The sequence below is a fragment of the Carex rostrata genome, chromosome 24 (genome assembly GCF_964058835.1).
Source record: "Carex rostrata chromosome 24, lpCarRost1.2, whole genome shotgun sequence".
NCBI classification, from domain to species: Eukaryota; Viridiplantae; Streptophyta; class Magnoliopsida; order Poales; family Cyperaceae; genus Carex; species Carex rostrata.
In genome coordinates this window covers 2,288,174-2,340,393 of record NC_135941.1, presented here as the reverse complement: position 1 = coordinate 2,340,393, position 52,220 = coordinate 2,288,174, and the positions used below count along the sequence as shown (strand labels likewise).

Here is a 52,220-nt window from a genome sequence, read left to right as displayed (position 1 = left end):
TCTAAAAATCTATATAATAAAAGACAAAACGATTAACCATATAAAAATTTCTACAAAAAAAATACAAACATATGTTCTCTACTTCTCTTAAACAAGAGGAGAGCATGAGAAATTAGATGTCACATGTCCGCACACTTAGTTCTTGATTTGTCTCGGTTTTGGCCCTGAAAAATACAATGGTGTTTTGAATCATCGGAATAAATAAGGGGAGATAATAAAAGTCAGATAGATGATGGCGTTGATGATATGATATACTTGAAAAGCCTTAAACCTTTCATTTTTATGAGGCATTGATTGATGATATGAAAGAAAGAATAGTTAAATAAGAGAGCTAATTCAAAATTGAGAATAGTAACTTATTTAATTTTTTATTGAATTAGTAGAATAATGAGTTAACTCAAAAAAAAAAAATAGTTGATAGCTCTTGATCTAATATGAATTTGCACAAAAAATAGTATTATTTTTGAGTTATTTTTATTCCTGCTCCAACAAAATACACCAACTTAAAGCAAACATTCTTTTATCTAAATCTGATCCGACCAAAATAACTCTCCAATAAACTCTGACTTCTGAATCCGACTCAAAACTATATTGGATGGATCTCAATAAATCCAAATATGAATAAACCCGCAGATATCAAGTATCCGAATATATTTTTATTCAAACCATATGACTCGCAGTCCGAAAATAAAATTCTAATTTGAAGTGATCCGAAATTATCCGATTATAAAGTTTTTTTTTTTCGATCTGACAATTATTTGAATGCGAGTCGACTCGAACCAAAAATAACCGATATGACATAGGCAATTTATTTTAATCATATTTAGACAACACAATTCATTGGTAGCTTTTTAATACGTCCAAGAATATATATGTTGGTTTATTTGAATTAATTTGAAAAAAATTATTATAAAGGTTGTCAAGAGAAACTATTTTCAAGCTATTATTTTTCCTAAATAAATTAACTTATACGTGTGAAATGTGAATCTATAAAAATCAAGGTTCTAAATAGCGATTATTTCATTTTCGCAGAAATACTAAAAAAAAACAATACAATGCCAAAACATATGATAACATTATAACTTTTAAGATTCAAAAAAGTCATTTAAAACACGGATAAAAACGTATTACATACATTATTAAGTTACTGTACAAATGAATATTACAATATACACAACATAGTCCTCAACATGTATGAAATTAACAGAATTTTGAATAGATATCATATAAGGTAATATAATATTCTTGTTTAGATCCTTACCATCCGATCAGAATTTGCACAATATTGAAGGGCATCGAGCATTCCGCCCCAAATTGGATTGGACGGATCTAAACATTTTATTCTGTTCCCAGAACAGAGGATATGGATTCGAAATAATTTGAACCCGTTATCTAAATGCAACCCTACCCGCCCGATTTGACAGATCGAAGGCCGTACTACGTGCATCCGAAATGAACGGCCTTTGATGAATCAAAGGGGACGGATTGAAATCCAACGGCCCATATTTACTATATATACCTCATAAAACCTCTCAATCCTCTTCTTCGCGTTCTAAATCCCTAATCCCAGAACCAGGCGGCGCCTCCTCTTGTATACCCCAGATCGAAGCACCTTCAACGAGAGAGACCTAGATGGTAAAGCGGAGATAAACTCGTCTAAATCTCAATAGAATTTCCTTTTTCTCAGCTTTGTTTCTCAATTGTTTGATCGATTCGTGTTTGTGTTATTACAGGCGCCGAAGAAGGATTCGAAGGCTCCGCCGCCGTCGTCTAAGCCCGCCAAGTCCGGCGGTGGCAAGCAGAAGAAGAAGGTTAGTTTTTCTGACCTAATTTAGGTTTTTGATTTCGATTTGTTGTAGTTTGATTGAATTGTTGGTGTTCAATGGTGTTTGGTGCTTTGCAATAACAGAAGTGGAGCAAGGGAAAGCAAAAGGAGAAGGTAAACAACGCAGTGCTGTTTGATCAGGCGAGTTACGACAAGATGCTGACTGAGGTGCCTAAGTTCAAGCAGATCACCCCCTCTGTCCTCTCTGAGCGTCTCAGGGTATGTGTTCTCACTAATTTCTATTAAATCTATGGATAGTTGTGTTTTAATTTATGATGTGTTGATCAATTGGAGAGAATAGAGATTGAAAATCATTCCATCTTTGTATACTAATTGCGCATTTGGTTTTTTTTATTGCTCCATCAGTCCATCTGTTCAAAAAGCTGTTTTGTAAATAAGCAGGGAATTCCATATCATTGGTCCATACCTGCTTATATTCATCATGTCTGGGCTGTACACTAATATTTGTTATGGTTTTACCACATTTATTAATTTTCTGTTACAATGAACAGTCTATAGCGTAATTGTTATGTTGTATAAATGTTTTGCATTGATCTTGTCTATTACTGTTCGTCCTTTTAGATTGCTTAAAACCTATGTAGCATTGTACAATTTAATCCAGAAGAACGACAATTGTATTGATTCCATGTCATATATCCCTGCACATTAGCCTACATCTGGATTATACACTCTTGTTCAAGATATATTCTGTAGAAATGATACATATATAATTCTTCTTCTGAAACTTCTGTTGCATATTGAATTAAAGACACTTGAGATATTATTACATGATATTACATGTCTGCATATAAGATCTTTAGTATATCTCATTTATACGAAAAATTATCCAACTTTTGGTTGCTATTATCTACACAGGTCAATGGATCACTTGCTAGGAGGGCGATAAAGGATTTGATGGCAAGGGGTGCTATTAGAATGGTCTCAGCACATGCTAGCCAGCAGATCTACACCCGTGCCACCAACACCTAAATGTGGTTTTCTTTTTAAGCAGTGTTTTTGTGTACTTTGTTATTTGCAATTAGAGCTGTCAGCAGCAGTGTTTTAATTTAATTTTGGTTGAATATGTTTTGCGTCTTTGTTTGGATGGAGATTAAATTTTGCTAGGCACACTTGGTGTTTTTTTTTCCTCTGTCAATGCCATCGTATGCTTGATTCCACCTGGGAATTATGATTTAGCTTAGATCCTTGTGTCACGCTCATGCTTATATTATTAAAAAAATTAGATCAGTAGTGGTGTCGAGTTAATTTGTATAAAATGGTTAAGCACTTGTTCAACGATTTTTATCAAATCACGCATTAGCTTCAGGTATAAAGTAAAGAGGAGAGAAATGCCCTCCGAGATGTGGGAAATAAATCTGCTGCTATTCTTGAGTAATATAACAGGAACCTGTTATTCAGATCCCAACCGTTCACATTTTTCTATACATGAATCTCAACAAAAAGAACTCTTCATTCGCGTTCACATTTTTCTATACATGAATCTCAACAAAAAGAACTCTTCATTCGCGGATCGGAATAACAGGAACTTTCTGTTATTCATCAAGAATAACAGCATAAGGTTTCTTCATTCGCGGGTCGGAATAACAGGTTTCTGTTATTCGTCAAGAATAACAACATATTTATTTCCCGAGATGTGACAAGTATTAAATATCATATTCATAGATTTGAAGGAAGATAATAAACTAATTTTTAGAGATTAATTCATCAATCAAATAAATTAGTTCATCGTTTTACAAATTCCATAAACCCATTTGAAAAGATTATATAGTTATAAGAAAAGAAATATAAAATTTACATATTAATTAATCAATCAAATTAATATTTACAGTTTGAGCTTTTAGAATAGTTAATCAATCAGATTAACTATTATTTGTCTTGTTTGTACGCTATAGTTGAGTAATTTTGTGAAAAGATATGTTTGGTTGGATTAAAAATAGATGATTTATTTTTGAAGTTAGTCTATTCCAAATAGCATATTATGTGTTTGGTTGAGTTTAATTAGTTAGAATGGAGAATTCAACTTGTATGTCTTATTAGAATAGTTTATTTCTATATATATATAAAAAAAAAAAGAGATTTAACTATTGTAATTAGATAAATGACAACATAACTATTATAACTATTCAAAAATTAGAAGGAAAATTTGGAAAAAGAAGTAAATATGGTATTAAAATAGACATATACTAGCCGTACTAGCCGCGGGCCTCGCATTGCTTCGGCAACAGTTATGGAAGAGGGCAGAGAAGCATATGGAAGATTTATATAGGATAGAACTAATATACGTGAGAATCATACTGAAAAGAAGCAAGACAATTATATATATACATAGAGAAAGATTGCTTTGTAGTTAGATGACATGAACACAACTTTTAACAAAAAGGTCCTACTTTTTTTTTATTTTTTATGAGATAGTAGTCACATAATATTTACAGTACAAAATGTGTGACTACTATGTTAAGTTGGCTATTATGACAGACCAACATTTGGTTCTGTTCCACTATTTAGTATTTTAGGTTACTACATACTGTATTTACAACGTTCAAAAGATGGAAAATTGTTTTGGTGGATCTGTTGCCTTCATTCTACCTTGCATTTTCCTTTACCGCTTTCACTGCTGCAAGAAATTATGTAGTGTCAGGTATGTGGGACAGTTTATAGAATGATATAGTTTTTGTGTAATGTTATGAATAGAACACTGAAAGGGATGTGTAGGAAGAAGTGTAGTTGATGATACATATATAAATTGTTTAAGGTGAGAGAAATGTAGCCAAATAAGATGTGTTGGAGGTATAGGTTATATACTTTTAAAGTATAGGAGGTTAATGGCATGATAGTGTACAGTAAGGAATAAGTATTTCTTTTTGTACACTGGAGGTATAGATTGTGCACATTGTTATAATCCATTTTTTTCATGACGACAAACCTCTTATTTGAGATACCTATGTGTTGATTTTAAGTTTTTTTGTAATTAACCTATGAGAAAAATGTGAATCTAATACTATATACAGTCAGACATTTGATATTTTAAAGAGAAAAATAGTTCTATATTGAATCTTAGTTGTCTAATATGAATCAAAGGTTATAGTTGGTAATTTGTTACCGTGTTCGTGCTTTTTTAGATGGTTCTTCGAGTAAGAGTTGTCTTCTTTTTCTCTTTGCAGCTGTTGTTGAGGCCTTTAGTTCTTTATTGGAGTTGCACAAACTAATTAATATCAGACTAAATTAGACAGGGAAGGTTGGAAAGATGTTGATTAAGAGATTGGAGAAGTCAACTTGTATATGTATCAGAAAGGAAGAAGTATAACAGAGAAGTAATTTTACTGGTAAGGTAGATACAGAGAAGATGAGAAGAAATTGTTTCTTTTTATTTCAATCCTGATTTCTTACAATCAATTACAGCTCCTTATAAAGGAGAGATTACTAGTCTCAGCTTAGTCATTAACTAACTCTAATCATGCTGTTACAAGAGCCTAACCACTCTAACTATCTTTGACTGACTAGAATTAGTTATAACAACTTTGACTAACTAACTGCTAATGACTTTGCTAATAGCCCCCCTCAAGCTGAACGTAGAGAAGGCTGTATGTGAAGCTTGGTTCGAAGAAGAGTAAGCCTTGGTGCCGGCAGAAATTACTTCTCTGTTACCGAGTTTGCTTGTGATGTAAAAAAATGGGATAAGCAGGTGTGGAAAATCTAGTAATGAATCTATATAAAGTGCCTTTTTTTTGGTGATTTAATATAATGGTGCTTGGCAATATTTAATTCACCATAGTTATGCATATTGTGTTTATTACAAAGGCCATGGAAGCGATGACTAATTACAAAATAAAACCATCAAAGGGCCAATTATGTTGTATTTTTTCTCATTTATTGTAAGTCATTTTTCCCCCTTAATTATAGTTAGTTTAATATTTTGATGGTCTAATTAAGCGAACTTTGCATTTAGAAGCATGAGGAATCTTTAAAGACAAATGGACAATATAATGGTGGTATATGCTGAGTAATGCAAGTGGGAAGTTGGTATAAAAAAAAATATAATGAGTTTAATTAGAGGGAAAGAAGGAAAGTTGGTAATGACGTTGTTTGTATTTGTGCTATATATGTTCCTGTTTTTTTGGTCATCATCTGATGGTGTTCCTGGCTGTGCTTTTGATTGTTCTATTTCCATGGGTGTATGGGATGTTGCTGGGACGGAACCTATCTCAAGTACTTGGTAGTATGGAAAGACCACTTTGAACTTGTTTTTGCCCCAAGTTATTGTGAAAAGTTTTTTTTTGCTTTCGGAGCTCGTTAAATTTGGATGGCAATTCTTTTTTCTTTGTTTGTTGTGCTAGTAGTTCTTGTGCTGTATTTTCAAACAGTTTTTCTGCCATTTTTTCGATGAGGACAAAGTTTGCTTCCCCAGAACTATCTTGAACTCGGATGCATAAATACAGCCTGGAGATGATGAGATTAATAAGAAAATCCTATGTTATAGCAGAAATATTATATATTAAATATTATTGCAAAGGAAAACAATTGGTAGAGATTATTTTTTAATATATTAGTAAATGAACTATTGGTGAGAAGTGTTAACTTATTAGATTATTTTAATAGTGGCTGCACTGAGATTTAAGATGTAATCAATGAAGAAGTCTAACATTTTCATTCTAATATTTTTGTTAGTGTAGTTGACTTACCATGGCAAAGGATCTTCTAAGTCGGCCTCGCATCCCAGGTAGTAGAAGGAGGTATTTGTCGCTGTCACACGATTTATGTGTATGGGACATGAGAGATAATACCAGCCATGTTCATCTAGGACTTCAACAATTTCTACTACAACATCGAACAGTTTGTCTTGCGTTGTACATATGTACAAAATGTTTAATATTATATGCAAAAAATGTGCAAAAGAGAACAATGTTCAAAATTTTGCAATAGTATTAAATTGAAAGTAATTTATTCAGCAGGTTCAAAGAAGGAAAGCAATACTATAGACTTATGTAAACAGTGAGCATTTGTTTGATTTGAACTAACATTATCGTTTCATGAAAGTACAATATATTTTGGATAACATTGTTATTTCATGAGTTTTGATAGAAGAAGAGTAAACTGGGGCCGAGATTTGTTAGTTCTGTGAGTAAAGGTATAATAATTAGAGTTAGCATCGAAAAAAGGAGGGTGGATATTTATTAGAAGGTAGTTGGAGAATGCAATATTACTTAGAAGATAACTTCATATTATAATTTACATGTAGGTAAAGATATAACAATTAAGTAACCTATGCTAATAACATAATATGAAAATAAGGTTACATTATGCAAGATAATTTATCAGTGGAAAAAAAAACATATTTGAATACTACTAAGTATGATCTTGTCTCTTTATTTTCGTAAAAAATGTCATGCACATGGACATATATTTCTTTTGTATAGTATTATGGTCATGAGGTTACATATAGACATACATTAATTTTTCATGTATTGCAAATCGATGTGATATTGTATATCCATAGATCCATCAAAATAGTGACCAGTTATTTCAATTTACCGAAGGTGATAAACACATGTAAATAGTATATATTTTGGGTAGTAGTTCCATTTTGATAAGTTTTTTTATTAAGTTAGAAAGGTGAATTATAAAAAGGCAAACTTTGAATAGAAGCTATAGATTGAATTTCATAGAAAATTGACTGACTCATTATAATGTGATTTTCATAAGGACTTTTTGCCATAGGAGTTGTGAAAAAAAGTGTATGTTAATTAGGGTTTCTATTAGAACTTAATTGTGTGCAAGGAAATGGCCAAATAAACCCAATAAATGCTACTTTTGAAGTAGGGTACTTGCCTCGTTGTTTGCCGTGCACAGTTGTTGTACATTTTTTTTATAGAAATGCACATCCGAGTTGTTTTGTTGACTACTTGTTACAATGCTGGAGCTGGGTTTGTTATGGGTTAAATTTTCTTTTTTGCTATCCTGATAGCGAAGATTATCACTTTTTGTTAGTTTTGTTTGATAGTTATAGAATATTGTGAGTTGAAATGTTAATTAATTTATTATTATTACTTGCTTAAGAAGTCTCTTATTTATAAGAATACATTCATCTTGATATATGCGAGTTGCCGAGTAGCTTTTGAAAGAATATCCTGCAATTTTGTAGAGATGTTAGCATGCATAGGAGATGTTTTATGTTAGAGATAAATTACAACAGGGTGGTAAGCCTTCTATCGCAATACAAAATATGTACAATTAGTTACCTATGGATTCTTGTATTTGAATAGAGCTGAAAGCGAGAATAACATGTTGTGTTTTTTACTGTTGTTCTATTTTTTTTTTTAAATTTATCTGTGACAGACAATCTTCCCAGATGGATATAGTTGTTTTCTCGTTGTTGTCGAATAAAAATGTAAAGATATATTGTTAGTTAATAAAGTAATGTAGAGTAATAGAGTCTAATGAGAGATATAGAAATAAGGAATAATAAAATGCTTAATACTTGTATTGCTATAGAAATTATCTATGGTCGAATGTATATGCTTCAAAGGATTGTGAGATGTGTTGGTAAAATTCAGTACTTGCCAAATGTATATGAGAAACTGTCGTATTTATAGTAGGATTTGGTGTGTAAGTAAATTGATTTAATTTTTTGGCATACAATTGTTTTACAACTAAATTTTGTAAGGAAGATAATATTGTTATTTGGTAATTGGTAATTGTAAAGCACTTTATGTGAGAACTTAATAGATAGTAAGATTAAGAATAGGCTAATTGATTTGATTGAATAAATAAACATAGAAATAATATATACATGGACAAATTGCAGAATTTCTTATTTTAGAAATAGCAGAAATGATGACATTGTTTTTGTTTGAAAATAATTTGGGCAGATGCTGTGGAAAAATGAGTATTAGTTGAGAATTATGCATATTTGTGACACGCATCATATAATGTATATAATGTGATGAAGTTCACATTACTTAGTATAGTGTTTTAATTTGAGCTGGTTGTGTAGCTGATAAGGAGAGAATTTTAAGAGAAGTGCATTTTTTTTAACAGAATTGAAGGACAAGTAATATAACAGTGTGTGATTCAGATTGGTTGTTTATACCGGCCTCTCATTCTCTATTGTGATATCCACAACATTGGTTGTTTCAATTTTCTTAAGTGGGGATGAAGCTATCTGTCCGATGAGATCTGATCGACTGAATCGAATGAGAATTAATTAGTGTGGGAAATTAGGCATTTAGGGAATATGTAGGAATTTTTTGTTTTCCTAAAATATGGTAAGGAGTTGGAAATAAATCTGTTGTTATTCTCAAAGAATAAAAGCAACCTGTTAGTCTCATCCTGATCATTGATTTTCATTGATATTTGTGCACATAAATGGGAATAACAGGTTGATATTGTTCATTAAGAACAACAATAGATTATTTCAAAGGAGTTATAGGAGTATTTAAGCTTTACAAAGAAGAGAAAAAAGACTTCTAAGAGAATGTACCAACAACTGATTTGTTTTTTTTTATAATAGTGCCTATATCACTAAGTTGTTTGAAATTGAAGTAATGAAGTGGGAATCTTCTTTGATCTTGGTGATGCTTGTTGCTGATGTGACTTGTATTCGAAGACCATTGGTGTACTCAACAATTTTGAAGTTTGCTCGTTCTTTTACCGGATTAAATTTGAAAAGTTCATAGACATGTCCTTCCTCTAGTTGCTCGAGTAACTCGTTTGCAAAATGATCTTTAATGCTGATATAACCTTCTATTGTTGTATTATGTACAATTTGAAATATTTGATTATTAGTTATATACGAAACAAATTTGTCAAGAAGAGGTCAGTGAGAAAAAAGTAGAAATAAAACTAAAGGTAATGCATGGAAAAAAAAGAAGCTCAATAAGTTCAGGGACATGCAGAAAATATATATATGTAACTGGACATTTTCATATTAGAATTGTATTTATAGATACCATTTGAAAACTTTTATAGTTTCGACAAAATATATGGAATTGTAGTGATCTGTGTTGCTAGTATTACATAATGTTTTTGCATAGAGGTTTATAATACAAAATTAAATTTTAAATTTTACAGGTGATGTGTCTATAGAAAAATTTTAAATTTTCCAAATAATTTAGTATAAAGTAAAGTGGTCAAAATTATAAGCTTTCTAAATTATTTTTAATGCATTAATTTTTTGAACGTTTTTGACCAATCGACTCGATACAAAATTAATTCATTTTTTTTTGGTACATAGACGCATCACTTGTAAGGTAGGTTCCCACAGTTATAATTCGTTATTTGAAACTAGTGGTTTGCAACTCGGGCGGGTACGGGTACCCCGGGTATACCCGTCTCGGGTACGGGTACGTCTCGGGTACGGGTATACTCGGGTACAAGGGTATTCGGGTACGGGTATGGCGGGTATAATTTTCAAAACCCATACCCTACCCGTCCTATACCCTTACCCGTGTACCCTTGACGGGTAAGGCGGGTACGGGTACGGGTATTTTTTTTTTTTTTTTTTTTTTGCTGTTTTTTTTTCTGGTTTTTTTTTCTGGTTTTTTTGTTGGTTTTTTCTTGGTTTTTTCTGGTTTTTCCCTATTTTTTCTGGTTTTTTTTGTTGGTTTGGGGGGGGAAAAAAATCAGATTTTTTGAATTTTGAAATGGGATGAACAGTGGTCGGGTAGTCGGGTACCGGTTTAGTCGGGTACGGGTAAACTCGGGTAGGGTATGGTCGGGTATTGGTCCAAAATAACAGGTCCGGTCCGGTTTTTGCCCGTACCCGAGTACCCGACCCATACCCGAGCTCGGGCACGGGTACCCCGGGCGGCGGGTACGGGCGGGTATACCCGACTGGGGTAAAATCAATCCACTATTTGAAACCAAACAGATAGGTTTTAGAGTTGATTTCACAAAAGAGCTAGGTAAACTTAAGAACTATACTATTCTAGTTCTATTCATATGTGTATAGAATTGTAGATATATGAAAACTCATGAGCTATGTTGCATAGATACGGGTACGGTGATACGTCAATTTTGAATAATCTCGGATACGATATGCCTATTATATATATTATTTTTTATTATTTTAATTATATTTTTAATTGTATTATATAAGTTAAATATAAAAAAATACTGAACAGGATATAATAACGCAACTATAAGTTAAGTATAATAGTTACCACATTCTAACAACAACAGTGAGTTGTAGTGGTGAGGTGTGTGTTGCTTTAGCCAAGGATCCCAAATTCGATCCACGCTATGGAGTGGATTTGAGTCTATGGTCCGTAATACAAATTATATCTTTTGGTCGATCCATATGAATATGTACTTTCAGACCGAATTTTATATTTTTAAAATAGGTAGAAAATCACTTGATCTGAAAATTCTGAACCATAAAAAAACAATGAGTTTCTACCTTTCTTAAAAAATTTATAAAAAATATAAAATTCGTTCTGCAAGTATATATTCATATGAAAATCATATTAAACAATTTGAATCAACAATTAGTATTTAAAAACTAAAATATTAATTCGTATTACGGATCAATCCATACCATTCATAGTACCATAGACTCAGTCAAAACTTATTGCGTGATTCAATTTCATGAGATCTCTTATTCTCTTGGTCTCGTAACAGTCGAATAAGTTCTAATATAAATCAAAAGCCCAATAACAAAAATCCGTTAATGGGTCGTCTGTACACCTATTGGGCCGAAATAACATCATAAAAATAGCTGAGCACTTTTGTTGTTAAATTAATTCAAAACAAAAGGTGAAGGTTTAATTTATTCAAATTTGAATATTCACACAAAAAAATCCGATTCGGATTTAAATATGTGACCTAGCACATAATTCTCATGACGACATGTTTTTGTTGCTTGAAATATTTAACTTTCATTTTAATTAGATGACAATCAATTAAGATAGAATGATTGTGAAACGCATGCAAATTCGGTGACCCCAACAAATAAAAGGGCTGGAAATCTCATATTGATCTTATTCGTGCATCACTTGGTTCTTTCTTTCCGATCTTCAAGTTGATGTGTTTTGCAATAAAACCGATATAATATCAAATAATTGCTTCTTTTAGTTTTTTTTTATTAAAAGTTTTATTCAAAATGTTTGAGATATTGGAGATGGCTAAAAGATGGCTTTCAAAGTTTTTTTGAATTATTAATAACAAAAAGTATATGAAAGCCTAAGATTTTCTTCTCCGCCTCCGACCCGTCACCACTTGCTCCATCTTATGACGGCCTCTCCCTTCCTTTTTTTTGCTAATATTCCAGCTAGAAGGAAAGAAAGCAGTCTAGCAGTGCACTCAAAGCAATCAGGTTGGTACATTTTCAAGATTTTTAGGTTTTTCAGAAATTAGATTTATACGTTTGTGAGAAATTAGTTTTCTAGGTTTGTAGATTGTATGCTTCCAATCATATTTGTAAGTTTGTGATAAAATTAAATTTGTATATTTCTCAGAAATTCGATTTCTATGTTCGTTTGTTCATAAAATAGATTTATGGGTTTGAGAGAAAATTGACTTATCCCATTGTCAGGTGTTATTGGGTTCAAATCTAAACTAGTTAACTTATTTGTTGAAAATTCAATGCCTTCTAAATGTTTATTAGAGTGTTGTCAGTCACGATATTGACCTCTTGTCCTTTGAAAATCATGAGCTCCTCAGTTCCACCCTTCTTGCACAGCTTGATTACAAGTGTTATACACCACAACATTATGCTCACCTTTGCAAATCATTACTTCTAGGAAAACCCGAGGTCAAATAAAACACATATAAGTGCCAAAGACATATTTGTATTATATAATTGTGACCGTTCCAAATTTAATTAACATAATTAAAATTATGATAAATATTTGTTCTAGCTTGATTAATCTAGCATCTGAAGTTTCAATTTTTTTATCAATTTAATAAAATATATTACAACTATTTTACTTGTACATTTTCTAAATTCATGAATCAAAACACAGGTAAACCTTAATTTAAATTTTGATTTATTAACACTTTTAAAAACGGAGGCATGGTTGCGGCACAAAAAATAGATGATTTAAATTTTGATTTATTAACGCTTTTAAAAATAGAGAAAAATAGAGGTATTTGAACTCTCCTCTTTGAAGAAGACAACAAAAAACTTTTCTAATTAAGAGAAAAAGAGAGATAATATAATTGGCTAGGAAATTTTTTTAGAATAATCGAATCTAACGATCAGAAGTTTGATTCTTCATCCCAACTTGTCTGCCAAGTTTAAAAAAAAAAAAAAATCCTATTAAGCAGTCGTCCACTATAAATACCAATCCGCCTCTTTGATTCGCACCAATTAGCAATTACTTGAGAATTCTCTTTGATATGCAACAATCCACAGGAAATAAATTCTCTGAGTCCTGTGCCAATTTTGATCCTTTTGTCATCTTCCACCAACAAATTGAAGGTCTGTTTTTAAAAATCCTTTTTTATTTTTTATTTTTTGGATATCCACTGCCAGCATGCATGAACACATAATATTATATGTGCAATTCTATATAAAAAAATGTTCATATATATTTTTCAACTTTCTTTTTCTGTTGGCTTTTCACCTGTTTGATGATGATTCAGAAATCCATAAAGTAATTTCTGTTGTCATGATACCTAATTGTTGATCTTTCATTGTTAACTATGAAAGTGATTATGGTAATTGAGATTCCATCTTTAATTATCTGTTTGCAAATAAACTCTTTAGCTATAATAATCTTTAGCTCGAGAGGGTTAATATATCAATCATAGAAAAGCTGCAAGAAATAGAAAGCTTAAAGGGAAATCTTTTGAATTTTTCTTTTGGTGACTACAGGACATAACTTTCCCCTTTCTTTTTGAATGTGTGTAAATCTGACCTTCTAACTTACCATGGATAATCTATATTCTATAAATATGTTTGGTATATATGCAAGAATGTTTTTTTGAGGAAAATTATATCGTTTGATTCGTGCAGAAAAGATTTCCCTCGTATACATCAATCTTTGAGCCTGATATACACCGCATGTTGAAGGTACGTTTAACCCCTCTGCATATCAGTTTTTATTTTTTTGAGTCTGTTTTTTGTTCTTAGTGTATCATTTCTTATAACTCTTTTACATATGTTATTTTATTGTTTCATGAATGAAATTAAATTAATTTCAGGAGAAGCTGTATAGTCTTGGCCCTTTGGACTAGATGTATAAGGCAGATGATTTTGAGGTGGAGCTGCTGTCTTATGGGAATGTGAGTAACTTTTAAGTAAATTTTGTTTGTTTGTTGGAAGCTGCAACAGTTCAGCCACTTATATAGGGACTTGGTTGTACATTTACCACTATACCATGCCATATTATCATATTTCTTAATTATCATTCATATATATATATATGCTTGATTTTTTGTTTTATAAATGATATAAACAGGTGTTTATCAATGTGGCTCAAGACAAGTCAAGTTGGGGCATTGCTTACACCGGAATGAAAATGAAATTTTCTGGTAAGAATTGTTTGTACTTCGCCATATTTTTTTATGGCTTAAATTTCTCATATGCCCTTTAGCTCTTAATCATATTTTTTTTTATATCTCCATCTAGAGTTTAATATTTCTTATTCGCCTTTTGGCTATTCTTCGTATTTCATTCTTTCAGTTAATAACACTAGGTTAACTAGAAATGATGAATTATATATTACATGAGCATAATCACAGTTAGATGTGACACAACCCGAAAAAGTTGAGAATTTGCTTACACTGGAATTTTGTATCTCAGGAAAGTGGTCTCTCACAAACCATAAGGCGGAAATTGAGAAGATTTTTAAATTTGCGGGATCTTCAAATTGGGGGACCAGAGGCTTTCTTTGGTAGCCAAGGAAAACTGGTCGTGTCTAAAAACGAGCTTAAAGAAACTGCCAAGATAAACTTGGTGGTTTAATTAAGTCTCTAGATTTGTGTACTTGGTGACAAACTTGTGAAATTTCAAGAGCTGGAAAAAAAATGTTGGTTTAATATTTGGTAATATGTTTAATTAGACAATATTGAAATACTGTTGTTTTGTTTATAGAAAATTTAATTACATTCCATTTATTCTAGATCCAAGATTATACATCTTCCTCTAAATTGAAAGTATTGGCCAGAAAAAGAGACTACAGCTCTAATAAAATTCCGATGCAGATATTATAAAAATAATTCGGTCAATTGAATTTAATCTTCTCTAAATTGACTGATGCAGCCAATTGATCTACAAAATATTTCTAAATTAACTAAGAGTATTTGAGAAAACACAACCATACTTAAATATACTCAATAATTGTGGTTGTAATTTTACATTTTTAGTTTGAATAATATTTTTATAAATATACTCGATAATTATCATTCAAATTAAAATATATTTGAAAGTCATATCTCAAACTTGGGCAACTTATAAGCCAGTTAAATATAGATGTATAATGTATTATTGTCCGAACTTAATATAAATTAATGTATGATGTGAATTACTTAAATATTGTTCGAACTAAATATAGATATATTATTTGAGGAGGGATCAAATTACACCATAAAATGGTGACACATCTTGATACTATATTTTTATAAGCTATTTTTGTGATTTTAAAATCCGAACTGACGATCTGAACCGTTCAACATGATCTCCATATTAAAATGTGCTTGGAGACCAAATTAACATTTTTTGTAAAAAAAATTTAGTATTTATTAAGATATGTACAAAAATGTTGTTTTTATGCAATTTTGGACCATTGAAAAGTAACAATTTTAAAAAAAAAAATTCTAAATAAATAGTAATAAATTTTCAAAAAAATATAAAATTTGGTCTCCAAGCACATTTTAATATGGAGATAATGTTGAACAGTTCAGATCGTCAGTTCGGATTTTAAAATCGCAAAAATAACTTATAAAAATATAGTATCAAGATGTATCACCATTTTATGGTGTAATTTGATCCCTCCTCATATTATTTATTAGTTAAATACGGCATATGTAAAATTTGGCCCACTTTAAAGTTGGTTAAACTTTCATCAAATAAAGCATCTCCTCTTCGGCACCTGTAACGTGACAACATAAAATGTCATAGTCATCTGAATACAGCATGAAATAACAAAAGTACAAAGATCACAGTCTCTGAATCACAAAAACGTCGAAGACATACATAGACTCATATCTAGCAAATGTCGCGGGCCACCTAATCATCCTAATAGTATCCTCCCTCAAAAGATGGACCGAGCGGGCCGAAGTATCGGTCCATAGCCAGAATCATGTCTTGAATCTGCTGTGACTGCTGAGTCAGGCGGCTATCTATGGACTGGACCATAGCAGGCACCAGCTGGTGATCTCGGCGAAAGTCAGTGAGGAAACCCAGGATCTCGGTGCGGTGGTCATGGAGCTCCTTGCGAAGGTCAGCGAGTGCCTTATCCTGAGCATCCGCCCGCTCTTCCATCTTCCGGAACTGCTCATTGACCATCCTCTGCATTTCATTCCCAGTACTAGAACTCATTTCTTTGTGCCACCGCTTAGCAGCCATCTTTTTCGATTTCCTTATCTTAAGCTCGTCTTGGATCGAAGTTTGCCCCTCCTTAGTCCTAAGCCAAGTGTTTATGTTCCAGATATCGGTTGCAGTAAGGCTACCAGCACTGGAAATAACCCCCTTAACAAAAGCCTGGGCCATAAGTTGAGGAAATATTTCCTGACTGACTAGGTGATGTAAGAATTTTTGGATCTTTCCAAATTGTTCGACGACAATGGTACAACTTAGTAGGCCTTTGAGTGTGCATTCATCAGTATATATGCCAACCTTCTTGTATGGTTCGATCATGGTTGCTAATTTTGCTTCAAGCATAGCATCATTTTCTTCTTGGGAAGACATCTATTATGTTTAAGTTCTTCAAATTTTCTGTATCGCACAAGAGACAATTTAGAAAATGAGATTAGTTTAATTAAATACTGATCCTTGTAATGAAGATACAAAAAATAAATAAAAATAAAAGAAACAATATGGATCACAAAACAACTTTTCTGTATCGCAACGGGGCTTATCCTCTGGCATGCAGCACACACCCCTATGATCTATACAAAGTATTTTGGTACAAATTGAAACAACTTTGAATAAATTACAAAACAATATGGATCTTTGGATGGTGCATTGCGCCTTAGCATGCGACTGCAGATCCCAGGCCAAAGGCGTAGGGATATGTCAGAAAGTTTCAATAATTATTTTTAAGTCAAATTGAAGGAGTACAGAAAATGATGCATTCAATTTAATAATATTGTTTGCATGCTGAAATTACAGTTTTTGAGAACAGAATGTAAATATAGCTAGCCCAACGAAGCATTGGACCTGAGAAACATTTGTAAAAGTAAAGTAAATGGTGACACAATTAATAACTGGAGACTATGCTATATGCAATCTCAATATTAACTTCCAAAATTATAGTATCAATTACATTAATATTCAATCAATTAGGAATAATCTGCTGGATTAAATTTTGTGCAGTAGGAAAGCCTAACGTCTAGTAAAATAATTAGGAAATATCATGACGGCTAAGTAGCCTACATAGACCCTTGCAAGTAATGTAATAAAAAATCAATGAATGAATGAAATCATTTGCCTTTTAAATCAATCTCAAATTGTAACACTTGTTATTGCTTAATCACATGTCTTGATGTTACATCCAATTCTATTTATGAAGAGAGAGATGCAATTGAATATTCAGAGAAGAAAAGGAGTTCCTTTTTAGCGAAATAAATTTATTAATTAAGAAGATAAAATCTTTTGTTCAAAGACTCATATATTAAACTGATAAGAACTTGAAGTTATTGCCTCTTTAGAGTGCCTACAACTGATACTCTAATGTAAGCTCGCTAAAATATATATATATATATATATATATGCTTGAAAATCTTCAGTTTAAAGGCTTATATCATATCATATCATACCCAGAGCCATAAGAGCATATATCGACAGTGCAAATCTATAATGGGTAGATGCTCGACATGATACATATACACTGGAAAATATGTGTGTAAATGACAATGAATTCATCTAATGAAAAATTTACAGATGAAAACATCTTGCAAAGGGAAATGACGAAGATGAGAAAAAAAATCTCAGGTTAAAGACTCGAGGGATTTGGAAACGGTTTGTAATTTGAAGCAACTAAATTATTTTCTGTCTTTCATAACAAAAATAACTAGACATTAATTCAGGCTAGGCTTCCTTCTCTTCTTTATCTAATCTATAGTTCTAATTAGCCGAAAAAAAGGACAAATATCTCAAAATACAACTCGATGTGGAACAAATAAATAAAAGAAACAGCACTAACCTCCTCGTCTTCTTTTCGAATTCTGATAGACGAGAAAAAGATATGACAACTGTTATTTGAATTTGAGCGGACAAGTGAACGCTTAAAACGAGCAAAGATATGAAGAAGCTTAAAGTAATAATTCAATTCACTGTGCAGTGTGCTCTACGCTGTCCTTTCAAATTCGTCGTTCCAACTTCCAAGTCACGCTTTTTCCAGAAATTTTGACATTCTCCATAAAGACCTGTAATTATCAGTAATTGCAGTCGGTCTCTCTCTTGACAGTAATTATTATGACTAATAATATTAAAGAATACAAGTTCAACTTTTTCGGATAATTTGCTTTCGAATTGAGTTGTGATATTTGATTTGGTGGCGCAATGATCAAATGTAAATATAGTTTAAATTTAATGAGTTGGAAGAGAATCAAATTTAGGTAATTAGGTTAGCTGTTAACTGGCATGGCTATATAATATACCTTCTATCTTCATTTTAGTTTGATGTCTGACTAGATCTATCAGTATAGGGGTAAAGTTGTCAATATGTAAAGGAATATATATACATGCACAAATTATGTTAATGATTGATGGTGGCTGTAAATTTAAGAAATATTTGTTGGCAATTGCAAATATTTTTCAAGTTTTACATTTTTTTTTTTTTCAAGGATCATAATGAAGTGACTGAGGTTTAATCAAGGACGATATATACTGCATGCTTAGATTGCTTCATAGAAATCCAACTAAAACGGCTACACAAGTTCATCCATATCATTCTAACTCTACATTTTTTCGCACCTATTTGTAACTTTAATTGTTTTGAGCGTTTTTTTGTTTTTTCATTTACAGTTACAACAATGAATTAAATACGTAAACGGATCCGGATAATCTGATTTGAATCCGCTAATGATCTGGATACAGATAAACAGAGGGGATAATTTCTCAAATCCGAATTCATATATTTTTTAAGGTTCCGAATTCAGATATTTATTAAATACCAATGAATTAAATATTGTCTAGACCTAGAGGTGTAAAATTAATCTGGTGACAGATAAATATAACGGATAATTTTTCGGATCTGAATTCAGATTTTTATTGAATCCGGATACCAACTTTTCATCCGTTGCAGGGCTAACCCAGCCCATCCGGATACCAATTCTTTTTGTTCTGATATCTGGATATGAATTGGGCCGGACCAGCTTCCCCTACCGATTTCGAATATTATTTTTGTTGCTTATTAGACCAGCTTCTCCATCCCAATTCTAATGCATTTTTAAAAAATATTTTCATACAACTTTTTAAACTCGAATTAACTTTATCCGTATAACTGTATAAGACATTGTTTTATTTTATTTTTTTGCCAACTCACAACAAATATTATTTTATTGCATTTCAAACCTTTTGAAATTTGTTAACTAGTATTTATATCTTACAGGTTATATAATTAATTTAATTATCAACAATTATTCATTTCATATTCATATTCATATTCATAGATTATCTGTTCTGCATTCATATTTATTTAAGACAAATTTAATTATCTGTTATAGTTTATTTATCATCTGTATTTGTATTCGTTTCCATCCATTAAAAAAAGATTATTCATTTCATATTCATATTCGTAAATTATCTGTTATGTATTTGTGTCTATTTAAGACAAAGTTAATTATTTTATCATGTGTATTTGTATTTGTATTCGTTTCCGTCCATTAGAAGACAAATATGAATTTGATTTTAACATTATCCATTTCGAATTCGCTTCGTTTACACTGCCCAGACCCCTATTTTTCTAAAAAAAAAATATTTCCTTTAAAAAGAGGGCGCGGCGCAGGACAAACCTAATCGTTATTACTAATTATTTAATAACCTTAAAAAACACTGAAGGAATTACAACTATTTTTTTTAATACTACTTCCAGTTCTCACTTCTCGTCTAAACTGTCTTTCTCAGTCCTAGCTGCCACTGCCACCTGCTTTGACGGAGACGACAATTTCCTTAGACGAAGTTCCTGAACCAACTTATCCAAAGCTTCATCAGCTGAGGCCCCATCGCACCCCATAAACACCTCAGCCACCTCAGCTGGTGTCACATCTACCTCTCCGAGCATCCTCTCAATTTCAGCCACAGTATCCATCTTCTCCATTTCCACCTCATGACTAAGACCAAGGTAGTTCTTAACTAGCAACCGGAATGCAGCTACACCACAATATCCAAGCCCAATCTTTTTATCCATGCGACCGGGCCTTAGCAAAGCCGGGTCAAGCTTATCGGGATGGTTTGTAGTGAAAATCATCAACCTCTCGCCGACGCATGATGACCATAGACCATCCACGAAATTCAATACACCGGAGAGGTTTAAGGCCTCTCGAGGTTTAATCCCGAGGTCTTCTTCCATCTGCTTTTTGTTTCGATCTGAGAGGTCAAGTGTGCAGTCAATGTCTTCTATAACGATGACCGATTTGGGGGTGGTTGACACGAGGAGACGGCGCAATTGAGAGTTGGTATGGACTGCCGTTAGTTCCAGGTCGTACACATCAAACTCAAGCAGGTTTGCTATTGCCGCAACAAGGCTCGTCTTGCCCGTGCCTGGTGGCCCGTGTAAGAGGTACCTTTAAGCAACCAAGATATATGTGTTAACCAAAATTATTATCTGACTTAAAATTTATACAAGAGATTGAAAAACAAACTTTAAGTAAACATCTTCAAGTAGCATTTAATCAATTGACCAAATAGAAACTCAGAATTCTTATGACCAAAAAGTAATTTGAAATTTCAATTACTTACCCACGCTTCCACGCTCGACCAACCTGCATGTAATGATCCTTTCGGCCAACAAACCGGAGAAGATCGGCACGAATCTCCTCCCGCAAGCTTGGATCAAGTGCAAGTGTGTCAAAATTTGATGGGTGAGAGAAGGTACGGCTTGTCCAGCTTCGGTGAATGTCATCTCCCGGTTTGCTAGAGCGGTTTGTGTACAGCTTTCTCTCCCTCGACATGCTCTGCAGCCTAGCTGCCTCCTCAAGCACATAAGGTATATAAAAATCATGTACCAAGTTACGGTGCTTTTCATGAAATTCAAGTGTCAATGAGCGACGGGCATCATCAATGCCTCGATTTCTGCGGCCTGACCCCGATTCCGACCGTTCGTGAAAATGAGAGACCCACTTCATGGGAACACCTCTGAAGGTATCCTGCACTGTGTGTGAGTCTGGAAGGGAAGACAATGGAGAGGGAGTATTGCAGGGTTTGAAGAGACGCACAGTGCGGGATTCAGAGAGGCAATGAGCGCCGAGATAAAGCTGTGCGGAGACATATAGGTCATTTAAGCCGGAAAAGGTGTCGGAATCTTCTATGATGATGGTGTTGGTGGGTTTGAGATAGGTGAAGATGCGGGATAAGATAGTTTTGGCAAACATGCGAATTTCGGGGGGGATGTAGTTTATCAAAGTGTTGAGGACCATGAGCGTGGCAAAGAGAGAGCTCGCTGATCGCCAGTCTAGGAGCAGATCCCATGCTGTTGTCATGGATGGATTGAACATCATGTTTAATTTGGTGCTTGCAGTTTTTGACATGGGGGAATAAGGGGGTCTGGATTTATATATATACACGAGATTTGTATCTGCTTAAATTCTGTCCGTTCCTTATCTAATGACGACGTGTTATTTTTTGTTTCCTTTCTATATTGGTTCCTTTTTGGTATAGTTCCTTTAACCTTTTTGGTACCGCCAGGAAAATGGCGTGTTATTTAATGATATTTACCAGGAAATTTGTCGCCTCATATGGTAAATTCCTGTTTTTTTGTCATTTAGTTACCTTTTTCTTGTTTATAATTATTTTAGTAAGAAGAGCGGTGTTATTTTGAGAGCGAGAGAAGATTCTCTCTTATATCAAATTTCTCTTTATACGAAGAATTATTGTAATTAGGGTAAAAACTTAATTAAGTTGGTATCGTATATTTAGTAAAATGCTATTGAAGAAGAGGAGGGATCAAGTTACAACAAGTTACCACAATTATTTTTTACATTTTTAAAATCAAAATTATCGATTCAAACTGTTAGATGTGATCTCTACAATAAAATGTACTTGGAAACCAAATTTTACATTTTTTGAATTTTTTTTATTATTTATTAAGATAGGTGCAAAACTAGTTAAATTCAGACCATTAAATTTTGTACCCATCTTAATAAATAGTAAAAAAATTTCAAAAAATGTAAAATTTGGTCTGCAAGTACATTTTAATGTAGAGATCACATCTAACGGTTTGGATCGACGATTTAGACTTTGAAAATGTAGAAAATAGTTGTGGTAACTTGTTGTAACTCAAAAATTGTTATAACTTGATTAAAAATAACTTAGCTTATTGTCTTATTTATTTATTTATTTATTTTATGGTAACATTTTGTTTTGAGGATTGAATTAAATAAGTTAGGTCATTCTTACATAAATCAAATGAATTGAACAAAAATTAATAAGTAATTTTAAAGAAAACAAAAATTGAATAAATACTGTTTCATATAGTAAAATAATTGTCTGTGTGAAAAATGTGACTTTGTTTATGAAATTTAGATGTCAAAATCTAGCATGACATAATGATTTTTAGTAATATCTGCTATCATAAGTACTTTTATTGGTTTTGACATTAACGGAGAGATTTTAATTTGTATGTTTTTACTAATTTAATATGGGAAGTAAACCTTAAGAATGCGCGGTAACGACTACTAGTAAATTTGATATGAAAATATAAAAGTTTCAAATATCAATGTCGCAATAAAAAATCAAATAAAAAAGTCAATAAACCTAACCATCCTTTCATTCTCTTTCAACAACATTTAATAGTTTCCTTTTACATTTTTATACAAGATTTTATTAAGTTTCTACTATAATTAGAAGAATATTTTATAAATTTGATTTGAAGAGAAAACATTTTCTTTGAGCGTTCAATGACTTAATTAATTGTTGCTCTCAAAATAGCACCGCCTTAGTAATAATAAGAATGAGCATAATAATAATTATTATTATTGCCCTTAATTCTTATCTCACAATATGAGTTTCATTTCATAACCAGACAAAATACCGAAATTTTTAAATGTACCCTAATCCAAAAAAAGATAAACCAAAATAACACGATTTTTGAAAATTTCAAATTTTGACACGGCCGCATCCCAAGGTGCGGCCACCTTTTTGCGGGCCGCATCTAGAGGATGCGGTTAGGGCCACATCCCTTAGATGCGGCTACCCTTTTTTCGTTCAAATTGAACTGCCACACGAGAAGGAGACAAAAAAAATGATGCGGCCCGCAGAAAAGTGGCCGCATCTAGGTGATGCAGCCGTGTCAAAATTCAAAAATTTCAAAAAATGTAGTGATTTGATTTATCTTTTTTGGAGGAATGGTACATTTAAAAATTTCAGGACAAAATATGATGAAAAAGAAACACTAAAAATTGAATAGTTTGAGCATATATATGCTTTTGGTTCGATTATTGCTGAGTTTGGCTAGTATAACATCAGTGTCGTTTCAACCTATATAACATCAATTCTAAAACCTATCAAATTGACTTCAAACGGTGAATCCAAACTGTTCAAACCAATCTACTTCATTAGTTGTGCATTTACATGAAAAATTTATAACTTTTCGAATTTATTTAGTATTAAGTCAAGCGGTCAAATGTGTGAGTTTTTAAGTTAATTTTAATACATTCATTTTTCAATAATTTTACCGCTTGATTTGATACTAAAATAACTCGAAAATATACAAAAAATTGTATGTAAACGCATCATTCATAATATAAATCGGTTTGAATGGTTTGGATTAGTCGTTCGAAGTCGATTTGATAGGTTTTAAATTTGGTGTTATATAGGCTAAAATGACACTGATGTTATATTAGCCAAACTCATTATTGCTGTATTTAAACTGTCAGAACCTCAAAATAACTTTCCAGATCTAGTGAAAAATTGCTATTATTAAATAACTTTCCATGCTTTTGGTTTAATTTTTCATGATTTCTATATGGGAAAGAGAAGCCGGAGTTAGGGGTGTCAATGGGTACGATACGAGTAGGGTGAAACCATTTTCACATCCATATTCACCAAGAATTGACCTTAGTCATATCCTACCCATACCCGTTAAGAATTTGCCTTACCCTACCCTATCCATACCCGTTAAAATTAGCGGGTAACGAAACGGTAGTGGGCGAATAACGAATAATACAAATATAATAATTTTATTAATTTTTTAAATAAACCATCAAAATTTATCATGTTATACATATGCAATCATAATTACTAATATAAAATATAAATATAAATATGCAATTGATTCTAAGTAATAGTTTTTTATTAAGAAAAAAAAATCAAAATCACAAATATCTCTTCTAAGAAATTCAATTCCATAACTAAATAATAAAACATTCAAATAAAAAAGTAAAATATTTAGCATAATATTCTTTGTATGATATACTTACCCGTTATCCAATGGATACGAAATAACCTTTACCCGTACCCATACATGTTTATCTAATAAAAAAAATCCTTACCCATACCTATACCCGTTTATCTAACGAAAAAAAATCTTACCCATACCCGTCTTATCGAATACGATACGATTAAGGTAAACGGGTAAACGGATGTCATTGACACCCCTAGCCGGAGTAGCTAGGCAACGGAGGCACGATATAGAAATCATGAAAAATTGTTTTCTAAGCGTGATTTTCATAATATAGATTCTCCTGGTGAAATGATTATCACGTCCAAATATTACGTACAGAAATGCGGTTTCCTTTATCCTTGATTAGGATTTACGACGAAAACAAAATCGACTCGGATTCAGACTCCGGATTAACGAATTTCATTAGTTCATTATTTCTTATGATGATTAATTGTATAATTAAATTATGTTATGTTTTTACTTGTATTATTATTTTTTATGTTTGACTATTTATATTTTTTATGTTGTTTTAATTTATTGTAGTTTTCAAGAATTAACCATTGTTAATTCCTAAGTTGAATTTTTAGTTTTTTTTTCTGAATTATTTATTATGTGATGGATGTCATGTTATCTTTTTTTTTGTAGACTTTGATCAATATATGAAATGTTTTTATCTTCTTCCTCTTGTTATTTTTCTCTTGTTTGTCTAAATTCTCCTCTTAAATTATTCAATATCTCACTAAATCAAATGAGACATGTACATGTGGAGTGGAGTTCTGAACGTGTTGTCGTCAATTTTAGGCTATAGTACCATGCATAGTGGGATTGATTCATACAATTAATATCTCAATTTTTAAAATTTAAACAAACAATCTAAATTGTTCAACATGATCACCGTATTAAAATGTGCTTGCAAATAAAATTTTACATTTTTTTTTACTATTTTCTTAAAGAGGAGGGTTCAAATGCCTCCATGTTTTTGTGCCTCCATCTCTCTCCATCATTTTCAAAGTTCAAACGGTCGATCCGAGCCGCTCAACCTAACCTCCATAATAAAATATGTTTGGAGACCAAATTTTATATTTTTAGGAATTTTTTTACTATTTTTTTAGATAGGTACAAAATCAGTAAATCTGAACCATCTAAAAACAGTATTTTTGTACCTATCTAAAAAAATAGTAAAAAAATTCCTAAAAATATAAAATTTGGTCTCCAAATATATTTTAGTATGGAGGTTAGGTTGAGCGGTTCAGATCGACTGTTTGAACTTTAAAAATGATGGAAAGAGATGGAGGCACAAAAACATGGAGGCATTTGAACCCTCCTCTTTCTTAAATAGATAGTAAATCACTTGATCTAAAAATTCTAAACTATTTAAAAGTAGTGATTTTCTAAGTATCTAAAAAATAGTAATATAAGTATACAAAATAGAAAATTTAGTTCGCAAGTACATTTTCATATGTAAATCATGTTGAATAATTTAGATCATCTGTTTGAATTTTTTAAAATATAAATATTAATTTATAGTACGGACCGATCTACACTATGCATATTAGCATAGCCTCACTCTTTTATTAGGAGCCTACCTAATGAACATTTTGAAGTTGTTTTTTTTACCATGAAACACAAATGTAGAAACTAGAAACAGATGCACTATGCATTGTCTTTCTCAATATTCTGAGTTACTCTCTTCTTCTTTCTTTTTTAAATAGGCAGGCGAAAAACCTACCTAATATGAAATCTAATGGGAACAACTGCATCACGGGTATTGAGGTGGAATATTATAATGATGATTCTACGTCTCATATTAGTATTAAAAAACAACAAGTTGCACTTCCAAACAATCAGATATTCGGAATGTAGCAAATCAAGCGTCCAATCAACAGCTTAAAATTGAAACACGCAAACCCCTTCCCCGACTAATTATATCTGTTGGAATATAAAATTTCTCATTGTTGAGTCCCCACCGTCTGCTAACTCTTTTTTTTGAAAAGATCGGGCAGAGGGTGCCAGATTATGATATTGAAAAAAATAGGAGAGATAGGTTACACCATCGTCTGCATTAACTCAAAAAAGCATCTTCTATGTTGACGCATTCTGACCGTCTGATTTTAATCAGAGTCAATTCAGCAACAACTGATAATTCGGAGATTCTTTAATATTAGTGTGAATCTAATATGTACGAATCTTAATGCACATTAGATGTTCCAGATACATTAACTCAAAAGATTCCTTTTTGAGTTAATTTAATTGCAAAGGATACGAATTCAGCTAATATTGACTCATTGTCAACAAAATATGGTCACATGTCTGACGTCTGTATACAGACGAGGCAATGACGTGGTTTCTCTCGCCGTTTTCATTGAATTATTGGGCCATGGTCTAAAGCTCTAATTCTCTGTCAAAGAAAATACGGTAGTCGGTAAAGCATATATTAGCGCTTGCAATTTCTCCCGAAATTTTTAAATAAGCCAAAATTGAGCGGCCACGTTCAAGGTAACCGCTTCGCGCCAAAGCGGCCATGCTATTTTTATTAAATCCAGCCACTAATGATATTTTGGTTTATTTATTTTCTTAAAATGGTATATTTAAAAATTTCGGCAATTTCTCGGCACCTTGTTGGAAGCTTACCCTATTACAGACGTGTCCAATTTTGCTCTTCTTTTAACTGATAGCTGATTTCTTAAACGGGTCCACATCTGTATCCATTCAGCAGGTCGACAACGCAATACTTTAAATGATAAAAGCCAAAATTGAGCCGCTACCAAAGCTGAGAAATGTCACCACAATCATTTGTCATTTGTCAAGCAACTCCAATACGTTTAGGCGAATCACGCATTATCAAAGGATCTACGTGTCAGACTATGATATAGGCACGACGATCATGACTAGAACACAGTACGAGCACATCAGAACACGTACGGACATATTTGGACACGACAAGACAGGCACAGTAAAATCATTCGAGCACTGACTGCGTTTAGAAACCATTGTTTTTTTTTTTTTATTGTTTTTTTTTTGTCATTCGAAACCATTGTTGTAAATAACGAATTCTATCCTCTGCGTTTAACTCAAGAGGGAATTTTGAATTAATGAATTTTAATGGTCCGATTTGTTTTAAGATCGTGCAGATTAGATTCACACTAATATTGAAAGACAATGCTCTGTCATAGATAGGTGCTGGATTGACTCCGTTTAAAATCAAACAGTTGATATTTATTAACTCAAAATATATATTTTTGAATTAATGTGGAGGATACGCATTCGTAAATAACGGTATATGGTTGTCAGACGGATAAGATATCACCAAACGATTAATTAGAAATAATCAAGAATAATTAAGAATAATTGGCCATTATCAAGAATAATTAATAATAATTGACCATTATCAAGAATAATCTATAACAGTTTAATCACCGTCAACGACTAATTAGTTGATTAATCGGTCTAAATAGACTTTTTTTACAACACCGTTAGAAACATATGCAAAGTTAATTGAAGATCTTTTGTCAAGGAAGTAAATTAAACATTTGTTAATTACTTTTTTTTTAATATAGATTTGGGAAATTTAAAGGATTATTATATGCATCCAATGATTTTTTTTTTTTTGAGAGGTCCAATGAAGTATTATATAAAACTATGTGTGCAATATTATGAATTCACATCCTCTGAGATATCTCAAATTTTGCGTTGGAAAATTTCAGCCGTTCAAATACGTTCTGCACGAATCTTGAAGCTCAAATAATACTGGCCCCTATGGTTTCCCCGAATAGGCACTGGACACGTCGGTCACGCAAAAATGAGATATCTCAGAGGATACGCACTCCAATGTTATTTCTAGGATTTGTCGGTTTCTGTTAGATCGCGTGGACATCGATTTGAAAGCTGAACAACTTCAAATTTTCCAATATTTAAATAGATCATCGATATCAATTCAACAAGTAATCACAGATCTCTGATACCGACGTTTATTACTACAATGGGTCAATGTAAATTATTACTACAATGGGAGATATGTAAATTATTACTACAATGGGAGATATGTTTTTTTTAAAAGAAAGTATAGCTTGTGAAGTGAACAAATTTTAATTATAATTTGGTTCAGTTCAAATTAAGCTTAAAAGCCTGCAACCCTTTACACCCATTTAGTCTGGATGCCAGAAACATTTTGATAGGGGTCAGTAAGGGCCCGTTCGGCAGATTATTATTCACCGTGGAAAAAAAAAAATTTGTTCAAAGCTAAGTTTTTATTCTCACGGTGAACAGTAAAATTCAGTTCAAAATTTTTGATTCCCACACCTATTTCTATTTCCTAATGGGCTGCCGAACGGACCCTAAATGTATAAATAAGTTAGGAATTAAACCACCACTATCTAGTATTACCAGATGTCAATGTCAATGTCATGTAATAATCACAACAAAAGCACTAGTTTTTTCTTGGTTGAAAGTTGAAACTACAATGATCAACAATATAATGATACTCTATATTTTTGTGGAGGTCCACATAAAAATGTTTGATTAGGAAAAATAGGTGGTGACACTGGCCTCCATTCCTTGTACATTTTTTTTTTTTGAGGGGAACCATTCCTTGTACTTATAAAGTAGAAAGACCAAGAGGGAAATAGCTTGGGTTCGATGACTATAGGACTCAAAGTGGTCCGACAGGTTCTCTCACCATCGGATTTGCTTTAGGATTCATGCCCATAATTTCGCATCTATTTTAAAATCCGTACACATAAATCATAAAACAAATTCGACGGTGAGAGAACCCGTTGGAACCACTTTGAGTCCAATAACCATCGGACCCAAGCTTATTCCGACCAAGAGAACATATATATAACATCAACTATACCACATAAAATATATTTGTTAAGGACAAATAATTGGAGGCCCTGAGAATCAGCTTATGAACAAGTACAAAAAAGTTACCAATTTATTATCAATGATATTTGCCTTGGACAGAGTGTACTAATAATACAAAAAAAAAAAAAAAAAAGTAGAACTTGAGTCGTGACTTGTAAAATTTCTTGTCTACTAGCTAGGGAGGGTTTTCTAATGACAAATAGATCATCAGATGAAAACAAAACTTTCATTGACAAAGAAAAACACTAAAGCTACAATTCCAGATAAGATTTATCTTTGCAGAAAGGAAATAAAACCCATCACATTCACTGCAGGAATGGATCCATCAACCTCTTGTTCTTCAATGAGATAATTTTCAGAAAGAGTCACATCATCTTTTCCTCCCTTAATAAATGTGAGCTTAGAAATAATACACCTCTCCTGGGATCAATTTTATAAACCATAAATAGAAAAATAATTTTTAGGGAACCAGCATGATTGGTTTTTTTTTTTGAAAAATCACAAAGACTGAGTGGAAGCATTCGGTCTCCACTTTTTTTTTTCTCCAGACCGAATGCTCCACTCGGTCTCACCATTTTTTTCAATTTTTCACAGATTCGGTCACATAAGATCCGAATAATCCTTTTATGTATATGTATAGAGAGTGACTTGAAATTTCAAAATCCAAAAAGTCGATCCGAACCGTTCATCTCGTTTTCCATATTAATATGTGCTTGGAGACCAAATTTTACATTTTTTTGAATTTTTTTACTATTTATTAAGCCACTTTGAAAATTGTTGATCCAACGGTGGCTGCTAATTTTACTGTTTTGTTAAGCCACCGTTGGATCAACAATTTTCAAAGTGACTTAATAAATAGTAAAAAATTTCAGAAAAATGTAAAATTTGGTCTCCAAGCACATATTAATATGGAAAACCAGATGAACGGTTCGGATCGACTTTTTGGATTTTGAAATTTCAAGTCACTCTCTATACATATACATAAAACATATGCCACACCGTTTGCCGCACGGAAAAGTTGAAAAAAGTTGAAAAAAGAGTGAGACCAAGTGGAGCATTCGGTCTGGAGAAAAAAAAAAGTGGAGACCGAATGCTCCACCCGGTCTTTGTGGTTTTTCAAAAAAAAAAAAAACAATCATGCTGGTTCCCTAAAAATTGTTTTTCTATTTATGGTTTATAAAAAAATTCCCCTCTCCTGCTTTAGTTTATTCAATAAAATTAATTGTTGTGGTGAAAATCAATCATTTGAAATAAGAAACAAACAATTAATAAACAACCTGTACAAACATGTTAAGTCGTTAGACTTACCTTTGAAATCCAGCTTTAGCTATATCGTTGTATGCATATGATGTATTAGTTCAGTACGTAGTCAATCAATCATTCAACATGCAAAGTGAGTTACAATTTAATTTCTAGTAATGAATCTCAGACAAGTCTAATAAATAACCCTACAGATGATATCATAGGGTAATAGGCTGGTGAGGTCGTTAGCAATTTGTTGAATGTTATATCTCATTAGTCTCCTATGTTAATTATGACTATATCAAAATAGTATATATTCTGATCAATACTTATAAATAATTATTTAGTAGAACTTAAATCCAATGTATTTATTCAATAAATTTCTTTTATCTTGCTTGAGTTATTTATTTTTATTTCATTTTGATTTAAGTTTGGGTTATTTAGTATAATGCTATTTTCTTTTAACAATTTTTTGTTTTAACTTTTATTTTTCAAACTGATATCCTTTGATTAATTATTTTATCATTTTATTAATTATTTTTATTTCAATTTAATTTGAGCTCAATAGTCCATATATATCCAGTAAATCACAGTCTAAATCATTGATGTACAAATAGTCCAAGTCCACATCGAAATTGAAGACTAATTGTCTTTTTAATCTTCGGCTTTTGACCAAAGCCTAGGCTAGAAGATCTATGCAAGATTCACTAAATTATATTAAGGCCTTAAGCCCAATAAGGATCAAGGCCCTATTTAGATCTTTGAAAAATTTTCAGTCAAGCCCGAAGGCCCAACTATTTAAATTCAATTCTTCATTTAATCCCAGCCAAGCCAAGCACAATCGAATTTTAATTTCCTCTCTCAATTAACAAAAGAAAATTTCAGATTGTACTAACAACCATAGTAACAATACTCGCGTTTTATTTGTGAAAAATTTGCGTATTAAATATTTTTTTTGACGTTTTCGAACTGAACTCCAAATAAAATGCAAAAAACGTATAATATGTTTTATTTGCGAATAATACGCGTATAAAATGCAAGTTGACGAATTATTCACGATATAAACACGAAAAAAACGTGATTTTTTTTTAATTTTTTTGGGTTTTTTTCTTTCTTCTTTATTGCACTGAATCATTTCTGAATTATAAGTGAATTATATCTTAATCACGAATTTTTACCCCCGCCGAACCGAATATGAACTATTCTTTTGTCACTATGCCAACAACGTACTCCTGAATAATCTCAATTCTTTTTAATTATAAATGTGTAATTTAACTTCTTTACATATTCAATTCAATAAAATAAAATAATTTCTTTAGATATGATATTGACATCACTGCAAAAATAGATAAAGATAATCATCGAATTATATATAAAAATAGAGTCATCAGTGCCCTATATTATTTATGAAACAATTCTGATTACATTTCTCCAACAAAATATTACGAACCCAATAAATAATATCACATAAAAATAACAATTGCTGTTTGCTTAAAAATGAATTATGATCACATATAAATTCAAATATAAAAAATGTCACATGAAAAGTCCATCTACATTATATGGAAACAATAATTTTGCTCCCTTGCGCTCATAAATCGGCAATCAACAAACTAAAATTTGCACATTAATTAGTAATATTATACATTGTTTACCTGATAAATAAATTGATTTATAATTAAATTTCTTTTGTATGCTTCACCGATCTTTATTTCTATTAAAAATAATATAACAATACAGGTCCGACACGTGTTACTTTGCCCTTGACAATTAGCAGGTCTTTTTATATCTTTTATTTGATGAAAGGTTAGAAAATTTCATGTTAACCTAAATTTAATAAACGTAATAATTTATTGATAAAGAATATAAATACAATTTTATTAAATGAATATACATAATTGTCTGATATTGAGAGAAATATGTCTTAGAAACCAATCATATGGACGGAAATTACATGTGCATTATGATATTATGGATCATGATGCTATTTTAAGTCATACAAATATTTGTGCGGAATTTAGAGATTATTTCCACTAAATTTCTCTCTGTTATTTCTGAAAAAAAAATATGCTATTATATGAATTATACTGTTATATTTATTTTGAGAATTCACTCTCTCAATTCTTTCTAATTTCTCTTTATTATTTATGGAAAATACAGCTTCTAGAAAACCACTATATATAGTAATGACAGTCTTTCTAATTGAATGGTGACGTGACGTCATGTTATTGACACTGAAAATTAAAATGCACTGCACAATTATTAGAAGCTTCAATTGGATTTGAACCAGAACCAGTTTACTTAGCTAATTTTAGACGAAGCTGACTAGATTTTGGATTGATAAATAACATGCAGTAATAGAGGATATCAGGATATATATTTTCTTCCTTCCATTTTTATATTTTTTTTTGTTATTGTTTTATGGAACTGATATTGATCCAGATTTACCAGCTAATTAATGCGATATTATTGATATTTAATAAACGTCGTATTTTATTGATAATAAACATAAATACAATTTTATTAAATGAATATACATAATTGTCTGATATTGCTAATAATATTTCTTAGAGGCAAATTATATGGACGAAAATTACATGTAAATTATAATATTTCCTATATTATATATGGATCAAGATGCTATTTTAAGTCACACGAATATTTGTGCGGAATTTAGAGGTGATTTGCTCTAAATTCTTCTCTGTTATATATTTCTGAAAATTGCTATTTATGTGAATTATACTATTATATTAATAATTTTGAGAATTCACTCTTTCAACTTTTTCTATTTTCTTTCTGTTATTTATGGAAAATGCTGTCTTTAGAAAACTGCTCAAAAGTCCTTTAAAAGACGGAATGATAGAAAGAGCATCCATCAATTGTTCATGTGCATTCACAAATGCATGATAAAGAAAGTTCTTATTTTTTTTTATCTTTCATAATCTGCTAGAGAGAGAAAGTGAGAAGGAATTCTAGAAAACTATATAGGAGGGGACTGCTAGTTCGTGGTACTAGCATACCGACTCGTGAAATTCCAACTGTTCGTGTGGATACTGTAGAAGAGAGCTAGTCGTTGTTGTGGAATTTCAACCATCTTCTCAAACTTCAACAGGAGAGAAGGAGAAAGGAAGGCCACACGCTTTTTTGTTGCGTTGCTTCTCTACACTTCTGGTGGTAAATTATATCTTATCTCATTTACAAATGAAATCTTGCTCCATTTTACATATTATTTACAAGCTATTCAATTTTCAAGTGACAATGCATAATCATACCATCGATCTCTTTGCATAATTAGAAAATTTATGACTTTAAACAAATGCAATTATGATATTCATTTCTTACAAATTAATAATGAAACTCATGTGTTTTATTATGTTGATTTGATTCCAAATATAAATAAGACATATAATTAAATTGATTGTCCCAAAATCAAAAATCAATTTCCACTATAGATTAATCTAGCATGGTAATTTATTAGATTCCTAGCTTTCCCCCAATTTAGAAATTGATTGCGCCATCTGCCCAAGGAAATTGAGGTGAAGCTCCAATCTCTCTAAAAATTTGATTCAATTCATAAAAAGACCCCTTTAAAAGCTACAAGGAAAATAGTATATTGAGATATCTTTATTAGTTATACAAATATATAGTAGATAATAATTTCATTGTAAGTCATTAGTTTCATCTTGCCTTAACAACTTAAACAAGTATTCTAATATATATATTTTTATATTACAAGTATTCTAATATATATTTTTTTATATTGGAAATTATTAAACTTAGGTGATTAAATTGATCAAGAAGGTAGTAAATATGGTCTGGTGTGGTTTAGACGATCAAGCTTGGTTGATTGGAACACCTAGTTCAGATAAAGAAACTCAAATCTTGATCAATCCCTTGAATGGAAACATTGAAGAAAGAAAAATTCCTGAACTGGATGGGCAACTATGCTTGGCTCACTTTGAAGAGTGGCTATTTTTAGTCAGCGATCTAACCGACGATTGTTCATTGTTGAACATCTACTCACTTAAGAAGATTCATCTTCCGCCTATTGATGAGGAGTCGTTTGCATCCCTTGGAAAGTGCATTTTAACATCATCACCAACTTCTTCTAACTGCACCATCATATTCTTTGGCGAAGAAGATAATTTTCTTTTGTTTTGTCATCCGGACGACAATGAATGGACTGAGCTGCCTGTCAACTTAGATGTCACTCATATAAGTACGATGCTCATGTACAAAGAAGAGTTATATGTTGTGCTTCTAAACAGTATAGAGATATTCGATATAGCATCCCTTTCGAAGGGCGCCAATACTACTTATGTGGAAACTACAAGTATGGATAAACCTGATCACTTTTTTTCCTTTGGAATTGGACGTCTTGTACACTTGGTGGAGTCATGTGGAGATCTTTTCTTTGTGAGAACATGCTTTCCTTGTTCGACACAAACTGTTATTGATCTAGATATTTTCAAGTTAGAAGAAACTGAAACTGATGATTGGGTGAGAGTGGAGAGCATTGGTGATTATGCATTTTTTCTCGATTCGCATGGTAAAGGTGGACAATCATTTCGTGCACATGATGCTCGAGTGGACCGTAATTGTGTTTATCAAATGCTATCGTGCTATGATGGAGAAAGGCTCTACAAAATATGCTTGGATAATCAAACTATCAGTTTTAAATTATTACCTGAAGAGGCAATACATGACCAATATTATCGTTCTTTCAATTGGTTACTACCTGTGAGGTATTTATATATGTCACTATATATATTAAAGACTTCATACAAAATTTATTTTCCTTTTTAGTTTGAGGTTATTTTGATTTTATTGCATGATACATAAACAAACTAACTAGAATTTTAATTGTAGGCGACTTGTCCTCAAGCCTGAGCTTTGTCTCTTTTCAGAGACTAATGTGTGCAGTACTGAGGTATGCTTAATTATATTTGACTCTACTTTATTTGTAACTAAAAAAAATATATTATTTATCTTAATTGATCATGTAATTAATTCATTAATTAGTATTCACCAACTTAATTTATTATATTTCAACAGGAATCTAAAAGAAGCTCACAGTCACCGGTAAAAGAACATGAAAACAAGAAACATGGTATTTCTTTGCAATTGACTAATTATCAGCCCATACACATGGTGCAATTAATTTCAGAAAAATTACCTTTGAAGGATTCTGGTCGTCTTCGGGCCGTTTGCAAGTCATGGATGAATCTATCCAATCCAATCAAAGAAGAACGAGTGTGGCTCATGTATTGCCCAAAAAAATCGGGTACATGTCAAATGTACAATCCTTTCAATGGCAAACAATTTACACTAAATTTGAAGAAACTTAAGTCCAATGAGCCAAGCCGCTTGCTTTTTTCCAAAGACGGGTGGGTTCTAGCACTACAAGGTTATGATCAGCTTTGTTTGCTAAATCCGTTCACCAATGAGTTTCATCATCTCCCGATAATGGAGTATCCTTATTCCTACAGTGGTATCGCAATGTCTTGTGCGCCAAACTCTTCGAGTTGTGTGGTATTTGCACTTGTTGGTCCACCTAGAGGTCAATTTACAACGGTTATCACATGGCATTACGGACAAAACAAATGGTGTCGTATGAAATTCGATAACAATTGCCCATTTCCAGTGGCTCACAACAATCCTGTTTTCATGGACGGGGAATTATATTGTTTGAGCAGATTGGGTAATATTGGTGTTTTTAATCCAGAAAATAACACATGGAGAATTCTCGATAAGTTGTTGCCTATCTACTCAGACCTAGATCAGGCACCTGAGTTTGCCTCAGAATATTGTTATTTGCTAGAGTACAATGGTGACTTAATCTCTGTGTTTCGAGCAGTTAACATGGATTATATCCGAGTTTATAAGTTGGATAGATCAAAGATGTCTTGGACTCACCTTGAAGATTTAGGGGACCTGACATTATTTTTGGATTTTAGAACTTCTATCGCAAGATCATTGCCATGTAAGAGTTACAATAACAAACTGTACTTACCACGACTTCACGACGAAACCAGCACAACGACATTTTACTACAACATGAAAAGCAAAATGCATAATCCTAATTTCAAGTGTTTGAAGGAACCGTACAATTGTGTGTGGCTGGAACCAAATTTAGGTAGTCATTTATAAATTTCCAATTAATTTATATTTTTTTATAAATTCTGTTTTGTTGGTTGGGCTTCAATTAATTATATTGGAGGTTGGTACTTGAAATTATTTATGAAGTGTAATTCTATAATTTTGTGATTTGAATTTTCTTTGTTAAAATTTTGATTTATCACAGTTTGAGTTATATGTAGATCTTTGTTAATCAAGGGAAGATATTAAATATTGATTTCGGCTTTTTAATTTGTTGTTTAAATAGATGAAACACAATTAGTAATAAAATTATGTTTGAAATTTTAAGCCCTCAAAACAATTGGACATAATTCATAATAGATTTCATACTCAAATGTTCCAACAAATTTATGATATTTTCGGTGCAGCTAGCACTCTGCATTTCTGACTTTCGTCAATAGTTCGTAAGGGACTACCTTTGCCTACCTGACCCTTTATAACATGATTAACCTTGTATTTAATGTTATATTGTGTGATTACTAAAATTATTATTTCGAATTTTATATATCTTATTACCTATATATAGTCCAATCCTATATTTTGACTACGTAAAGAAAGTTTGTACGTACCGAGTTTGGATAGACTACCTCTGCCTGCCTGACTCGATCGTCCTGTAATATTCTTTTCATCTTTTTTTTTTTTTTTTTGATCAGAAACCGTAGGCATGCATTCAATTAAAGGAATTCCATACATACTGGATTGAGTAAATGACTGAAATATAAATTCGTCCTAAACAAGACTATATTGAAAATAAAGCAGCAGTAAAATAAAGCTAGACTACCTTAAGAAAATTAAACTAAACCAAGAGAATTTGCACTACATTGAATTCTTGTAAGATCTCTACACAGAATATGTCCTATCTGTGTTTGTCTTGAATCACTTGAATTCTTTTCATCTCAGACAGTCTCCCATCGCTTGGCCTTATTTAGTTATCTCGTCCCTGTATTAAGCATGTTGGTTGTTCCTATTCTTCGATGGGTGTGATTTGTTGATGAAAATTCGGATTGAATGTATTTATTTTAGTTGTAAAAGTTTAAATTTAGTTAAAATCATACTCGTCACACAAAAGACCACACGATATAAATTCAAATTTAATAGACAAAAAGTCGTAAGTTTTTCCCTTCTAAATTTTATTGTTAACCGTCTAATATTAACTTCCCCTTCTAAATTTTATTGTTAACCGTCTAATATTAACTTCCCCTTCTAAATTTTATTGTTAACCGTCTAAAATATTTTTGTTCCCCGACCCCTCTTCCTAATGAAAAAAGAAGAGAACCCTAATATCGCTGTTCTCTCTCTAGTCTTTACCCCGGCGCCCTCTCTCCGTTGTTCTCCGATCAAACCTCCACTCTGTGTCTCGCCTCTACCCTAGATCGTGGGATCCTGCGCCGTAGTTCTCCGATCAAGGAGCGCTGCTTCTACTCTCAAGAGGTGTTACACTACTATCCACATGGCTATCACGGTGTAGACAAAGAAGGAAGACCCATTTACATTATGCTCGGTAAAATTGACATAAACAACGTCATGAGTGTAACTACAATAGACCGCTTTTTGAAGTACCATGTCCAGCAATTGGAGAGGCTGTTCACTGAGAAGTTTCCCGCTTGTTCTTCAAAAGCAGGAAAACATATCGATACAGTTGTTACAATATTAGATGTCCACGGTGTGGTAAGTTATCTTCTTATATTTTTTTTATTCTCATAACTTTTTCCCCATCTTTGTTGAGATCTGATAAGTTTTGACTTGTGAATTTGGTCCATTAATTAATTTTCCTTGAAGTGATAATTTATGTTTAAAATTAACACACTTGGGATGTTGTGATGCACTAGAATTTTGGATGTTTCACGCTGTAGATATCTATGCAACAATTTGCTGCCTCTCTAAGAGATAATTCATCAAATACCTTAGTGCAAACCAAGGTTGCATTAGATAAGAAAAATGTCTCTGGCTCAATGGACCAGAAACACGTTATACCATATCCAATCACAATTAGGGGAAATCGAAGCCATTTACAAAACTGGCTTAGAAAGAAGTTAGAATACCTAGAACAAGAAAAATGATTGCAACTAAAGAGTTGCACAAGCACAATTCAAGTTATAATTCCAATCTCTCAATGTACCAAGTGCTGCATGTCTGATCCTGATTAGCTCTAAGCTAATCAAAGACCCCTCTCTGAACTTGATTTGAATGTTGGTTTCTAAGTTTGCAAAAAAGGTATATCAATGGGTCTTTTAAGTTAGAATCTTGAAAGAGAGCCGAGAAACGTTTATTAATTTCATTGAATTTTTCACTACAACTATGAGAAAAGATGGTTTACAGGTATACATATCTGATGAAATTTTGGGTAATTGATTTGATTTTTTTTTTATGTAGATACTGAAACCAGCTTTTGCAAAACTGAGGGATGAGAACTCAAAAAGCCTCCTGCTCCTGGTGTGCGGGACCCACAGCAAAAAGGACACACTGACAGCAATAACTGGTGCCATGCTCCCTTTCCACCACTCCCTGGTGGACCAAGGGGGGTGTCACCAAGCTTGTGCTGGGTCATGCACACTGGCATGGTTGCTGGGGCCCGCTGAATTGCAAAATGTACAATTCTGTGTCTACAGATTGCATTGTCTCAGAACCCTGATTACAAAATAAAGGTGCATCAATTTTCTTTTCTTAATTATGTAATTATAATTTGATTGAGGCGATGTTACTATGCATAGCACGGAATGTTCAGTACTATGGATCAATATCTCTGTTTTTTAAAGTCCAAACAGTCAATCTGAACCGTCCAATGTGATCTCCATATGAAAATATAGTTGTAGATCAAATTTTACATTTTTAGAATTTTTTTACTGTTTTTTTTAGATAGGTGGAAAACCACTTGATCTAAAAATTTTATACCATTTAAAAGTAGTGATTTTCTACCTATCTAATAAAAAAATAATAAAAAGTTTCAAAAATTATTAAATTTAGTCTGCGAGTACATTTTCAAATAGTGATCATGTGAACGGTTCAGATTGACTATTTGAACTTTGAAAACAAAGATATTTATCCATAGTATCGACCAATCTGCACTATGCATAATACCATAGCCTCACTCTTATAATTTTCAGCAAAATGATCATGATAGGTACTTTTTAAGTACTATTGATATAGGTAACAAAACATGAACAGGCCTACTTTATGTCCTTTGTTTGTTACTGTTTACCATATTGGTACAGTTAAAACATCTGAAGAGCTTATTTTCTTTCCGATTTATTTTTTTTGTTCTTTATTATACATATACCTATCCTTGCGAAGTGTTGATCATATGTTTTTGACCAATCGTCAGATTGTGGGACATTCGTTAGGAGGTGGTACAACTGCACTACTAACGTACATTTTGCGAGAACACAAGAAATTCTTCTCCACCACTTGTGTTGCATTTGCACCTGTTACTGTACTTATTTTCACAAGATGATAAAATTCCTTCTATTACTTTGAAATTTGATGAAAATTCCTGATTGTACCAGCTGTATGCATGACCTGGGACCTGGCTGAATCAGGCAAACAATTTATCACTGCAATTGTAAACGGTGCCGACATTGTACTGACATTTTCAACAGCTTCTATTGATGACCTTCGCTGTGAGGTATCTTTCAATCTATCAAAAGCCACTCTATTTTCTCTCTGTTCTATTTCTAAAAGGGTATAATTTTTGCATTTTGTAAACTCAGGTGACGGCATCTTCTTGGATAAATGATCTAAGAGATCAGGTTCAACAAACTCCATTTTAAATGTTGTTTGCCGGTCAGCCTCAGCATTTGGTTCTTGTCTCCCTTTGATCTCCACAGCTCAAGAACGGGTAGCAGGGGCCTGGCTGCTCTTACGAACCGTCTCCACCAAAACCCAGGTATTATTCATGTTTCTGTACTATCTTGTACAAATTATAATTTGTTGTTCCTTATGAACACACTAGATTTTGGTACCATTCATAAGAGAACAGGTAGCTTGGGGTTGGATTAGTGTTATGTTGTACTGGTACCATAAGCTTCAGGTTGTGAACTGGTACCAGTTGATTTCAAGATCCAGCACCAAATGAGCTGACCTATTATGGTTTAGTTGAGGTTGTATGTAGTGACTGGTATAACAGTTCATATAAGTTATTTACAGATACAAGATTTTGATGTATTTTCTTGGCTATAATTTTAGGGTGTGATGAAAGGAGCTCAGAATGTTTGAATTACAGAGAATGTTTATATTTGAAGTGTTTCGTTATATACTTTGTTTATATTACAGAAAGTTCTATTTGACTATTTATTCGATTTTTGAAATTTAGGAAAAATGAAGTTAAATTAAAAGTCCAGTGAAACAAGGTGCCTGGATTGGGCTAATTTAACTTTATTGTTGAATATTATTCTTTTTATTGGTCTATTTTTTATTATTTTATGAAAATATGTAATGGATTAAAAGAATAATTATTCAACAATAATAACACACAAATATCATTTACAAACGGAGAGGAAAGGAGTTAAAAATCTTCATCTCCTTGGATATTTGATTCAGATATCATCTCTCACACAAAAAAAAAAAAATATGCAGCAATCACAAAAAAAGATAAAAGAAAACGAATTTATCAATCAACACTGGAACTCATTATTTCAGTCAACTGAGACCGACGCACTTTCAATTAACAGTTCTCGTCAATATCAAGAAGGCATCTTTTAGGCAAGACAAAACAAAACAACAAAAATAGGAAAAAATAGATAAATGGAAATGCCAATTGGCCTTGCCCGTGCTTATTTTCTCTTCTGGCGCCTTTTCTTGCTAGGCGTTGGCAGGGCATCGGTGAAACATACACCATGGTCGAGTAATTCTTGGACCTTTTCGAATGCTCTACTGCATTGGTCACATTGATACTGACGTGGCTTCTTGTCTCCGGCAGATTGATCTTTTTTGGTTTTGGGTTTCTTGGACTGTGGTGGGGCTGACCTCCTTTTCGCCATGCTATATTGACTAATGATGGGACTGGGACAATAAATTATTATGAATTTTAAATTTTAAATTGATTATAATTTTCATTTCGCAAGCCGCATATATATAGGCTGCTGAATTTATTTAATTTCTTAAATAATTATGTTTGATAGTCTTTGAGTAAAAAGGCTGAAGCGTAATTTTTTTTACCTAAAACAAAACAACTATTATAACCATAAAATAATTTGATATTTTAAATCTGACAATTGGAATCACTACTACAGAAATTCCTTCTTCTAACACCTATTTTTCTAACGGTCTTTTTTTTAAAGTCAGCACCATATCAGGCCCAAGCCCAAATTATAATTATTTTGGATTAATCTGGAAACCAACTTACGCCCAAATTTTTTATTAATACCCAACAAATGAAATTAATGAATATGCTCTCGTTTTTCTTTTCTTTTAAAACTGCCCTGACCGCTCCAGCCAGGAGCGACCAACTCTTAGCACTTGACTGTGGAGGACGGTCACCTAGGAAAATATGACCACTCTCGACTGGGGCGGTCAGCTATAAAACTACTATAAAATAATTTTTTTTCTTTCTCCTGCCCACTCCAAATTCATTCCAACATCAGAGCAAAGACAAAGAAAAAGAGAAAGAGAAAGAGAGAGAGAGAGAAAGGCAATTTCGGGTGATTTTTTGGACAACTACAAGTATTTTTTTAATTACTTTTTAATTACCCTTTAATTACTCTTTAATTACTTTTTAATTACTTTTTAATTATTAGGAATTATTATTTAGAATTAACTGGTATTCTGGAATCGTTATTTTTTAATTGTTATAAATTGTTAGGAAAAATTTAGAACTAATACAAGTCTAATCCATCACCATCATTTGAAATCCTAGTTACAATGGCACCTAAAGTCGAAAAAATTAGAGGAAGAAGTGAAATCGAATATGAGAAAAAAAGAACACTTATTGAAAAAAATAGAGAAAGAAGTGAAACCGAACGTGAGGAAAAAAAAACACTTATTAATAATTTTTGGACGGATTAAGCCCACGCGAGGAGGAATTTGCAAAGTATGTTTTCGCCCAGAGATTACGAAGAAGTCCTGAGCATTCTTGATCCGTAAATTAGAGAAATAGTCTGGATTGTATTGTGTATTTGAACTCTACTGGCTTATATTATTGTTATGTTTGAACAGGTTTTTAATATATGGATTGTATGTTGTTTTACTTATGAACTCTACAGTATTGTATTATGTTGTAGTATTTATGTTGTATATGGATTGTATTATTTTATGTTTGTTTTGTTGTTAAACAAGATGAACAGTAGCAACCGAAGTAGATTGTCCAATCGTGACATAGCGAGAGGAGTGCCAATCGTGACAACCGAAGTAGGAATAAGGAAAAAAACATGCCCCCTGCAAAATATACTTAGTGAAAAAAATATTTGGTAGGTAGCCTATTCGGTTTGAAATTTCAAACAATGACTTTGTGGAAAACCATACAGATATGGTTTGAAAACAAAAATTGATGCAGAGCCTCCAACATCAGACGATGATTTTGTTATGAGTACTTATACTGGTAAGACGAGCACTTCGTCTGGTGTCACTAATCAGAAGCCGCCTCCTAAGGAGTAGGATTACTTTTGCACACATTAGGATTTTAATTTTATCAATTTAGTATTTCTGTTGTAAGATGAATGTTAATGTATTTTAGAAGATTATTTATGTATTTTTGTGTATTAAAAATCTCTGAATTAATTGTTGAATATGCTAGAATTAATTAAGTGGATCTCATATTTATAGTGGTGATAGTAACGAATTTGATATGAGTTTCACTGTTTAAATAATAATTCGGAACCGGTAACAATTTGTATTTAACGAGACTTGATTCTATTTAATAACAAACAATATATAAATAATAACATTTAAATTGATACAAATCCAATCTATAAAGCTAACAATATGTCTATAAGTTCTTCATTTTTCATAAACTTTTTAATTGATTTGACCAAAATTTTGGTTGAACACCCAGCAGTACATCTTAAGGAAAAAAGTTAAATTACATTTCAGTGAAGTTACTTGGCTATTGTTAGAGAAAAACCTATAAGTCCAAGGACGCTACACGAAAATATAACTACATAAAAAACACACACAAGTATTTGAACTAATTAAGTTGAAAGCTGATCAACGTAGAATATCCCTACATGTTCTCATTAAGATCAAGATAAAATGTGTATATAAGGCTGGAGCGCCAGCCATCTAGGTTTCGTTGAAAAAAAAAAAAAATCTTATATATATGAATGCATATCAATGTTGTTTGTTTACTAGCCGATTTTTTTTAAAATACTCAAAAAAATAAATATTTTATTAAAATAACCAGGTTTTGAGTGAAATTTTAAAAATACCCAGGCCGCAGATATTTTCTGTGCTCCGGAATTTTTATTTCAGAGCGCAGAAAAAATTTGCGCCCTGAATTTTTTTTTTTTTTAGAATTTTTTATACGGAGCGCAGATTTTTTCTGCGGCACGGATTTTTTTTTTTTTTTTTTTTAGAGTTTGGAGAAAAAAAAATCCATGGTTTGGTATATGTATATGTATCTATAATGAGATGGGCTACGGTGAGTCGCGAAGTAAAGCGGGCCGCAGAAAAAATCTGCGCTTGGGATAAAAAATTCTAAAAAAAAAAAATTCGGGGCACAAATTTTTTCTACGCCCCGGAATAAAAATTCCGGAGCGCAGAAAAAATCTGCGGCCTGGGTATTTTTAAAATTTCACTCAAAACCTGGTTATTTTTAATAAAATATTTATTATTTTGGGTATTTTAAAAAAAATCGGGTTTACTAGGCTTTTGCTTTGAAGAATCCAAGCATGCTCTAATTTATAAATGCATGCCCAATGGATCACATGCTCTAATTTAATTGGCTGAGCTATATATTATGATTTATAGTGGATTTCTAGGTTGCTTTGGACATAATCGGCTGAGCTATATATTTTTTTCTCTCTCGTTTCATACATAAGTGCTCATTATTCTCTATTGAATTGGGATTGAAATCTACTGCAATCCTTAGTTCGTGAACAATATTTCTGAAATTTTTGAAATTCTAAATTCAGCCTTTCAATTTTTTCTATGGACACATCTCAAAACAACTGCATTTTCTGTGCACGCATTTCGAAACAGTTTAACGGCTGGATTAAAAAAAACATAAATTTCATGAACACTGTTCACAGACGAGAATTTCAGCAGATTCATTCCCATTGAATTGACTCTATATTTTGCTTCATTGCATGCATTACAGCGAAAACGGTCGGAGCAAAAAGGGGAGCTCTACTTCTAGTTGTAGTTGGTAAGATATTATTTAGCTTACATCCTCTCTATTGATTATTGAAGTACTGATTAAAAAAAGTAAAATAACTTACGATGTGATAATTTGTAATAATTTAGAAGTTTAATTCTAGAATGTGGTGTAAACTTTGTATGGACATGATATTTTGTAATAATTTACGATGTGTATCATATTTGATAATTGCTTCTTTATTTGCAAAAAAAAAAAAAATATGGGTTGATTTCCTATATAGGCCAGCAGAATATATGAAAGCTGGCCAAATAATTTTTTTTTAAAATACAATAACAAATCAGAAATGGTTATTTGAAAAAAATGTTCTTGATTTGTTATTGTATTTAAAAAAAAAAATCGTCCAAATAACCATTAGGATCAGTTATTTGTAAACAACCGATCCAAATTAGTCTCCATTAAAATCGGTTATTTGTAAACATCCGATCCTAATGGATACTAATCTGGATCGATTGTTTCATTTTGGATTACATTTTTAACAATTAAAAGAAGTTGTATGTGCGTCATGTGATTCTTTTATCGGTCAAGCTCATTATTTTTATGTTAAAATATATAAATTAATTATAATATGAGATGATTTGTTCGCAAAAGATATTTTCTAATTTGACCTTCTTTTTTAGCAAGGGGTGTAAACAGATTATCCGATTTTATCCGGGTCTGAATCCAAAATTTGATGATTTGGGATAATCGGCTTCCTATATTAATAAATATGGATTCTGATTCGGATAATTTTTGAACGGATACGATTGTAGCATGTGATACCAAATACAGAAGCGAGCTCATCGAACCGGTTGCAAAATCCCAATCGCATCGTAAATGAATTTGCATCCTCTGAGATATCTCATATTTTGTGTGACTGATGAGTCCAGTATATTTGAGCTTTGAGATTCGCGCAGAACATATTTAAACTCTTGAGATTTTCCTAAAAGTCACGCAAAATATGAAATATTTTTGAGAGGATAACGCACTCATCGTAAATAGCATGATATCTAGGCCCAGGGCCGGTTAGATAGATTTTCGCGCGTGGGCCCGATGCATCAAATTATTATGATGCAAACAAATCATAAAGATGTGTACATACTTCTAAGTGGTACTAGTATTTCTTTGTAATGAGATTGACCAATGTTATGATATTTCTTTTTGGGTATTTTATCTGCTAATGTTAAAAAGAAGGAAGCGTCTAATTGTCCATAGCCTTTTGTCCACCATTTGTCCACAGCTTTGACTTGCGTGAATACTGTAAAATTACTTCTACATGCTGTATAATTATACAATATATCACATAAAATATATCAGTTAATTACAAAACATCCAGCAACTATTTGAAGTGGTCCCATGATAGTTAGAAAAATATTGCAACTTGCACAACAGGACAAAATAAATGTACTTTCAAACTGTACTTTCGGAAATTACAGTTATAGGAAGTTATTGGCAGTTAGAGTTAGTTATTAGCGGTTATTGACAGTTAGAGTTAATTATTAGCGTCCTCACTGGGTTGAATCTTGTATACTGTAAAATTGAATCTTGTATACTGTAAAATTGAATCTTGTATACAGTAAAATTTTCAATTGAATCTTGTATACTGTAAAATTGAATCTTCTACACAGTAAAATTTTCAATTGAATCTTGTATACTGTAAAATTGAATATTGTATACTGTAAAATTAAATCTTGTATACTGTAAAATTTTCAAATAATACTGTAAATTTTCAATTGAATCTTGTATACTGTAAAATTTTCACATAATACTGTAAATTTTCAATTAAATCTTGTATACTGTAAAATTTCTAAAACTAAACCATAAAATAATACCATCTATACTGTAAGATAAAATGTAACAAATGCTACATTTCAGTTTAAACTACAACCTACAAAGAATCATGTATAATGTAAAATTGCAAAATATAAACTATAAAATAATACCATGTATACTCTAAAATTGCTAAATCTATATATACATCCATCATCACACAAAAAATCTGTTCACCACAAAACAATATATGTTCACCACAAACAACATCTGTTCAACACAAAATAAAAATATTCACCGCAACATTCAGAATAGCATAATAGCAACAACAAAAACTATGGACAAATAACTTTTACATTAAAAACCTCTTGTGTTCATTGTTCGGATGAGTAAGAAGCCTCATCACAAGAACAACACGTTCTTTTGAGATGTCATCATGCATAATAATAAAATAAACAATGAAACAAATTCGATTTATAACAAATGAGAATTACAAAATAATCTTACAAGTTATTTACCTAACTGAAAAGCATATACAGTGTAATCATGCATACAAACCTGTATCATACAAGATAAAACGCATTAAAGAGTACTCAAGTATTTTAACAGCAAAAATAAAAAGATTAAATTAATAAAGAGATAATAAAATAAAAAAGCAAAAAAAAAAATACTTACAGACAAATAAGGATTAATGGAGAACCATTTATCCTTGACAGGCGTCTCAAATTGCATGACACTCAGAACCATTTCAACCAACTACAAAAACAAACGATCAAAAACATTCAAATCAAAAGCACTGATGTATCTAGTAAAGTAAAATTACTTCATATATCCTGTAAAATTACTTATATATCCAGTAAAATTACTTGATATATCAAATTACTTCATGTATCCTGCAAAATTACTTCATATATCCAATAAAATTACTTCATATATCCAGTAAAATTACTTCATATATCAAATTACTTCATGTATCCTGTAAATTTACTTCACGTATCCTGTAAAATTACTTCATATATCCAGTAAAATTACTTCATGTATCGTGTTAAATTACTTCATGTATCATGTAAAATTACCATAGACGATTGAGCTGCTACTACTTGAAAATTACCAGAGACGATTGTGCAATGTAATCAAACTTGAAAATCTTTCGAAATTTGTAGTAAATTTACCAGAGACGATTAAAAACATATCTCCAATCCCATTGAACTCGAAAATTCGTGACGAGCAAAGGTAAAACAAACAACAAATTGATGAAGGGAAATCAATGATTGAGGCTGCTGCTCCTCTTCGTTTGTCACCTATGCATTAATTAGGAAAATCAAAATTCAAAATCGGTTTGATCAAAAGAGAAAAGAACTGCATTTAATTACCTTGAGAGGTGATGATGCAATAGACTTGGCCAAGCAAGACGTCTCTCCTTTGATTTGAGCAATTTACACCTTGTTACACCGAGATTAGATTTCTCTGATTTTATTTGATTGTTTTTGTTCAAGTACTTTTCTGACCTATCACACTCGGAGTTTGTCGCTTTAGTGAGCGCTCGGCTCATTCAAATCTGCAGTCAATCGTTGAGAAGTTAAAAGAAGAAAAACCATGGCAAAGGAAAGGAACGAATTCTCATTTTAGAAATTTAATCAGCGAAAAAGTAACAATACAAGAACCTCCGAGTACAGCGATGAGTCGATCAGCGAGAAACAGTGAAACAATAGCGTGGATATTAGTCGATCGTCGAGAAACAGCGATTTCGTCGAGAAATAGAGAAGAAATCGCGATGGTTTTGAAAACCTAGGCTCGATCGAAGAACTCGCGACTAGGAACTCTTGAATTGACGAAAGAGGAAGGAAATCGCTGAGAAGATCTGATCGGAAATGGAAGTTACTTTGACTTTGATTCGCCAATAAGTCTGCTCTCTTGGTAGACTAGATTCTTTGGATGCGGAGGTGGGAAAAGGCAAAGAGCAGAGGGCAAAGCGGCTTCTTATAAAGGAAAGGTCGGAGGAATTGGATAAAATCCGTTAGAAGTGGACCAATTTGTTAGTTGTGGACAGACCGTGGACAAAGGTCTGTGGACAAAAACCTTTTCTCTAAAAAGAAACTATATATTTCTATTGCACTTGATCGTGTTGGTAGTTAAATAATCGCTTGTGAAATAATGCTTTGACTTCGTAATCGCTTGTTATCACCGTGTCTTCTTATTATCTTATGAAGCACAATATTTTTTTTGCTTTAACAATAATTCACATCATGCAAAATATTTTAATACCATCCAATTAACACTCTTTCCAAACTCATATTATTACAACAAATTAAAGATTCCCCAATCAAGGTATATTTGTGAAAAATATTATATTGAATTTAAAATGGAGTTTAAATTGAGAGAGAAGGTGATGAAAAAAAATGATATGATTTGGAGTAACAAGGATAGTTTTTCTAAATATCATCAAAATTAAATAGATTATTATAATAATGATTAGGCGTGACACAGTCCAAATTTGAATAGAATATTATATTTAAGTCCAAAGTAATAACAAAATAAGAATCATCCTAAAGAATTTTTTTTCTTCTCAGAGATTCTACTTCAGACACAAAACGCATTTCAAATTTGCATCATTTTATAAATGTGACTAATTGATGCTTATTGAATCGTCTCTTAATCGTTCATATATTTTTGTATCACTACATTGTCGATCCTTTTAAATAAAGACTAAAAATTTACCATTCTTTTTGGTCTTAACATTTATTGCTGCATAATTTTATTAAGAAAACCCATAAAGAAAATGTAACAGTGTTGTCTTTTGACAGTATTTGATAGATAACTAATGCATGAACGGACAACGAGATATTGGAGAAAAATGAATATTACAAACATTGAATTATTATATACATAAAGTAATAGATGTTTAAATACTTACAATATTACAAACATTGTAGTATCTTTTCTGTTTTATACTACAATATTTGCTTTCTTTTTATTGAAGCACAAAAAAATATTGAAGGATGATGAGTTTCGAATTAAAATTTTATTCTACAATATTTTTCACTAGCAGCTATATAATCGCCTTCCAGTTAAAAATTTTAAGTAACCTTTCCCTTGATTTAATTTTTGCAAAAATGGCCAAGCAGAGCAGAAAACAGGCTAGCAAGAAAAAAGAAAAAAGAAAAAAGAAGACAGTTTAGTGAAAGAGCTAAAAGAGGATATCTATAGATACAGATGGATAGACGGTGCGGGACAGAATTCCAAAGGCTTGAAAAATTGTCGTTCCACCATGACATTTGCTTCTTGTACCGTCATGCCGGAGTCGAGCAAAAGCAGTCAAAAAAGCTTAATTCGATTTATTCTGCTGTTCATTAGTTCAAGAAGCTTAATTCGATTTATTCTGCTGTTCATTAGTTTTTGATAGTTAATAGCTTAGATTTTGAATTTGTTGTTCTTTACTTCTTGATCTTCTTTACTATTCCTCTTTTTTTTTTTTTTCTCTTTTACAAAAATATTGTAAGATTCATTCTTAAATTTCTTTTGCATATTAACTTCACACGTGGCATGCACAATTGATAAATGATAATAGACATATCTTACATATAACAGTAATGGAAGTTGTTGTATGTTTTACTTCTCTTTCAAAATAATCAAATCCGTTATGCTTTTATTAGACTTGCATTCCAATCTTTAATCTATATAAAATCAAGTTCTTATAATCTCATTTTAAATAACAAACGATGCTAATGATGTAGTTCATTCAGTGTTTTAATAATTGGTTCTTATTTGGTATTCGGAAAGCCACTTAATACCGCATATACAGTATGCGGCCGAATATTCAGATTTTCAAATAAAAAATCATAAACATTAACTCTAATAAACATAGATAAACATTACAAATAAACATAAATAAAACATAACATAACAAGCTAACAACCCATAGTACAAATTACGAAACTACAAATAAGCATAAATAAAATATAAGTTCAAACTTAAATAAATGAAATTATAACTCATTTGGTTCTTATTCGGATTTTTATTCTCTATTTGAAAATATCCGGTTCTTATTCGGATTCTTATTCTCTATTCGAAAATATTTGACCGAATAGATAATATGCAGAAAAAAATATGCGGCTGAATATTCGAAACCGAATATTGGACAAAATACTTATTTTCTATCCGGATTCCAACCAAATACAAATATTCGGCCGACTAAACCGACTTTTAAAACACTGAGTTCATTAGACTAATTTAAATTTGGTTTGTAACTTATAGATCAGATATGTGACATATGAATTTAATGTAGGAAACACCGAATTCTTAGGTTTTTTTCATATTTAATTTGAATGTCTCTTTTCTGCGTCAAAATAAAAATTCAATATATATGATTGGTTGCATCAGTAACAAAAGTGTGTGATTAAGGAGATAATAATTTGGGGCTTTTAATTGGTTTCTGCACAGCGAGTGCAACTAAATGCTACATAATAAGTTTTAATTGGTTTCTAAGATTTTCTTCATCATTGACTCCAACATTTTAATTTAGTTTAATGTGTTGAAAAGTACTAGGCATGTCTCTAGCCATTAGCTTGAGTTATAAAAAATTTATATTCTTTGACATATATGTTAGTTTTGTGATAATTAATAATTTTAAAATGGATTAATTAACGATAAATAATATGTAGTTAGTAATAATTGACTTGACAGATGTTACGAATGAGTAAAAAAAAAATTAAGGTATTTAAATCCAACGTACAAGTAAATCAATAATAAATTAGGAATAAATAAATTTAAAATAAACCTAACAATTTAAAGTTTTGGATAAACGTAACTAAGGCTTTTTTTTTATCTATAAGATAAAAATAATCTCAAATAATGTAAACTGAATAAAATTTAAATGAAGGGATTAAATGTCTAAGCAACAAACACTTAAATACACGGAAATATGAAAGTTAAAATCAGATTAAGGGAGTCCCATGTGCTTCATTTCAGATCAGATTGATTCGGATTCAAATCGGACGGTACAGATCTAAACACAAAAATTAGGTTCCATTAGGGGATCCGGACTCTCCTCTTCTCCCCCATTATATATATTCCTTTTGTTTCACGCTTGGAAGTTTTTATTTTTTTAACAGAAACCCTTAGGTGTAATTCAGTAATGAAAATTGTCCAAAGTTACATCAGAGTACATTAAGCTTACAAATTTATAGATAGGTCAAATTAAAGGAAAGAAAAATTAAAACATCCAACCTCGGGGAGACTCAAAGTCTCCTATTTAATCCATACAAACATAGCTCATATCAAAATATCAAATCTTCAAATTCATACAAATATAGTTCACAGAATAAATTCATGCATATTAAAATCAAACAAATTCAAATTTACACATAGTCCATAC

The 52,220-nt window shown here is 31.8% G+C and overlaps 4 protein-coding genes and 1 long non-coding RNA gene across 5 annotated transcripts; 4 read left to right on the top strand and 1 right to left on the bottom strand.

Moving 5' to 3' along the window:
• The first annotated feature begins 1,514 nt into the window (after positions 1 to 1,514).
• On the top strand, positions 1,515 to 2,953 carry LOC144575833 (small ribosomal subunit protein eS25w-like). Its single transcript, XM_078326078.1, has 4 exons — positions 1,515 to 1,635; positions 1,734 to 1,811; positions 1,910 to 2,044; positions 2,702 to 2,953. Exons 1-4 carry the CDS (start codon positions 1,633 to 1,635, stop codon positions 2,813 to 2,815), a joined length of 330 nt encoding a protein of 109 aa, XP_078182204.1. The 5' UTR covers positions 1,515 to 1,632; the 3' UTR covers positions 2,816 to 2,953.
• A 10,806-nt stretch (positions 2,954 to 13,759) lies between these two features.
• Positions 13,760 to 14,661, top strand: LOC144575394 (uncharacterized). Its single transcript, XR_013518437.1, has 4 exons — positions 13,760 to 13,856; positions 13,988 to 14,068; positions 14,245 to 14,317; positions 14,589 to 14,661. It is a non-coding gene; the product is annotated as an uncharacterized LOC144575394 (long non-coding RNA).
• Positions 14,662 to 19,872: 5,211 nt separating this feature from the next.
• LOC144575783 (AAA-ATPase At3g50940-like) lies at positions 19,873 to 21,721 on the bottom strand. The gene is made up of 2 exons (XM_078326030.1): positions 20,910 to 21,721; positions 19,873 to 20,734 (listed from the first exon to the last, which is right to left on the bottom strand). The coding sequence occupies exons 1-2, from the start codon at positions 21,695 to 21,697 to the stop codon at positions 20,047 to 20,049; spliced, it is 1,476 nt and encodes a 491-aa protein (XP_078182156.1). The 5' UTR covers positions 21,698 to 21,721; the 3' UTR covers positions 19,873 to 20,046.
• A 12,743-nt stretch (positions 21,722 to 34,464) lies between these two features.
• On the top strand, positions 34,465 to 36,804 carry LOC144575266 (uncharacterized). The gene is made up of 3 exons (XM_078325361.1): positions 34,465 to 35,399; positions 35,524 to 35,584; positions 35,710 to 36,804. The coding sequence occupies exons 1-3, from the start codon at positions 34,465 to 34,467 to the stop codon at positions 36,802 to 36,804; spliced, it is 2,091 nt and encodes a 696-aa protein (XP_078181487.1).
• A 1,221-nt stretch (positions 36,805 to 38,025) lies between these two features.
• Positions 38,026 to 41,004, top strand: LOC144575265 (uncharacterized). The gene is given in 9 exon segments (XM_078325360.1): positions 38,026 to 38,460; positions 39,166 to 39,309; positions 39,311 to 39,345; positions 39,347 to 39,437; positions 40,115 to 40,212; positions 40,291 to 40,414; positions 40,500 to 40,548; positions 40,551 to 40,675; positions 40,975 to 41,004. Coding segments are annotated over 9 exon segments (870 nt in total). The 5' UTR covers positions 38,026 to 38,286.
• The last annotated feature ends 11,216 nt before the right edge of the window (positions 41,005 to 52,220 follow it).

Coding starts and splice junctions, on each gene's coding strand:
- LOC144575833 (XM_078326078.1), top strand. Junction 1,812..1,909: donor GTGGCAAGCAGAAGAAGAAG/GTTAGTTTTTCT, acceptor TTGCAATAACAG/AAGTGGAGCAAGGGAAAGCA. Junction 2,045..2,701: donor TCCTCTCTGAGCGTCTCAGG/GTATGTGTTCTC, acceptor TTATCTACACAG/GTCAATGGATCACTTGCTAG.
- LOC144575783 (XM_078326030.1), bottom strand. CDS start 21,697: ATGTCAAAAACTGCAAGCACCAAATTAAACATGATGTTCAATCCATCC. Junction 20,735..20,909: donor GGTCGAGCGTGGAAGCGTGG/GTAAGTAATTGA, acceptor GGTTGCTTAAAG/GTACCTCTTACACGGGCCAC.
- LOC144575266 (XM_078325361.1), top strand. CDS start 34,465: ATGGTCTGGTGTGGTTTAGACGATCAAGCTTGGTTGATTGGAACACCT. Junction 35,400..35,523: donor AATTGGTTACTACCTGTGAG/GTATTTATATAT, acceptor TTTTAATTGTAG/GCGACTTGTCCTCAAGCCTG. Junction 35,585..35,709: donor CTAATGTGTGCAGTACTGAG/GTATGCTTAATT, acceptor ATATTTCAACAG/GAATCTAAAAGAAGCTCACA.